Raw genomic sequence first — 72,089 nt, 5'->3', positions numbered from 1 at the left:
TAATAATTACATTTCCCTTAAATTGAATTCACCTTAAAAGGTACCTGGATTGCAAGCAGCTTGTCTTTTTTGCTCATGATCTTATCCTCAGTTCCTAGGGTATCTGGCACATATCAGATGTTGAATATATATTAGATGTATTGGTAAAAAAAAAAATGGTTCCAAAGTTTAGTGTGCACGGCCACTGCCACATCCATGACCATACTGAAATATATTCTTATGTCAATCTCCAGAGTTGGTTGGAATGTCCTCTAAGATATCTGCTTGATGCACTTAACAGTGATAGGAGACAAGTCTTTGACATGCATAAAGCTAATCAACAAGACCTTTGAGATTCTAATCTTTTCACCCTGTTTTCAAATATTTTATATTCTGCATTTTCATTGCTTTCATGCAAAGAACTCAGAATTCACCCTAATTCTCTGGTTTCCTTTTCTCTTTGTGGTTAAGCAGAAACAAATCAGAGAGATTTCATTTATTATTGTGATCATTTATTAAACATTTTAAACCAGTTAAGTTGCTTTTTCTTTTTCTTTTTTTAATCCTCACCCAAGAATATGTTTTTATTGATTTGAGAGAGAGAGAGAGAGAGAAACATCAATGTGAGAGAGAAACATCCGTTGGTTGCCTCCCATATAAGCCCTGATTGGGAATCGAACCCAAAATCTTTTAGCGTATGGGTCAATGCTGCAATCAATTGAGTCACCGGCAAGGGATAACTTGTTTTTTCCTATCCATTTCCTGAGTTTTACATCAATATCTGAGGAGAATATTAATTCATGTAACATGTTGTGAGTGAAATACAGCCACTGTTGTTCTTGATTGTGTTTTTCACATAGAAATAGGGCATAAAATGTATAAGTAAGCCAGAATTTTTGTTCTCACATTTTAAAAATTAGTAGACAAACAATGCAGATATTTTAATAATACAAAAAAATTCAAAATTCTCTTTTAGTAAAAATAAGCTTGTTATAAATTCCTCAGTTCTGCAAAGTCATTTCATATAAGTTTCATTCTGCCATTTTATTTTTTTAAAAATCTGTGTTTGTTTTGAGATAAGTTGATGTGAATCAATATTAAACCTCATAATTTTTAGAGCATTGATCAAAGATGCTGGTAAATATCATTTAGAAGTTGCAAGCATTATAAATTTTACAAGTAGCAGTTGATTAAATTTGCTTTAGAAGTATATCATATGTTTATTTTGAGAATCTTTCTCATTGATATTTAATTAGAAATATGTTGAATTAAGAACTTCTTCTGAAATAGTATGGTTTGCATGAGTGAGATTTTACTTGGCTATACTGGTCTGTATCATAGAGAATGTATTGTATAAATGGAATTTGAACATAATAGTACCTGAAATTACTGTTTATTGTTAGGATGATGTAAATGCGTTTTCATTTTCAAGCAGGTAATAATAGGAGTCCAACGTTTATGTAAATAAAGACCATCAGATGAAGTTCAAGATTGATTTATTTTCATTACTGGATGGAGGATTAAAGAAATTGACAAAGCATAGAACACTGTACCTTAAACAGATCAGTGGTTTATTTAATATTTTAACTCAAGTTAAATGGCCTAGACTTTGGGAACTGTACTGATAGTAGACTTTGACACATTTTCTTTTCAGGGTCAGAAGGCAGGAACCCATAATTTGAGGTGTAGCAAGACTTTCCCTGAATGGAATTGATATTTCCCACATCAATAATCCTTAGAAACATGTGAATGTTTGAGTCTTCATCTTGTCCATCCTAAAGACAAAATGAAGACTCAAATAGCATAACTTAGTTTTTTCAGAGGGAAATGCTCTGTCTAACATACCTGGGCAGGTGAATACAGGCTGGGATCTATACATGATGTAAATGTATAAATGATCTTCCAAACATGCTTGGATTTTAGCTTGTGAACAAAATTATAAATTATAGTATTTGGAAGTTAACCTTGACACAATGTTCAAATTTCCCATTTAGTTTCACCCTTTATGAGACAATATGGGAAGTACCTACACCCGTGTTTAAAGGGAAAAAGTATAGCTCAGATTGAAAGACAGACACATATCAAAAGTAAAGGGATGGAAAAGATATTTCATGAAGATGGAAACAAAGCAAACAAAGCTGTGGTAGCAATACTTATACCAGACAAAATAGACTTTAAAACAAGAGACAAAGAAGGACTCAGCCAGCAATTCCACTTCTAGGAATTCATCCAAAACACTAATTTGAAAAGACATATGCATCCACATGTTCACTGCAGCATTATTTACAACTAGAGGCCCATTGCACAAAGAGATTTGTGCAATAGGCCTTCCTTCCCCTGGCTGCCGACACCAGTTTTCCTCCTGCACCCGGGACCCCGGCCTTTGGTCTGGCCACAGCAAGACTTGGGTTCTCCACTGCAGCCCCAGCAAGGCTCTTCAGTCTTCAGTCTTCAGTCCGCCCAGAGCCTTCAGTCTTCTCTCTGCGCCTCCATATGCAAATTAACCACCATCTTTGTTGGGTTAATTTGCATACTCATCCAATTGGCTGGTGGGCATAGCAGAGTGACACCAATTTGCATGTTTCTCTTTTATTAGTGTAGATAGCTGAGATGTGGAAGCAACATTAGTGTTCATCAAGAGATGAATAGATAAAGAAGTGATGTATATATACAAGGAATATGACTCAGCCATAGAAAAGAATGAAATATTGCCATTGGCAGCAACATGAATAAACCTAGAGGGCATTATGCTATGTGAAATAATTCAGACATGGAAAGACAAATACCATATGATTTCACTTATATGTAGAATCTAAAAAACAAAAACAAAGTAAACATGCACTGGCCAGTGTTGCTCAGTTGATTGGAGCAATATCCCATTCACTGAAAGATTATAGTTTGATTTCTGGTCAGGGCACAAATGGGAGGCAACCAATAGATGTTTCTCTCTCACATTGACCTTTTTCCTCTCTCTTTCCTTATCCTTTCCTCTCTCTCTAAAATACATTTAAATATAAAAAAACAAAATAAACAAACAAAACAGAAACAAGCTCATAGATACAGAGAACATTTTGATGGTTGCCAGATGGGAGGCAGGTGGATTGAGGGATGAGTGAAAAAGGGGAAGGGATTCAGAAGTACAAATTGGTAATTACAAAATAGTGACAGGGATGTAAAGTATAATCAATCATATTATAATAATTATGTATGATGTCACATGGGTACTAGATTTATTGGTGTGATCATGTTGTAAGTTATATAAATGTCCAATCCCTATATTGTACACCTGAAACTAATATAATATTGTATGTGAACTATAACTAAAAAATAAAAATTATGTTTTAAAAAAAGGGAAGAAGTATGAAAAAAGAGAATCAGTGTGATGGTTGTCTTGAGACAGACAGGGTAATATAGACCTTAGAACTAGAAATATGTTTTAAAATAACTAGTTCACTGTCTTCATGTAACAGATGAGGACTCTGAAACTCAGTGAGGCTGCTGATTTGCTCCCTGTCATGCATCTTATTTGTGGCTGTGCAAGGCCTAGACTGCAGAACTTCTAACTCACCGACTCATGCCTTTTCTTTTTTTCAAGTCACTCCCTTTATACTTCTTTATACTTTCGTCTATGTAGAAGAAAACATTCCTTCAACATTCCTTCGTAGATTGCTTTATATGCTATCTAAACAGCATGTGAGTTCCTCAATGATTGAAATTTTTTCTGTGCATCTTCATACCCTGGTGCTCTAACAAAGTTCCTGTATTGGAGTAGTTTCTTGAAAGTCTTTCTTTAATTAATAACATGCCCTAGTATATTTCAGTGTCATTGCTGGAATATCTTCTGATACTGTGCCATATTAGTACACCAAGGCAGCGCTCTACATGCACATCACAAACTGAGTCATCATGAATCCTGAAGAGGAGATTTAAAACACAGATAATGGTATGAAGACATTGAGAAACAGACTTTATATGATAATTCCTTCTCCTGCACACAGTAAATCTCATTTCTCCACATGTGAGCAATTCTTTCAAGAGCTATACCCTTTTGAGAGTATAGACAAAGGCTTTGCTTGATTAAGAATAAGGAGAAAAAAGTTATTGGCCTTGTTGGAGATAAGTAAAAGAGTCCTATTTATGGACTTTTCATTATTTGGTACTGACATTTAAAATACTGTGGTCTTCTGCAGAGTATTATGCTGAGCAAAATAAGCCAGTCAGAGAAAGATAAGTATCACATGATCTAACTCATATGTGGAATTTAATGAACCAAATAAACTGATGATCAAAAATAGAAGCAAGAAGAGACTTAAACCTCAGAGGGAAGGCAGGGAAAGGTGGGTGGGAAGAAATCAGCCAATGAACTTGTATGCATATATGCATGGCCGATGGATAGAAACAATAGGGTGGTGAGGGTCTGGGGTGGGAGGAGGATGGAAGCGGGCTGGAAGAGGTTAATGGGGGGGGGGGGAGAACCTATGTAATATTTTCAACAATAAATATTTAAAAATAAAAATAAAATACTATGGTCTTTTCACAACAGTATTATGCAACTAGGTTAATAATAAGTTACAGGCATGAACATTTCCATCTATAGTTATTATTTAATTACATGTACAGAAATAGTAAATACAATATTAAGTGGGGTTTATTTCTGCACTATAGGATTCATCCTCCTGAGTTCTCACATTTTAGTCTAAACAGAATCACAAAGATTAGAAGAAATTTTAAGTTACAGAAATAACAGGGGGACGCATTGGAGTTTAAAGGGAAGGGAAAGAGTCAAGAAATTGTTTCAGAATTAAAACCACTTTTCTCCTTTTTTTAGAATCATATGTGAGTGTTGATTTCAATAATGCTGGCAGTATGAGAGAACAAAAGATCATCCACAAAAATCTGCTCTTTACTTTTCTCCTTGAACTTAGGTCTCTGAGCTATGAGTTTAAACCCAAGTTCCAATTACCTGATTTTTAAGTCATTCTGTTTTAAGAATTCAGAGATCCAGTTGTCCTTATTACCATCCTTTCTTCAGTAACCTCTGGATTCCTTGCTTGATCTCCTGGGTTCGCACTCCATAAACAATGGGGTTGAGGGCTGCAGGGATGACATGATGAAGGACATTGAGCAAGACTGGAACATCAGGGGAGACCTTCTTCTTAGCCACATGAGTGAGGACAAAGACAAGAAGGATGGTACTGAAGAAGAGGATAAGGATGAAGTGAGAACCACATGTGCTTAGGGCCTTGGTCACGGCACCCACTGCCTTGAGTCTCAGCACAGCTCGCAGTATGAAAGTGTAGGAGAGGAAGATGAGGATGAGGTCTGATCCTAGGAGAGTCCAGCCTCCAGCAAATTGGTAGAGACGATTGATGGTGATGTCATCACAGGAGAGCCTGGAGACTGACATATTGGCACAGATGCAGTTCTCGATGACAGTTCTCCCACAATAATGGAGTTGGAGGGAGAGAATGGGTATGGGCACTGTAAGAAGGACATTTCTGACCAAAATAAAAATGGCAGCCTTAGCTACAAATTGATCAGTGATGATGGATGGGTATCGTAGAGGGTGGCAGATGGCTACATAGCGGTCATAGGCCATGACCATGAATGTGCAGGACTCCATGGCAAGGAAGCAATTCATGATGAACATCTGGAGGAAGCAGGCAGAGAAGCTGATGGGCTTGAGGTCAAACCAGAAGATGGCCAGGACCTTGGGGATGACAGTGAGGCAGAGAACAATGTCCAGTAGTGAGAGCAGGCTGAGCAGGTAGTACATGGGTTCATGCAGAGATGTCTCCAGCCAGATGATGATTAGTAGAATACCATTGGCCCCCATGGCCAGGAGGAAGAGGAGGCTGAGGGGCAGGGATAGCCAGTGCTGCCAACTGGTTGACCTGACAAAACAATTCAGGAGGAAGTCTGAAACCTCAGTAGAGGTGGTTTCATTTTGGTGTGCTGTCATATTTTGTCATATATTTCTATAGCTTTATTTTAGTGATCTGTAAAATTAAGATATAATTAGCTTTTACTCAAAATATATGAAGACACACTTTTCTCTACCTAGATTAACTAGCGGATCCTCTCGGTTATCCAGAGGCAAGTGAATATTTCTGTTTGTGCCGTGCTATTGGGCTATTCCTACCACTTTAAACAATATAGAGAGTACTGAAGTAATATGATTTATATATATTTGTTTTGTTTAAGGTTTATTTTGAATAGATTATTATAATGTCTTCACAGTAAAGAATAGAAGAAAATTACTTAGAAAACTACTCTGTGACAGGTGAGTCTCTAAATTTGTATTTATAAGTTTGTTTCCTTTTATAATAACCAAAAAGACTAATATATATATATAATTCAACCATAATGATATAACCAAGTAAGCCTGGAAAAAAACTAGGGACTCAGATAAATTCCCCTAGACCTCCATGCCACCCCTATTCTGACCTTTCAGTAGTATTTATTTTGCTTTAACTAGAGATTTTTAAAATTATACACTGAAAATAAAGTTAATCTGCATTTTTTTTCTTAAGTCGTTTTAATTTGATAGGTATGGACGCTGCTCAAAAAAATTACTTTTATTCTATTTTTTATGTCTTCATATTTGTAGAATTCTTAACATCTGGAAGAAATGGCCTTAAAGGGAAAATTAGCAATGTCACAGGAGTGACACCTGTCGTTAAACAAGATGAAAAGTTGATTCTTCTGATTGGAATAGTGTGAGAGCGACGAAGTCCACTTTTAAAGCCCTTCCATCTCCTTTCTATTGCCCTTTGCATCTTCAATGTAATGATCCAGGTACACGCTCTCCCCTTCCAGGCACTAGTGCAATGTTGCCATTATCATTCAACCTTTCCCCTAGCATTCTTTCAGGTACTAGGGTTACGGCATTAAATAAGAAATTGTCCTTATTCTCTAAAATGAATGCAATCCTGGAGACATTGGATAATAATACCAAGTAATGTGGGCAATGCCAGGCTCTTTCACCAACTATTATGAGACTTGACTAACTCTGGCATATGAAATAAGCTGGAGAAAAAGAATTATAAAATAAAGCAATGTGGTACTCTCATTTACATTAAAGAAAAAGGATTCTACTAAGGTTCTTTCTCTGTCATTTTAGACAATATCGACTGCATCCAGCACCAGGTAATTTTGATATCCTGGGCATAACTTTCTGTTTATAGCAGCAGTAGCTTTTAGAAATTCTTTAGCTTCAGCTGAAATCTGAAGCACTAATTTCTAATCCCCACTTGCCACCAATTGTGTTTTTTGTTCTCAACCTCTGAAGTTATATAGATTAAATTTAATTCCTACCTTATGATTTAAGCATTTGTGGACAGATTTTTCTTCTTAAAGCCCCTAAATTTTTATATTCATTGTTAAAAACCCAATTTTCACTTCAATACACTTCCTAGCTCTTTCATGCCCATTAACCTCCTATGGACAAACCCCGGCCTCTCTGTATCTGTCACTACCAAACAAAAGAGCAAAGAAGGCAAAAGGAGGACAAAAGAGAAGTTTCCAGAGCACAGGGCCTCACATGTGCCCCCTGACCGGAGACAGGCCAGTCCCTGCTACCCCATCTTTGGACTACTTCAGCTGTACTGACTCAGGAATGAACAGAAGCACGGACCTGGGCTGAAGAGATGGGTCTCTCCTGTCTTGTGGATAATCTTGGTCTAGCTGCCTCTCAGACACCCTCTAACCAAAGGACATGAATTGTGGAGTCTGGTTCCACTGACATTTGTGCTCTGGTTAATTCCTCAAATATTAGGGGTAATTATAACTCTAGAGCCTAAGGGACTCTGCCCTCTGGGAACTTCTCCATACCTACTTCCTTGGGCCCAAAAGGCCATTTCAGAATAGATAGGCAGGCAGATGAGAAAATGATGTTATAGGTTTTTATTTTTTTCTTAAAGGAAAGGACCTTTGGTACTCCAGCCTTACACTGACAGTGTGTTCTGTAGGCAACAAATCAGTCTCCTGGGTATAGGGATCTACAAATATTCACACATGTTCATACTCATTTGCACCTGCACATTTGGCACCTTCCATGAATCCAAAGGCTCACCCAGAAGTCCTCCTGAGCTTCTGCACGTGTTTTTTAGATAGGGACATTCCAAACCATGATACTGAATGGATCATTGTTAACTTATTGTAACACTAGAAGCCCGATGCACAGATTCGTGCACTGGTGGGGTCCCTCAGCCTGACCTGCACCCTCTTGCAATCCGGGACCCCACCCTCAGGGGATGTCGGATAGCCGGTTTCTGCCCAATCCCTGCAGGGCCAATCCAGACAAAAGAGAGCCTGATCCTGTGCATTGAAAGTCTGTCCCCTGTTGGTCAGTGCACATCATAGCAACCAGTTGACAGGTTGTTCAGTCGTTCAGTGCTTAGGCTTTTATATAGATAGATAGATAGATTATAGTGATAAAAATGCAGGGAATTTTTAAATAAAATATTACTGAAGAAATGCAATGTGTTTTTCAGAGAGAGAATCCTGTAATAATTTTTGCCATAGTGAAAGATTTTTAAACAGGATAGAATATACAACTGGTTATTACAAAACATGATTTGTTCCTTATTTTTTTAAATTTTCTTTTTTGACCTTATGTGAATTATTCACATTCCTCATGTTATGGAAATAAGTGTCATCAGTTTCTAAAGCCCTTCTTTTGCTTTATTTTTCTTTCTTCTGCATATCTCGACCTGGCTCCTATTTCTTTTCCCTTTAGGAAAGTGAAAACTCTAGTGTACTTAAAATGTGTCTTTCTAATGAATCTCCAGTATGCTTATTTAGCTATATGTTCATTTATGGGAGAATTTTTATATAATTATACTACTTTTATTTATTATTTATTTATTTATGTAATTTATATAAATGTCATAGGCTTATAAATCTGATGTAATTCTTTATTTTCAATCAACTCTAATTTTTAAAAATCTATACATATTGCTATGTGTAAGTCAACTTCATTATTTTTTAACTGCTGTATAATTTTTATTATGTGCATTATTCTTTTTTATGTATGTAGCCAACACCTACAGTGACCTATAATTAATTGCTACCAAAAACAATGCTACTGTCAAAATCCTTGTACATTTTTCTTTATGGACCTATTTTAAAAATGTATGTGCAGAAATTTTTTCCAGTTATGGCATACAATCATACTTAATTTCACTAGAAATAACCAAATTTTTCTCCAAAATATTTACTAAATTGCACTAGAAATTCCTAAAGTTTCTTTATTTTTCACATTCTGTACACCATTTGATGCTTTTTTTTTTTTTTTTTTTTTTAGAAAACTCAATGGATGTAAAATAGTACCTCATGATTTTAATTTTATTTTCTTCTAATAACTGGGCATTCTTTATATGCAGTTTATCCACTTGTTTTCATACTGTGAATTACATATTCACATCTTTTGCCTTTTTCTATTAATTCTTTGTTTTTCTTGCATATTTACAAAATTTCCTTGCATGTTTTAAATATTAGAGCCCCTTGTTGGCTAGATACTGATAATATCTCTGCAAGTCTATGGTATATCTGTCCACTATTCCACGGAAATCTTCCAATTTGGTCAAGTCAAACTCTCTATTTTCCTTTTCTTTAAAAAATTTTTATTAAATGTATTGGGATAACATTGGTTAATAAAATTATATAGGTTTAAAGTATATAATTCTGTAATACATCATCTGTATATTGCATTGTGTGTTCACACCCAAAGTCAAATCTGTTTTCGTCACCATATATTTAACTCCATTTATCCTTTGCTACCTTCCTAGCCCCCCTTTCTCTCTGGTAGCCACCATACTGTTCCCTGTGTCTATAAGGTTTTGGGGGTTGTTTGTTTGTTTGTTTGTTAATCCTCACCCAAGGATATTTTTCCATTGATTTTTAGGGAGAGTGGAAGAGAGAGGGAAAGACAGAGAGAAACATCCATGTGAAATAAACACATTGATTAGTTGCTTCCTGCAGGAGCCCCAAGCAGGGACATGGTTGGGGAGGAACCTGCAACCAAGATACATGCCCTTGACCAGAATCAAACCCGAGACTCTTTGGTCTGCAGACTAATGTTCTATCCACGGAGCCAAAACAGCTAGGGCTATGAGTTTTTGTTTGTCTGTTTGTCTTGTTGGTTTATTTGTTGCTCTCGGTTTTATGTCTCACATATGACTTCTTGACTTTCTTCTAATTTTGCTTAGTATGATATTCTCCAGAACCATCCATTTTGTCACTAATGGCAGTATTTCATCTCTTCTTATGGCTGAGTAATATTCCATAGTATAAATGTGCCACATCTTCCTTACCCAATCCTTTTTCAAGAGATGCTTTGGCTATTCCCATCTCTTAGCCACTGTGAATAATGCTTCAATGAATACAGGGGTCTATATAGCTTTATGAACAAATATTTTCAAATTTTTTGAGTAAATACCCAGAAGAGAGTTTGCTGGTCATATGGTAACTCTGTTCCTAATTTTTTGAGTAACCTTCATACTGTTTTCCATAGTGGCTGTACCAGTTTACATTCCCACCAGCAGTGAATGAGGGTTCCTTTTACTCCACACCCTCTCCAATACTTATTATTTGCCATTCTAAAAGGTGTGAGGTGGTATCTAATTATAGTTTTGATTTTCTTCTCCCTACTAGCTAGTGAAGTTGAACATCTTTTGATATGTCTGTTGGTCATTTATATGTATATTTTTCTATTACTAGGTTTTCTTTGGGGAATTCATGTAAGGAACATTCCACAATATCACAGAAGTGCTTTTGTTTTGATTGTCTTAATTTTTTTAACTTAGTGTCTTATGTTTTATATTGCTGTATTTATATCTACTGTGGTTTAGATTGCCAAGAGTAAAGACTGATAGTAAGTTAGTATACACTACTGTAGTCACATCAGCCATGAAAGAACTAATAATACTGGATGCTATTTTTATAAATATCCTCTACTTTGGGCCTCCAAGTGCTATCAATTCTACCTTGGACACTGTCATGGTGTCTCCTACACCCCCTCCATGATCCATCAAGTAGTAGGGTAATGCCAGGAGAGCAGGGTGCATCCGTGCCCAGGTCTAGTGCATGGGCTAAATAGGCAACTGTTTTGTTGGTGAAAGTGTTGTACCAGTTATGAGGTATTTTTGAATATCACTCCTGTTTGTAGTGTTAAATATAGGTCTAACTTTATTTTTCTCCATATCTACCTATATAAAACCCTAATATGCAAATCGACAGAACAGCAGAACAACTGGCAGAATGACCAGTCTCTATGATGTGCACTGACCACCAGGGGGCAGACGCTCAACACAGGAGCTGCCCCCAGCCCGCAGGCCCCGACCGGCAGTGGTGGTGGGAGGCGAGACTGGTGAGCGGGCCATGCCAGGCCAGCTAAGGCAGGTGCGAGTGGGGGCTCCCTTATTGCCCCCCCTGCTCCCGGGTCGCCTGCAGAGGGAGGCAACTGCAGGCAGCAGTGGCAGGGGGCAGGGTCAGAGAACGGGCAGTGCCAAGAGAGCCAAGATGGGTGTGAGTGGGGGTTCCTGATAGCCCCACCGGTCACCCCACAGAGGAAGGTGACTAGCAGCAGCAGCGGGGTTGGGGCTGGCGAGTGGGCAACACCAGGCCAGCCAAGGAGGGTGTGAGCGGGGACCCCTGGTTGCCCCACCAGTCGCCCCACAGATTGGCCCTGATTGCCGGCAAGGCCTAGGTACCCTACCCGTGCCCAAATTTCATTCACCAGGCCTCTAGTAGAGATAATAATTGATCTTTTTCCCACTACTTTGAAATGTCAGCTTTATTATTTACCAAGTCCTTACATTTATATGGTTGTGTTTCTTTTCCATCATTGATGTTTTTTTACTTTTCTTACAGCAATGCCACAACATTTTTATTATTAATCTTTTTAACATATACTATTATATGATAGGGTAAGTTCCCATTGGAATTCTGTCAGGAATTTTTAGGGGGTTTTGTATATTTTATTTTCTACACATTTTATAATCAACACCACTTCTGTCACATTCTACTGGTTACAAGTGAGTCACTAAAGAGAAGGGAGACTGGACTTGACTTCATGGGACAAATGTCAAAGAATTAGTGGCTATCTTTAAAACTTCCATATGTAATGTTAATTTTTCTCCTTTGTGACTTTTTTGTTCATTACTAAAATTGTGACTATGATTTACTTTTGTTTTTCCATACTGTTTATATCTTGAGTGCCAAACCTGTAAGTCCAAGAGCTTACTATGTACTTCCACTTATATGTCTCATGGGTAATCAAACTCAAAGTGCCTAAAAATGTACTTCTGATCTTACCCCTGAGCCTCTACCTCTTCCTATAATGATGTTCCATATAGTTTCTCAGATCATAACCTCATGCAGGAATATGCTCTCTCCCACACTCTTGCCATCTAATGTAATAACCCAGAAGACAAGGACCATGTCTGAATTATAATCCTAGTTACTAGCATACATTCAATCATTTGTACAACATTTATTTAATCATTTATTTAACAAACATTTATGGGTCTCTACCATACACCGAGCACTGTTCTGGCACTGATGATACAGCAGTGAACATAACAGAACAAAATTCCTGCCCTTATGCTGTTTACATTTTAGTGAATGGAGACTGACTGAACAAATAAATGAGTAAAATGTTATGGTCATTGACAGTGATAAATCCTATGCAGACCAGTGAAACACAGAAGGCATTAAGAAAATATTTGTGTTTGGGGGAAATATTGTTGAATGTTATTTTAAATACTGTGGTCAAGAAGACCCATGGGCAGAGGAACAAACAGTAAAATTTCCCAAAGGCAGAAATATGGTTCAGGTTTTTTGCAAAATTGCTAGGAAGGCAGTTTACATGGTAAACTGAAGGAGGAAGTCAAATAGGTAAGTAAGTCCCACCTAGAGAAATAAATTCCTCTCCCTTCTGGGCTTCCAAACTGCCTTATTTATGTATTTTAATCTAACTCTTATTACATTGCAATATAATTGATTTTACATATGCTTGTCTTTTCCACCAGACTATGTGTTGTTTTTTATATAATGGGATCAAGATTATTTTTTGAGATTCCCATTTTCTAGCACTCTGCTGGACATAAAATAACTTTCAATAAATATTTTTAAATGCCCAAAGGAAAATGTTAAAGCATAATGGCTATTTTAAAAGTTGTTTTTTAATCTTATCTTTACTCTTCCAAAGCCTGTGTACTATCTTTAAGTACTGATACTTCCCACCAACTACACATCTTGAATTAGTAGAGAATTTCCATCTCCACTAGCTCTCCTGGAGATTTCATCAGGATCAGGCAATTAGTTTTGATGCTTGACTCATCAAAATTCATAGCCCCTGGTCTGAGTAGCATGGCGAGCAATTACACAACTATATCCTTAGTTTCTGCCAGGATACCATAAAATAATGAGAAATAAGATGTAATCCTGCATATGAGGGAAACGATACAGTTCGTATCATTAGGCATGTCCAGAGAGATTAGGATTTGCATTTCTTTCAATCCCTGCCTTCTGATTGTGATTGTGAGTATTCTTTATTGTGAAAAGCAAAACAAGAAGACAATTACTTTTTTCTGTCACCTACCTCTCCTTATTAATTTCCAAATCCCCTGCTTAATCTCCTGGGTGCGTACGCCATAGACAATGGGGTTGAGAGCTGCAGGAATTACATGGTGTAGGACATTAAGTAAGACAGGGATATCAGGGGAAACCTTTTTCTTGGCCATATGGGTAAAAACAAAAACCAGCAGGATGGTGCTGAAGAAGAGGATGAGAATAAAATGAGAGCCGCAAGTGCTCAGAGCTTTGCCAGCTGCCCCTTTTGCCTTGAGTCTAAGCACAGCTCGAAGGATGAATGTGTAGGAGAGAAAGATGAGGATGAGGTCAGAGCCCAGGAGAGTCCAGGCCACAATTAACTGGTAGATTTTATTAAGGGCAACTTTATCACAGGAGAGCTTGGACACAGAGAGGTTGGCACAGATACAGTTCTCAATGATATTTTTTCCACAATAATGGAGCCAGGCAGAGAGGATAGGGATTGGTGCAGTGAGAAATGTATTCCGGATCAAGATGAAGACAACAGCTTTTGCCACAAATTGGTCAGTGATGATGGATGGGTAGTGCAGAGGCTTACAGATGGCCACATAGCGGTCATAGGCCATGGCTAGGAATGTGCAGGATTCCATTGGCAGGAAGTTGTTCATGATGAACATCTGAAGGAAGCAGGCAGAGAAGCTGATGGACCTGAGGTCAAACCAAAAGATGGCCAGGACCTTGGGAATAACAGTAAGACAGAGCACCATGTCCAGCAGAGAGAGGAGGCTGAGCAGGTAGTACATGGGCTCATGCAGAGACTCCTCCAGCCAGATGGTGATCAGGAGGGTGGCGTTAGCCCCCATGGCCAAAAGGAAGAGGAGACTGAGAGGCAGGGACAACCAGAGTTGCCACTTGGGGGATCTGACAAAACAATTCAGGAGGAATTCAGAGACTTCAGCGGAGAGGGAGCTGTTGCTATCAGGCAGCATTGGCAGTGACTTTCATGAGGTAGATGTCTTTGAGTAGCTGAAGAAGAAAGGAGTTAATTCTATCATAGTCTCTGATGACTACATACTTAGCTTGCAAGATCCATAAGGATAAGGACACAGCCCACCTCATCTATCCCACAACCCTTATGCCTAGCACACTTTTTAACACATAAGATGTGGCTAAAAAATATTTGTTGAATGTGAAAAATAATGTTTCCCTGCTGTTCTTTCATCTGTGTTTCATTTTATATCTTCTCCTGTGTGAACTGGAGAAATCTTTTTAGTGTGTTTTCTTGGTTAATACTTAATGAGTAAAAAATCATTTGAGCATCAAATGTTATTTTAATGAAACGTATAAAATCAAAGAGAACATTTTAGCTTAAATTATTAAAATGTATTAGTATACATTTTGAAGGCTATAGTATCCACAATTAAGTTTTTAAGGAAGTAAAAGATGAAAGCACTTAGAGGCATGATGGTCTGGGTACATAGAGTAAATCTCCTGATGGAATTGAATAACAATCATATCTATGGTTAGTCTATGTCTCTATATATGCCAATAGCCTTTTCTATAGCTATACCTATATGTATATTTGAATACCTTGAATGTATCCACAGCAGGCAAAAAGAAAGAATTATCAGGCTACAGATTGAGTGACATCCAGACATGAAAATCAAACACTGATGTTGGCTTTCAACCGGAGGACATTTGTGGCATTATATGAACTAAAGCACCAGTTTTCATTACCTAATAGAGCTCAGGGACAGAGGTAAAATCCAGGCTGAAGCAGGTGACAAACCATTAGGTGATTTCCCACATGATAGGCCTTTACAGCACTATATCTTGAATAAAGGGGCTAGAAATAAACTCACTTTTTCATCCCCATCCCTCATCCCCACCTGAACTCAAAGAAAACTCACTTCCTCAAACTCATTGTACACTGGTAGAAGAAGTTTCCCTGTAAAACCTGAACTGCAGGCTGGTCCTCATGTGACTTTTCAGCCTGAGTTCACATCAACTGTTTGGCTCAAAGAGGAACTCAAAGTTATCCTAAATTGTAGCAGCCCCAGAAAATACAAGATGAAACACCGATGAGAGAAGTAAGCCCAAAGCCTTTTTGAGGAACCAGCTTTTATCTCAAGCCTCAGAGAACTTCAACACAGATTCTTCTGAAGACAGCATTGCTTGCAGTAAAAAAAATAAATAAAATTTTAAAATTAAGAAAAATATCATGAGTAAAAAGACCACAAAAACAATAGAGGATAGAATAACTTACATATGGTCAGAGTTCCAGATTGAGGGGGGAGAGAATGAGATAGAGACTTATGAATTTTTCATCAGAGATGAAATACATCAATAACTAAATTCAAGAATTCAAGGCGAATCTCAGTGAGATGAATAAAAATAATTTCACACCTAGATATATCTAAGTGTGTAAGCCTTGATTTCATCTTCTAACTTCAGATACCAAAGGCAAAGGAAAGATCTTAAAGATTAATGTGACTATAACAATCAGAAGAATCAGTGTGTGCCAGGGCACTGATACCAAAGTTGCACACTAGTCTTAGGATTCTTGACCTCTTTTTTGAAAGGTACTTTTACTCTCACAGTACCTCATGCTTCTCCTTCTAACCCCCTGTATTTATATCATTCTTCCCTCTTTTCCCCAATTGTTAGATTTCTTCGTGCAGCTTAAATGGTGTCGCTGTCCACTTCCTTGTCTCCGATAGCCTGCAGACAGTCTTCCTGGGGCAAAATTATTATCTCTAATGGGCTATTTCACAAACAAACCACAGTGATCCAACCTGTAAGATTGTTGCTTTTTGTGTCTACAGGGCCCACATCTGGGCAGAGACTTTTCTGTTACCTTTTTGGGCACTAAATTAAGAGTATAGAGAAGGTGGATCTGAATTTGTCTTAATCTTAAAAAAATTAGTATTTCTGATGTCAAACCTGTTCAATAGGACCTGGAGGCAAGAGAGGGGTAAGGAATGTAATAATGATGAAGGGAGCAGAGAAAGTTATTGAGTGGAACACAATAATCTAAGCTTGCTTCCCTGGGGTACCTCTGTTGGTGTGGAGGAAGCTGTTAACAGCGGAGTGAATCTAAGCCAATAGGTGGAGGATAGACTGAGAGAATGAGTGGAAAGAATGGGGAGAACAGAAGCATACATGCCCAGGAAATAGATGGCGGAGAGAAGATGGAAAAGAGAAAAATGAAATCAAAACAGATGAGATTGGATATAAATAGAAAGGACAAGGAAGTAAAGAAAAGAACAGAAAGGGACCAGAGTACTTTTAGGGAATGAGAAAGGCAGTAAAAGGCAGACTAGTCAAGATTTCTTAGTAATGATAATCAAGGGTGTGTGACTGGGAATCCTTTTTCCCTTTTAAATCTGCATTCTTCATTTTCCCATAAGAGTATGATGAAGGCTCTTCAAGACATCGCCCACATGATACTCTGCCACAGATCCTTGAGCCCCCATCTGGACCTAACCTCTCCCCAGAGCACACAGAAGTCTGGGCTCTGCTTTGGCACAGCCATCTGTATCTAGCCCTGTCAATTTTCTCCCCTACTTTCCCTTCAAGCTCCTATCCTCAACTTCAATCCTATAGCTTTTCCAGTTGAAAGCCCGGTTTTAGTCCCACCGCAGTCCCTGCTCTAGCCAGCTGTCCAATACCACGGTGGTGGCTTAGTGCCTTCCCATTCTGGTGGAGCCAGACTTACAGGATGGAGACAGTGAGCTCTGCCAGGAAGGGCTATTTCCAGCTCTATCTGTCTGAGTCTGTTACACTCTGGCTTTCAGGAGGTAGAATTATGCTTGAGCTTCCCCAGGGAAAGACTGCCTTGATGACCCTGAAGGGGCCAGAGACTCAAGAGCCCAGCATCTTCTTATTCCTGAGGTAGGAAGCTTTCCTCTCAGTTCTTCACATTCTGTGATCCCTAAGCAATTAATTTTGCCCATGAAGGCATAGGTAGAATCTCAGAGTCATCACCCTGTACCAGTTGAATGAGTAGAATGTTAATACTTAGGAAATACAAGTATTAATTGTTATTTATTTATTAATTATACAAAAGCAAAGCCTTAGGGCAAGGGGGTTTAGGCAAATGTCAGTGGGTACTAAGTTCTGATTTCTCAAAAATGTATTAATAAAAAAATACATAAATCCAATTATGTGCACTCCTATAGTTTATAGTAACTATAAAACAGATCACTCCCTAACTTTTTAATGTCTGACCAATAGTTCTACTTGAATGAAATGTTTTCAAGAAGCCCTATTCTTATGACATTTTTAGTATAAAAGTCCAAGATGTTTTTGGTTGTTTATGTCTAAATAATCTATAATAATAAAAGCATAATATGCAAATTGACTGAACGACTAAACAGCAGAACGACTGAACAGCAGAACAACCATCCGGACTGTTCTGGATGACCACGCTATGACACACACTGGTGCCAAGCCAGCCAAGGCAAGTGTGATGCAATTGGTCAGGGAGCCCCACCATCATCCCACGATCGCCTTGCAGAGGGATGCCAAGGCCAGCCAAGCAATCGCACCCCACACCTGTTGCCTGCAGAGGGGGGGTGACTGGTGGCAGGGGAGGGGGAGGTAGCACCACACAGATGGCAAGTAGTGGCAGCAGCAGGGGCAGGGCAAGCTGCCGGCAGCTGGGGGGGAAAGAAAGCCCTGATAGGCCCTGATCGCTGGCCAGGCCTAAGGACCCCCACCTGAGGGGTTCCAGATTGCTACCGGGTGCAGGCTGGGCTGAGGGACATCTCCCACCCCCACCCGCATCCCTACCCCATGCACAAATTTCATGCACCAGGCCTCTAGTTACTACATAATATATGCCTTTTGCTAGGTAGCAATCCTAAGAGTTTTCATGTCTATCCCAATTTTCAAACAATACACTGGGATCTGTTTTATTATGTTTGGTTATACATTCATTTACTTAATCAATACTATTGTAGCCCAACAACTGCTGTGCCAGATTAGGCATCTTTACTAAAACAGTCAAAGTGTCTAACATTTACTGTGTGAATATTATTCTCACTGATGTTCTCTTTTCAGTTAATCTCTATCAAGAAAACAGTTGTCAGCCAACTAGGGTAGGCAGCAGTGCGCATACAAGGACTTTATGTAGGTTACATTTACCTTTTTGCTCTGTCACAATACAGACTGAAACAACCTAGATCATTTAGATGCTTCCTATCACACTGATCCAGTACATCGATGTCATCATATGAATTAGAGTGCCTAAGCAGAAAATGTCAAAGACCCTGGATTCTCTGATAAGACACATGCACATGATAAGTAACACAGAGATTCAGGAGCTTGCCATATTAAGGGTGTTTTTACATTTCCAATGGTGGGGAGCATGCTCAGACATCACCCCCATGTTAAAGAACAAATTATCGTAACATGCATCTCCTATCACTAAGAAAGAAGCATCTCTGGATTTTGGAGACAGCATAAACAACCCTTGAAAATTCTGGCCTAACATATGATTTATCTGGTGACATCGAAGGCTGAGAGTTTTGATTGGGACCAAGAACAAGGAAGAACTCTATAGCAGGTTTAGACTGAGGTTCAAGCAGCCTGCTTCTCAGACTACAGGATATGGGAGATACCGGTGGTGCTCCTGGCATTAGTGGTAGATAAAGAAACAGAGGGGAGTCTCTGATAAGTCTTAATATGAGTCCCAGAATAAACCCATAGAGTCTGCAGCAAAGAATGCAACAGAGAATTAGCCACTATTTGAAACAGCTACAACTGTCTGAAACAAGAAGCAATTAAGTTATATAGGCATAGCGGCAACTCATTCTATCAAGAGAATAGTATTTAAGGGAGTTGTCCCAGACCTCATTTTGTCTACCTCATTTGCATGAATGCCTTTCCCTCTCCTCACACATGGTCTCAGGGAGACTCCCTATGATCAGATAAAAGGAGAGAAAAAAAGCTCGGTCCTGGTAATGAATGAATCATCTCACCATTGTGCAGGCCAAGCGCACTTTCCACATTATAGTCCTAATCATAGGAAAACCACAAAGATGGAGACAGGGTTCTGAACAGTGCATCTGGCCATTAACCAGATGAATTAGCAAGACTTGAACATCAGAGACAAAGAAGTCTGGGGAGAAAGCACATGAATTCCCCCCAATGCATTTGGCACATGCAGATCTTAATAGTTCACACTAATGCCCCCCTCAGAGCATGAGTCATGGAAGAAGAGGCAGCCAGAAGTAGCAGTGACTTCTAAAAGCTCTGATTGCCTGTGAGCAGAATCTAGAATGGGCGAGAAAGGAAAGAGGGAAAGGAAGTTATTATAGCCTCTAGATAAACTGCAGTGGCAGAAATGAATCTTTCTATCCTTAGAAATTGTGATAACCCACATCTTGAAGAACTAGTAACAGGACAGAACTAACAAACATAGAGAATAAGATCTTACCAGTGCAGGGTAGGCTGTAGCAGACATAGTCAGTGCCCTGTCCCTGTCCCTTCTGCACTTTGATTACACACCAAGATATTTCTCTTGCCAATACCTGGGAGTGTGTCTGGGAGCGTCCTCTGGCTGTGGAAGCATGCTAGACTTGTGGTTGGGTCAGGGCTGAAGTGTCAGGAGATGAAAGCCTTGAGCAACAGTTACCAAACAATGATGGACAGAAGTTATGGCAATATCTTTCCAATCATTTTTATCATCACTTGGATCTGTCTACTACCACAGTTCTCTCCTGATTTGATTCAGTGGCCATCGTTTTGTTTGTTTGTTTTTTAAATTCTTTATTGTTTAAAGTATTATATGAGTCTTCTTTTCCCCCCATTGACTTCTCCCCAGCTTCTCCAACCCCCCAGCATATACCCTCACCCCGCTACTGTGTCCATTGGTTATGCTCATATGCATGCATACAAGTCCTTTGGTTGATCTCTTACCTCCCCATCCCCCACTTTTCCTCATAAGCTGGGCAGTCTGCTCAATGCTTCTATGTCTCTGGTTCTATATTTGTTCATCAGTTTATGTTGTTCATTATATTCCATAAATGAGTGAGATCGTGTGATATTTATCTTTCTCTGACTGGCTTATTTCGCTTAGCATAATGCTCTCCAGTTCCATCCATGCTGTTGCAAATGGTAAGAATTCCTTCTTCTTTACAGCAGCATAGTATTCCATTTGTGTAGATGTACCAGTTTTTTAATCTACTAATCTGCTGATGGGTACTTGGGCTGTTTTTAAATCTTAGCTATTGTAAATTGTGCTTCTATGAACATATATCCTTTCTGATTGGTGCAGAGACCTTCGTTTTCATAATGGTGCCAAAAGCAGGTTACATTACATAAAATCCCTGCATATATGCTGGAGAGATATCTGAGATATTAGTGGAGTCTCTCTTGATTCAAAATTTACCTGAATGGTCATTGAGGTATGTGGATCCCTAAGGTGTATTCCAGGAACACTAGAGGCCAGACTTAAAAGAATAATATTAAGATAACACATACTTGCTAAGGGAATGAGGTTACCTTTGAAGTTGTTTTCTTTTAGAAAATTGCACAAAAGCCCATAAGTCTTCTCAATGAAAAATTTTTTGTACATAAATAACACATAATATAGCTCATACATGACAAATATTCTGGCACTAAAGCTTCTATTAAACGTTTTAGCTTCCTTGGTGAACTCATTATTTCTCTTAGATTTCAAATGGCCTTTTAGAAATGCAAAAATACAGCTAATTCTGCTAAATAAAGCCAACTTATGGCAAACTTTGGCAAGTTGAGTCAGTTGTGGAAAGTAAGGTTGAATCACACACACACAGCACAGCTGTATAATGGAACATGTAACAGACATGTGACGAGGGCAGGGAGATAATAATTAATGTCTCTAGTAAAGCTTTATCAAGTTGGTTCAGAAAGTCAGTAGGGTGAAACATGGGTATAATGCAATAGTGCTTGAGTGTTTAGAATACAAACATTGTACTCGGCCTTGGTTTCTCCTTCTAACTGAATCCAAACACAAATACATACATATATGATTCATATATATATATATATATATATATATATATATATATTAGAAGTCCGTTGCACAAAGATTCGCGCAATAAGCCTTCCTTCCCCTGGCTGCTGGCACTGGTTTTCCTCCGGCACCTGGGACCCAGGCCTTTGGTCCAGACGCAGCAAGGCTTGGCTTTTCCCCTCCTGCTGCAGCGAGGCTTCTTCACTCCAGCCAGAGCCTTCAGTCTTCGCTCCATGCCTGCGTATGCAAATTAATCGTCATCTTTGTTGGGTTAATTTGCATAGTCGCTCTGATTGGCTGGTGGGCGTAGCAGAGTGACACCAGTTTGCATGTTTCTCTTTTAATAGTGTAGATCTATCACAATATCATACATAACATCATGATTGGGGCAGCTGAGGAACAAACACTTTTAGGGTTAAGAATTCTTAGAACTTGCTCCCAGATCTGTTTTGTCCTGACCCCATAGATAACAGGGTTGAGTGCAGGTGGAACAACCATATATAAATTGGCCAGAAATATATGAACATAGCCAGGGATGCTATGACCAAAGCGGTGGGTCAGAAATGAGAAAAATGCTGGGATGTAGAAGATGAGCATGACACAGACATGGGAGCCACAGGTGCTGAGAGCCTTGAATCGGGCATTCCATGATGGTAAACGAAACACTGTGCAGAGTATCTTCACGTAGGAGAAACCAATTACTATAAGGTCAATGAATCCCACAGAAAAGGCAACCATCCCAAACAAATTGTTGGCCCTGATACTGGCACAGGCAAGACGGGCAATGCCCATGTGCTCACAGTAAGTGTGGGGAATGATCCTGGCACCACAGAAAGACAACAGTAAGATGAGAAACACAAAAGGGATAACAAAGATTAAAGATCTCACTACCATGGCTATACCTAGGATGGCCACTACCTTGTCTGTGAGTATCATGGTATATCTAAGAGGATTGCATATAGCAACATAGCGGTCTATGGCCATTACTGTCAGTACCCCAGACTCCAGACCAGTGCACAGATGAATCATAAACATCTGTGCAAGACAGGCACCAAAAAGAATCTCCCTTAAATTGAACCAGAAGATGCCCAGCATCTTGGGGATAGTGGCAGTGGACAGGCTTAGGTCAGTGCAGGCCAACATTGCCAAGAAATAAAACATGGGCTGATGGAGAGTAGGCTCAGCCTGAATTATGAACAGGATTGTAATGTTCCCCAGGAGGGCAATCAGATAGACAGCACAAAAGGGAAAACCAATCCAGATATGAAGATTTTCCAGGCCTGGAATCCCCAAAAGGACAAAGGAGAAAGGATGGAATTGGGTGGTGTTCTGATGGGCCATCTTTATGGCTGCTGGTCAGTTTTTTCACTCAACTCAAGACTCCAATCCCATTCATGTCATTTTTTCAGGTCACGGAAATACCTGGCATCAATTCTCTGACTTAATACAGCAGAAGACCCTGGAGTGAAAAATAATAAAAGGTTTAAAAAGCTCCCAATACAGAATTGACCAGATTCATGACATCTTGTTTTCCTGTCCAAAGTACATTCCAAATTTGATATTCTACTACAGTCCCAGCAATGATGTAATTTCAGTTACATTTTAGAGGGACTTCTGTAATGTTACAATGCAGAATGGATTGAAGGGGCAAGTAAGGTTTGTTGTAAACTGAGAGATATATTGCTTGCCTAATTTAAATAAATAGTAGTGGAGATGGCAAGGCAATGGTATATAAAATAAATTGGCAGGAAACACTTTCTGATATGATTTGGGGGATGGAAGAGGGTAATAAGTCATGTTTAATTTCCAGTATTCTGCCTTTGGTTATTAAGCGACTATTGGTGCTATTCACTGAGATATGAGAGAGTTTTATTTGTTTATCTTAATTTATGAGTGAAGTTGTTGACATTAATTCTGCAGTGAGTAGATATGAAACTTATATTGAATCAAGCACAAATTCTCAGCAGGCAGAATATGAGTTAAGCTGCCATTTTCACTGAAGTTCAGTTTTTGGACATCAGTGAGTTTATAAAACAGTAAAGTTCCATTCACGTGACTCTAAAAATAATAGGATCCCTACTGCGATTAAGATAATATCATATTTTTTCCATGTTAAAAATATTTACAATCTCTGCAGAACTATGCTACTTAGAAATTACAATCTTACTCACCTCACTCTATCATTCATTTCCAATTAAATTACTCAGGTGGTAGAAGTTGTTCATGGATGATACTAAAATTGAGCTTTCTGGAAATTCAATACATTTGCAAAAAAAAGAGTAAACATATATTGAAAAGTTGTTTCTTCCATAAGTCTTATTGTAGGCTTTATTTTTTATTTTTTTAATTTATTTTTTTATTTCTTAACGTATTACAAAGAGTATTACATATGTCTCCTTCCCCTCCCCCCCCCCCCCCCCCTTGAAGAATGGATTGAAGAAGCAAGGAAGAGTTTGCAGTAAACTGAGAGATATATTGCTTGCCTAATCTAAATAAATAGTACTGGAGATGGCAAGGCAATGGTATATAAAATAAATTGGCAGGAAACACTTTCTGATATGATTTGGGGGATGGAAGAGGGTAATAACTCATGTTTAATTTCCAGTATTCTGTCTTTGGTTATTAAGTGATTATTAGTGCTATTCACTGAGATATGAGAGAGCCTCCCCTACCCCCCAGTGTCTTGTGTCCATTGGTTATGCTTATATGCATATATGCATGCATACAAGTAGGCTTTAAATATGTAAATGCAAATATTCAGACTCTAAGAAATAAGATTTTGTAATTAAAATAGTAAATAATAAATTACCATTAAATATTAAAATAAGTTTGCAGCATATCCTTAAGTTATGATCACAAGAAATCCATTTAATTAAACAGCTAAAATTTAGTTCTTAGGGGAATACAATGTTATTCTATGGTAACGTTAGGGTGTCGTGGGTCCTCTAAGTCTTTCTGAGACATAAATGTTTCAAGTGTTTATTTAATATTTATTATTTACTTTATAGGTAGTGTTGAATGTGAAAATACCTAAGATACGTGGCCATGATAAAGAAACAGTCCTTTTTTCATAACTCTTACATTCTAAATTAGCAAGAAAGACAATAAGCTTGCAAAAATAATTACTCCAAATAATGTTTTATGAAAATAAAGTTGAATAGCTTTAAAAATCAGCACTAAGAATACAAAAGAATGAATTAAAAAGAAAAAAAAGATGAACAGACACTTTTATAGAAGATATACAAGTGGTTAATAACAAATAAAAAGATACTCAGCAACATTAGTCAGCAGGGAAATGAAAATTAGTATCACAAAATGATTTCATTTTATTCTCCTTGAACAGCTAAAGAAAAAAAATTAATGACATTATAATATATTAAAGAAGATGTGGAATAACTGAAACTCTCATACACTGATGTTTGGTACGTGAAATGTAAAACTACTTTGGAAAACTGTTGGGCATATTCCTTAAGAAGTGAAAAATACATCACTATTTTCAACAATGCCACGCCTAGATATTTATGAAAAAATATCCAGTGGACACATCAAATAGACAATTACATATATAATTGCAAAAATAATTACTCCAGATAATGTTTTATGAAAATGAAAAATATATATGCCTGACTCTGGAAAGGTCATGGCTGCTAATAAATATCTGGAAGTCATCAGTGTATGATGTCTTTGATACACATCATCTGCATTGTATATATGGATGGAAGATTGAAGAGGAAAAGCTCTAAAACAAAAAGTAGTGATGAATATTCTAATTTATTGTTCTAATCAATATTTTAGGATCCACTGCTAATAATAAAAAACATACAGAAATAAGTTTGATAATTCAACTCTATTTGAAGTGTATGTGAGAGAGAGAAAGAGATCACTGGTCATTGAATATGAGGTGTAACGGAATCATAGATGGTCTTCATAAAAATTAGGGATGCTCCATGCCACCTTTTCCCCTCTATTATCAAGATTAATTAAGAATTATTTTCTTTTTCCCAATCCTTTCTTTCCATGACTTTATAACAAATGGGTCTAAGTCATCTTACTCTTTTTATTATCTCTTCCTCTGCCCATATTTCTTTGCCTTTATTTCTACTAGGACTCCATTATTTAATAGGAAGCCAACTTACCAACTCTTTTAGCAGCTCATCCATATTCCAGAAGGGTCATCTGCTTGGATACTACAACCTCTGGGCTTGTGAAGTCATAACGTATAGTAGTAAGAATTTATAGTGATATTTCCCAGATGCATTTGCCCTTGGGGCTCCCAAGGGCCTGAAGGATGGGAAAAAAAAAAAGAATTCCTAGTTGCCAAACTAAAGCTGATTATTTCTCCAATGTTTGTTCAGGTAAGTAGCTCAATCATACTTTTGCATTGCCTGTGGGCTTTGTACTGGCCGAGATGGTGCTAGAAGAAGTCACTTTACGGAAGCAACAAACAATTAGAATGGAATGAGATAATTTTTCACTTTTTTAATCATTCCATAATTTTTACAAGTCCCTGTAAGGGACTCAGGGATACCAAGAGTAGAAACACCTACTGTTTTTATTTAATAGGAAATGAGACTCAGAAAGATGAGTGACATTATTAGGTCATAGCCGAGCAATGCCAGAGAAGAAACTGAAATCCAAGTCCATTGAATTCTTAAACCAGTATTATTTTCAATAAATGCTTCTGAGTATCCTTCTTTATTCATAGGATATTTATACAGATTTAACCTCAATATTTATGCTATAAACTATGATAATAATAATGAGGCAGAGATTGCTAGTTAGGCAGTTTCCTACAATGTCATGGCTTAAATGTCTTTGATAAGTCCTAGCTTAATGCTCGTATTAATGGTAGTCAGAAAGGCAATGCTGAGATTCCAGTTGAGTTCTGAAGGCTTGAGAACCAGAGCTCTGATGGTATAAGTCCTAGTGTTAGAGTAGGTGAATACTGAGTTTCAGATCATTAGGAGAGAGAGAGAGATCTAATGGCCAGGGGATGAGAAGCTGCTGGGGTAGCAGACCCTAATTATGAAGCACCACAAGTAATGGATTGTAACTGAGGGGAAGGCTGGACCTATGCCCTGGTCAGCCACTGGAGAAGAATGAGATCTTTGTCCTGTGCTTGAACAATGATTTCCCATTGACTGCAGATGAGGCAAGGTCTGCACAGAATGAGGTGTATGGGTTAAGACATGTCCTGTTGAGCCTGAATTTGAAGAATGAAAAGGTATGGATGATGGTAGTTGGCAGCCAAGATTTATTAAACTAGGAAGGGCTGCATTTTGCTGAAACAAAACTGGAACAAATTCTTGACTAGAGGTAGCATGAATAGAAAGTCAAGAAGGTTCATTGTACACAACATTAGTTTGCATAGGCTGATAGGAAAACCCCATAGAAGGTGTTAGTGTGAGTGGGAAAGGCTGGTGCATGACTGAAGAAAGTGTCATATGCTATTCTTTACCAGAATTCTCATCCCTACACTGCAACTGTGTCAGATGAAGTGAGTGTTTTTTCAGTTTTTTTAATTGGAAACCTAACTCTGTAGGTCAGAAGTCCAGGCATGGCTTAGTTTGGTTTTCTGCTTCAGGGTCTCCCAAGATTACAATCAATATTTTGGGAAAGATTAATTTCATCTGAGGCTCACTCTAGCTATTTATCTATCATCTATCTCAGATATATTCTATAGATAGAATGCATATAATTGAGAAAACTGGACAACAACATGCAAAAGAATTAAACTGGACCCCTGTCTTACACCACACACAAAAGTCAAAACAAAATGGATTAACATCTTGAACAAAAGAAAAGACCTGAAACCATAAACCTCCTGGAAGAAAACATAGGGATTAAGCTATTAATGATTGTGACAATATTTTCTTTTAATTTGACACCAAAAGCAGAGACAACAAAAACAATAATAAACAATTGGGAGTACATAAAACTAAAAAGCTTTTGCATGGCAAAGAAAACTATTAATAAAATGAAAAGGCAAATTATGGAATGTGAGAAAATATTTGTAAATCTTATATCTGATAAGAGATTAACATCCCAAATATATAAAGATATTCTACAATACAATAGCAAAAAAAATCCAATTTAAAAATGGTCAGAGAATTTGAATGTATATGTTTTCAAAGATTATGTACAAATGGCCAGCATATATATGTAAAGATGCACATCATTAATCATTTCGAGAAAAGAAAATCATAGTCAGTAATATTGTGATATGTTTACATGGTGACAGATGATTACCAGAATTGGTATGTGATCACAGTGCAAGGTATAAAAATGTTGAATTACTATATTGTCTACCTAAAACTAATATAATATTGTATACCAACTGTACTTAATTTTTTAAAATTTATTGTTGGAAGTATTACATATGTTCACTTTTTTTCCTCATTGACCCCCTTTATCTGGCCCAACCTTTGCCCCAGGCCTTCACCACATTATTATCTGTATCCATGGGTTATACATATATGAATAAAAGTTCTTTAGTTGATCTCTTCCCACCCACCCACCCCGCCTTCTCTCTGAGATTCCATAGTCTGTTCCATGTTTCTATGTCTCTGGATCTATTTTGTTCATCAGTTTATTTTGTTCATTAGATTCCACATATGAGATCATGTGATACTTGTTTTCTCTGGCTTATTTTGCTTAATATAATACTCTCCAGGTCCCTCCAAGCTGTCTCAAAGGGTAAGCGATTCATCTTTTTTACTGTTGCATAGTAGTCCATGGTGTTAATTTAAAAAAAAATAAACTATCACTTCATACCTTTTAAAATGATTATCATCAAGAAGACAAGAGAGACGCGTGGAAACATGGAACAGACTGAGGAATCTCAGAGGGAAGGGGAGAGGGGGCAGGAAGAGATTAACCAAACAATTAATATGGGTATATTCATTGTCCATGAACACAGACAATAGGGTGGTGAAGACCTGGGGTAGGGCAGGAGCTGGATAGTGGAGGGCAAGTGCAGGGAGGAGGTAAGGAGAGACATCTGTAATACTCTCAACAATAAAGATTTTTTTTAAAGAAGACAAGAGATAAGTGTTAGCAAAGATGTGGCGAAAAGGGAACCCTTTTATACTCTTGGAAGGAATGTATATTGTTTCAGCCACTATGGAAAACAATACAGATATCCCTTAAAAATTAAAAATTAAACTACAATATGACCCAGAAATTTTACTTCTGGAGATATATGTATATATATCCCCAAAGGAAATGAAATCAGGATATTGCTGAGATACTGTACTCCCATGCAGCATTATTCACAATAGCCAGGATATAGAACGACCTAATTTCCATCAACAGATAAATGGATAAAGATGATGTGGTATATATATGCAATAGGATATTATCCAGCCATGAGGGAAAAGGGCATCCTGCCATTTGCAAAGTATGAATGGACCTAAAGGGTATTATGCCAAGTAAACTAAGTTAGACAGAGAAAGACTCATACTGCGTAACCTCAAGATGGCCAGCAGGGGAGGGCAGTTGAGGACGATTGGGCCAGCAGGGGAGCAGTTAGGTGTCAATCAGGCTGGTAGGGGAGTGGTTAGGGGGTGATCAGGCTGGCAGGCAGAAGTGGTTAGGTGCAATCAGGCAGGCAGGCAGGTGAGTGGTTAGGAGCCAGCCATCCCATATTGTGAGAGGGAAGTCCAACCTGCGGGATCAGGCCTAAATCAGCAGCGGACATCCCTCAAGGGGTCCCAAATTGCAGAGGGTGCAGGCTGGGCTGAGGGACACCCCCCCCCCCCAGTACACAAATTTCGTGCACCAGGCCTCTAGTATTCAATAAAACTAGAAAAAAATAAATAAAGTGATACACAAAAGGAAAAATACTGTAGAAATACTACATTTTAATTAAAGTCATTTGGCAAACATAAGCTTCAGTACAAAAAAAGTAGGATCATCCAATTGGGAAAATTATTTAAATAATCTTTGGGAAAATGCAGAACTTGACACAATATCATCTTCAAAGGAGATAGGCTGCTCCTGAAAAATATTTCTTGGAAATATTGGACTAATGTGTGCCATCATGAAGAAGGGGATTTAAAAAAGGGCAAAACACACTTATGAAAATCAAACCTTAGAGCTTTCATGCCTCAAACACTGGACAGCAGCACCAGCCACAGCTTGGGATGGAGGCTGAAACAAACAGGACAACAGAGGGGATGAATAGGATAGTTTATATGTGTCTAGAAAGGACAGGTCATAGTGGGATTGGGATGTTACCTGAAATTTTATCAAAAGTTCTAAGGTCCTTATAGGCTGATGAGATGGAATAATGTAAAGATTTTAAAGTCATAAAGATGAAGATAATGAAAAAAAGAGCACATAACACTTTGAAGAATACAACCCCTTCACTGATCTCCTCCCCCAAAACTAAAAAGCTGTCTATCTCCTTTACAGACAAAAAAACAAACAAACAAACAAAAAACACTAAAGAAAGAACATCCTAGTAGAAAGAAAGAAAAATTAGGAAATGCTGTGCCCAGAGAGTTTTCACAGACAGAAAATCTAAGCAGGATCTGGGAGTCTCTGAGGAACTAGAAGATGGCATGCCTGCCATAGGTGCCAGAGAAAAGAGTCAAGAGATGCTCAGATTAAAACATTCAAACTCAAGAGCCTAAGTTTTGGGGTAAATGTCTACACTTCAGCCCAAGAAACAATTCACAACACAAAGGCCATGCTGAATCAAGAGATAGGAGAGGCATGTGTATCCCTTACAATTCAGAGAACATGCAGATCTTTTTAAAGTTATTGTATCAAGTTTGTTTCCTTAGCTACCAAACACTCCATTCCCACTCCATTTTGCTAAAGCTTGGCAAGGCCTTGGTTAAGAATTTGGTCTAGGATATTTCCCAAGTAACAAGAAAATCCAGGAAAAGAAGGTTTTCTTTGAAGCAACAGGAAACAATGAGTCACAGAGGAATGTTTCCATTGTTGTTTGAGGTAATAAGGAAAAGAAAAGTCAACATTCATTCCACTCATTATAAGTGAAATTTCCTTTCCAACATAAAAAGAATTCCTGGCTTTCATTAACAATTCCAAAGACAAACCTGATCCTTTTTGTGTCTTACAGCCTTCTCAGTAGCTTCAGGATTCCCTGCTTGATCTCCTTGGTTCTCACGCCATAAACAATGGGGTTCAGAGCTGGGGGGATCAGGTGGTGCAGGATGTTGAGCAGGATGGGGACATCTGGGGGGATTCTCTTCTTGGCCAGGTTAGTGATGACCAGAACCAGCAGGACTGTGCTGAAGAACAGGATGAGGATGAAGTGGGAACCACATGTGCTCAAAGCCTTGGCCGCAGCACCCTCAGCCTTGAGCCTTAGCACAGCTCTCAGGATGAAGGAGTAGGAGAGAACAATAAGGATGAGGTCAGAGCCCAGTAAGGTCCAGCCTGCCACAAACTGGTAGAGTCGATTGAAGGTGATGTCATCACAGGAGAGTTTTGACACAGACAGGTTAGTGCAGATGCAGTTCTTGATGATGTTTTCTGCACAATATCTGAGTCGGGAAGAAAGGATTGGAACAGGAAGAGAAAAGAGAGCATTCCGGGCCACAACAAATATGGCAGCCCTAGCCACAAATTGGTCAGTGATGATGGATGGGTACCGTAGTGGGTGGCAGATGGCCACATAGCGGTCATAGGCCATGACCATGAATGTGCAGGACTCCATGGTCAAGAAACTGTTCATGATGAACATCTGGAGGAAGCAGGCAGAGAAGCTGATGGACCTAAGGTCAAACCAGAAGATGGCCAGGACCTTGGGGATGACGGTGAGACAGAGCACAACATCCAGTAGTGAGAGCAGGCTGAGCAGGTAGTACATGGGCTCATGCAGAGAGGCCTCCAGTCGGATGGTGATCAAAAGAATACCATTGGCCCCCATGGCCAGGAGGAAGAGGAGGCTGAGGGGCAGGGACAGCCAGTGCTGCCAACTCTGGTAGTTAGGGAAGCAGATGAGGAAAAATTCAAAGACTGGAGCAGTGGAGTAATTGCTGGGTGATGCCATGTAAAGGATCCTGTACAAACTAGAAATTCAGAGTCCCTGAAAATGAGAACAGAACATATCACAGTTGAAAGTATATATTCTAGATTCAGTAGAACTCCGTGTCCATTAAGAACTCAGTTTCTTAGCCTGTCCCAATGGAGTTTTTATTTATTTATTTTTCTTTCTGACAAATGTACCAATATTTATTTAACCAATCCCCTTGCTATACATTTAGTTTGTTTCCAGATTATCCCTGCTCCTATAGAGTTTGAAATAATCACCAATCATCACTGACATTTAACTGAACACTTGTCATGTGCTAGGCATTATGCAGAATGTTTATAATCACAATCTTACTTTATACTTTTTAAAAACACTTAAGAATAATTAATACTGTTATACTAATTTCACAGAAAATGAAAGGGTATAGATAAAAGGGAAGAAAGTCATTTGAACAAAATCAGGAGAGCCAGTAAATTGTGAAGAACCAGCCACCACACAAGATTTACACTCAACCAGAATAATTCCTCCCTTCAGTGTAGAAGAGAATGCTATATGGGGAGCTCTGCTACCTGACTCCATACAATTGGACAGAACTCAACATCGGGATTCTGCATTTTCACTCATCAGAATATACTGGGTTAGAGGTACAGCAGCCCTTGATCCCACCCAAAGGCAGTGATTTCTCTTAGCCCCAAAGAGGGTTTTGGTTTAACGGCATAGAGTTTATCATTCTCTTACTGGATTACTTGCTGTTTTTTATCTTTTTTTGAAGGATCAAGAGTATCTTCTTTGGGTCCTTTAGTCAGTACTGAAAGATACAGGAGGAGGTTCATCAAAGGCAGAATGGAAGCTAGTTAGTAGTGAGTAAGTGTAGGCATATAAACCTACACAGGGATTCATCTGCTGTATATGGTAAGCAAAACTGTCTATGATTCCTTGGGTCCAGGATCCAATTTTCCTAGCCTGGCCTGTGGAATCTGTGTTCTATAAACTCATCAGCTTTGATTCCAGGTGTCTATTTAGTTGGGTATTGTCTTATTTTCCTTACTGCTAAACAGAGAGCAGGTGACCAAGGGTGACCAAGTGCTAGAAAGGGTAATAGTAATGGCTGTCACATCAAAGAATCAGGAAAAAGCCCAGGATTTATGGCAGGTGGAGAGGAAGCCCAGGAGGCATATAATCAGTATAGTTGGGATTACTGATCCTGCTCACCCATCTCATCTGATAGTCTTCTCCAGGACATCAAGTGTGTCTGAGAAAGTATCAGACTTCAGCTGCCAGAGAAGGTAAGACCCAAGGCCTTTCATTCTTTCGTTTTTAACATCCCATACCCCATACTCTCCAAAACAGTACACACACACACACACACACACACACACACACACACACCTTTCTACCCATTGTGGGGCTTTAAGAAACCAAGGATTCTAAGGTTAAAGCTGGGGTAAGGACAAGTATATATCAGTTCTGTCCTGTAGTTCCATGTGTGATTAGGAAAATGACCCTCATTGAGAATCAAAGAAATAAGAATAAAAAACATACCTGCTTTCCTGAAAACATACCTTCCTTTCTGATAATCTCAAGTTCAGGACCAAAGAGTGACTTGATCTATTTGAACAAGTGAGAAAATAGTCAGTGCCTTCCCTGTACCTGATCTTAATGTTAGGCATACTAATATGCATCATGAATTTAGCAAATATCTTCTGAGAACTTAATAGAGAAAATTTTTAAAAAGCATTTATAATGCAGTATAAATGTTGGTCTACTAAAGATGATCTTATAGTAGGAAAGGGACATACATACAGATAAATAAATCAATGTGCTGTAGTTAGAAAGTTGGCTTCAGCCCGGCCAGTGTGGCTCAGTGATTATCAACCTATGAACCAGGAGGTTGCAGTTCAATTCCCCATCAGGGCACATGCTCAGGTTGTGGGCTCAGGGTTGTGGGCTCGATCCCCAGTGGGGGACGTGAAGGAGGCAGCCAACCAATGATTCTCTCTCATCATTGATGTTTCTATCTTTCTCCCCCTCTCCCTTTTTCTCTGAAATCAATAAAAATATTTTTAAGTTGGCCTCAGATAAATTCAAATCTTGCTCTTAAACTTATTCTATGACCCTGATATCTATTTAAACTCCATGGTACCTAGTTTTCTCATTTATGAAACAAAGAAATAATATTTAAGTTTAAGGTGTTGTATGGAGGGAAAGGGGCTATCAGTTCCTGAGGTCCTCTTTGGCCCAGAGACATAGCAAGCTGGGAGTATGAGTGAAGAAAAGAAAAAAAGAGACAACATTTACCTGAGGGAAAGAACTATCCTTATAGGCAACGGTAAGAGAAGAAAGCCCTGCCTGGGCAGATATTCAGTAATGATTAGTTATGAGGTGTAGGTGCTGGTAGATCCTAGTTCTTTGAGGAAAGGAGGTAGGAGAGCAGAGTGTCCGGAGACAATGATCAAAGGTATGCAGTAGTACATTCAGCCATGCGAGGTCTGTAGCAGTAGATATCTTGTACACTGCAAGGAAGCACAGAATATTTGAAACAGAGAGTGATGTGCTATAGATGGGACAAAGGGGAATCACACAGAAGGTAGGGACTCTCTTTTTGGTGAGTTCTGAACAGTTCAAAAGAGAAGTGATTACAATCTGAACAAAGCCGATGCAAGTGAAGAAGAAAGATTGTATTTGAGGGTGGGAGGACTACAGAATTTAGTGTAAATAACCATTAAGGGGTCAGATAGAGACTGAAGTCAAAAATGCCACTGAGGATCTCTAAAACATATTTAAAGGATCTTTAAAAGAGGATCTTTTAACTGATACAGGGAAGAAATGTCATTTTCAGACCTATAGCACAGACATATTCTCTCAGGCAGTTATATACTTTCAGCTCTGTTTTGTAGTTCCTTTTAAATTCCTTAAGAGGCGAACCATTTTTCCCCTCTGACTGTATACTCCTCAGTAAAACTGAGCCTCCTAATCTGAGAAATGAGGAATTGTTGACTTTCTGGGCATTGTTTTGATCTCCAATATTCAATGCTATTAGTTTGCATTCACGGGCTGATATTCACAAGGAAGTTGTTGTAATGGTTCCTTGTTCTAAGCACTCATGAGCAAAACATAGTCTCTCACTGTAAAATATGGACAGTCTGGGAAGGTCAGACAAGTACTGAGGTAGCTAAAATTACAGCAGAAGATTCAAGCCCAGCTATGATTGCCCAGAAAAGGAGTGATCACCTTGGCTGATCACCTTGGGTCAGAAAGAAGATGATGGCCCAATCAGACACAGAGGCTTGACCTCCCAGCCATGATGTGCGTGGCAGTCTTCGATCTACAGAAGTTTTGGACACACAACTCTTTATTATCACAGAATGACTCAGCCTCAGCTCTAAATGAAATAACAGCTTTAGGTCACCCTTGCACCAAGATCTACTAGTAAGTATCTTGGCAGTTTTGGCATCTGCACCCTATTAAAAGAGTTCTACCTTCTATATATACCAGGCTCCCAAATTCCCCTTCTTTCTCACAGTTTTCCTGGACTTAACTTAAGACTCACCATCTTCAGAAGCTTGTACAATTGCTATTTCTGTCTGTTAGTAAAAGCACCGAAACCAGCTCCTCCGTGGACTCTAGAAGCTGTTTTTATGGGCCCTGGCTCCACTATGCCTCTTCCCTCTCCATTACACCCAGGACATGTGCTCTTGTTAGGAACCTGTACCCTAATCTCTGGTCTATTTCTCAAGAGAGTATACTACAAAAAGCTTAATTCAGCATTGTGAATTGAGGGAGGGAGGGGAGATCAAAAGCTCTTGGGGAGTCTAAATAAAGAAAAAGAAACTCTGGGTGACGAAGGGGGGAAATTGAGTGATGAGGTTCCTCGGGAAAAAATTCTATGTGGGTAAGAACTGGAATAACCTATCCTCAGCCCTGTAACTCTGTAGAGGGAGGTGATAGAGGAACATCCCCAGCAATCAGAGGAGCATACTTCTCAAAGGACAACGAGGTGGGCAGGGAGCACTTTCCCTCTGAGCCCTCTCCTGCAATGGGAGCACTAGTCTGGGCCCACGCAAATCTGTGGGAATGACCTCGTTTATCATATGGTCTTATGTCTAAATTCTCCCTTTTTGTCTAAAGTCTGTTTCTTAAGTATAGTTGTAGAAAGTGCAGCTGTTAACCATACCCCCCTTCCACAGAGAATCACTTAGCATTGATTCCTTGGGAAAACAGTGGGATTGTCACCAGCACAGCCACCACTCTGAACTGGTGCACAATAGGACCTGGAAAATAGCCTCTCCAGTGGAGGTCTCCAGATGCGTCTTAGAACAGGGATACTCAGTCTAAATGTAGGCTCTTTGGGGCTTTGAGCACAGGAATCCTGGATAGAGGAGAGTAAGTGGACTCAGGTTCTAGGTCTTACACTTTCCTACCTACACTTTCTCCCATTCCCTCCATGCATTAACTCCTCTCTGCTCTACCTCTACCTTGGGACCTGGAGGTTCTGAGTGCAACAGCAAGGACCTTGGCAGCATCAAATAAAGCTGATCAATGAAGAAAATGATTACATGACTCAATCATCATCCAATGAAAGTATGTTGCCAGCGCGTGCAGTTTATACTGGGCAAAATATCCTGATCCTCAAGGTTACTTATAAATAAACAATCCCTCTCCACTCTCAAATCACAGGGATTGGCAAAGAGACAACTGGAGGCTTAAGTGAAATGACATATAATAAAACTAATTTTGCCATAGGCCAATTGATATAAACAAAGAGATAAGTTTCTACGGCATATTTCTGGTCACAAAAATATCACCAAACTTCTAAATAAAGACCCCAAACACTTATTATATTGAACATTGAAATAAATGTGAGCTATGCATATATTTTTTAAAAAATTAATAGAAATAAGTAAAATCATTCTTTTCCAACCCACTATTTCAGTTCATGGTGGGGAGTGGCTGGAACCTATCCCAGCAGCTCAGATTACAGGGGGGAAGCCACCCTTGGCAGGACACCCTTCCATCAAGGGCACACTCACCCATACGCACACTCACTCAGATGGCACAGTTTATCCACATCAACTCGTCTAGCATGCACAACCGTGAGGATGGGGGAGGAAGCTGGAGTACCTGGAGAAAACCCATGCAGACGTGGGGAGAGCACGCAAACTCCACGCTCACAGTGGTCCAGGCCACAGTAAAATTTTTTCCTCATCAACATTATAATGAAACAATGTTGAATAAAATAATATTATTTAAGGACCTCTGTATATGTCATATATAACATATAAGTAATATGTACTAGTAAATGTATACATATACATGTATTATGTATGTGTATATATATCTCCACAGCTTTCTTGCATCTATTGTTACTGTTGAGAATATGCTGTCAGTAAAATTGCTGTTCCTTTGTAAATTATGTATCACCTCTTTGAGTCTTTTTAGAACATTTTGTCTTTGGGGTTTTAGAATGTTAGCAAATGTGCATAGATTTTTCAACATTATTCTGTTTATGATCAATTAAGCTTCTTGAGTCTGAATATAATTTAGCCATTGTTTGAATAGTCCTCTTCCCCTATTTTCTATATTCCAATTAAGAGTATATTGGGCCTTTTTAGTCAATTATCTTTTCACTTCTGTTTCACATTCCATTCTCTTTCAAATTGCACTGCTTTTAGATTAAGCTCTTCAACTTTTGCTCCATTTGACCTATTCTCAACTTAGCTGTGTCAATCTTTTGTAATATGTTATTCTTTTATTTATGTCAGTTTCTTGTAACTTAGAAACCATTGCCTAATCCAAAGTCATGAAGATTTACTCCCATGTTTTCTTCTAAGAGTTTTATAGTTTTAACTCTTACATTTAGGTTTACATAGATCTTAAATTAATTTTTGTATATAGTGTGATTTCATTTATTTCTTATAGTAACATTTTATAGACTTAAACTGATTTTTTTCTATTTTTTCTAATTTTGCTGATAGAGTTCCTAGTTCAAGAGCACCCTTTCCTGTCATCATGAAGATCAGTTTATTTGAAGAATAATAACATTGCTGGGAGAGCAGGGAGAGGTTGCCCTGTCTGTGATCTTCTTTTATTTCTTTAGGATCTTGAGCATCCCCACTTTGTTCCTCTTTTCTTTTTATTACCACATCTCTAAAGAGGCACCTTTTGCCTTCAGTTATCTTCTATTTCCCCAGAAGCAATGCCTTTCTGAGGCTGTGCTGTCACCTCTGGGCCTACTCATTTTGAATCCACTTTCTTGTAGCCAGTGTTGTTTCAATGACATCCTTGACCTTTGTTTGACATTTTAGAATTTCATGTAGATTTTTTATTTGTGGAGAGATTATTTGTGCTATGTATATTTCTTCCACACCCTCTCCTCTCTTCCACTTAACGTTGTAAACTGCCCTTTACCTACACTCTGAGCCTACAGTTAGTGACAGCTGTAATTCTTTTTCTCTTCTTAAAACAATTCGAAATTGTGCCAGTCTGTTTTCTATTAATGTTAAAAAGGTGGACCAATGTGGTTTTATTTACACTCCTTTTGATGTTATGGCTTCTTGGGGAGAATGTATGGTGAGACTCAGAATCAGGCAGCCATCATTTTCCCAGGGTCAGTGAGAATATATGCACAGACACATTTACATATGTATGTGTATGTATATGTATATGTATATGTATATGTATATGTATATGTATATGTATGCATTAGTTTGCAACCTCGGGACATCTCCGGGTGAAATCTGAAACTGGTCCCATATATGGAGGGCAAGAAGAGAATCAAGAAAGAGACAGATCACTGCAGATTTTAGGTGGCAGTTTTAATGAGCAAGGGAATTTACATGCAGGCTTGTCTTGGGTGGCCGCTATGTAAGTAGATCTCCTGCTAGAATCTTAAAATGTTCATATAGCCCTAGCTGGTTTGGCTCAGTGGATACATATTATTTTTTAAAATATATTTTAAGAAAGCAGATACTATTTTTTAAAATATATTTTTATTATTTTCAGAGAGGAATGAAGAAGGAGAGAGATAGAAACATCAATGATGAGACACAGTCATTGATCTGCTGCCTCCTGCATGCCCCACACTGGGGACTGAGCCCACAACGCAGACAGGTGCCCTGACCAGGAATCAAACCTTGACCTCCTGATTTATAGGTCAATGCTCAACCACTGAGTCATGCCATCCGGGCAACAGATACTATTTTTTTTAAGTGCTTATATAGAGTCCCTCAACAACATTTTACTCTCTTAAGAATGTATCCTTGAAACAGCCGTTAGTGTGTGAATGGTAGGTGGAAGTACATTTCACCTCCCAAGAACAGGGGAGTGGATGAGAAGTCTCTGATTACCCAGGTCAAGCTTGTTGGTCAACCTGTGATCACGTTCTGTCGATGATCCGCAACAGTGCATATATGTGCACTTGCAGTTGTTACTGTGGTTTTGCACTTTGGCTATTATGTTCTTAACTGGTTTTATTGTCATAAGATATATCTGGGTTTTTAGTTGACAACACTGAAGATCTTGTTAATAGCAATTTTTTCAGACTATTCTGTCAATATTTCAGGAAGAATATTGTATTACTTACAAATAGTGATTAATTTTAATTTTTTATATATGTTTCCTTCATTTACTAGTTGAATTTTATTATATCAAGTTGATATTATAATACTTTAGTAAATAATTTCAAGAAGCTTATTAGAATAAAACAACTTATTTCTGATTTTAATAGCAATTATATACTTAAAAAGGAAGAATTATTCTTCCATGTTAATAAACTGGCTTTTAATTTTTGTTCTGTATATTTTTTGAATAATTCATTTTTTTAACTTTTTCACTATAGCCTCAAAATTTATGGAGTTTGTTATGCAATATTTATACATTAATTTATTGCATAACCTATTATTGATCTAATCGATTTAATTTCCATATTTTCTTATATTAAAACATTATTTTTCTCTGTAATTATTCAATATAGGTTTAGAACTTGGAATGTAAAACTAGAGAGAGATTAAATTGCTACATGATATTAATGAAAAAAATTATCATGTTGAAGTCACAATTTTCTCATCTTAAGTATGGAGATATTAAATCTTCTGATAGAGGGTTGTTGAAAGGATAAACTCACTTTTACTTTTTCATTGAACAAACATTTGACCTTTTTGTACAAAACACTATACTAAATGTTAGAAATAATGTACATCAAAGAATGGTTTCTCCTGCCTTAGAGAAGAAAACCAAAACTGAGCATAAAGTTAGCCAAGGATTACACTAGCAAGAGTAATAATGTCATTGTTGAATCCTTAATATGTCATATTATTCCAGTTATTACCTAATACTTTATTTTATTTTCATAACTATAGGCCTGGTGCATGAAATTTGTGCACAGGGCAGGGGTCCCCTCAGCCCAGGGGATGTCCTACTGCTGGTTTAGGCCCGATCCAGGAGATCAGGCCTAAACCGGCAGTCGGACATTCCTCTCACAATCCTGGACTGCTGGCTCCTAATCGCTCACCTACCTGCCTGCCTGATCACCCTTAACTGCCCCCCCTGACAGCCTGATTGCCCCCAACTGCCCCCCTCTGCTGGCCTAGTCACCCCCAACTGCCCCCCACACTGGCCTAGTCACCCTCACTGCCTCCCAAGCCAGCCTAATCGCCCCCAACTACCCCCCCTGGTGGCCTGGTTGCCCCCAACTGCACCCCCCTCTAGTTGCCCCTAACTGCCCCCCTTGCTGGCCTGGTTGCCCCCAACTGTTCCCCCTGCTGGCCTTGTTGCCCCTCATGGCTCCCCCACCAGCCTGGTCACCACACACAGCCTGCTGTCCAGTCGTTTGGTCATCCCTCACTAACACCCCCTGCCGGCCTGGTTGTAGGCAGCCATCTTGTGAGGGTGTGAGGGTTAATTTGCATATTACCTCTATTATATAGGATGAACTAAGAGAATACATATTATAGTCAACAATATGCAATTTGTAATAAGGAATAAAAAAAATGTTATAGCTGGAAATGTGCCCCAAAAAAGATATGTTAAAGTCCTAATCCCAGATAACTATGAATGCAACCTTATTTAGAAGTATGGGTCTTATAGATGTAATCAAGTTAAGAGCTACCAGTTAACAAAAAGATTAATGAGCTTCATTTCAACCACACCTGTTTGTATATCCCAAGTTTAAAATGTGTGTTTTGGAAGATGATTATCAGACCCTATTTTTGGCAAGTCCTGGCCTTTGTTTTTTATCTCCTCATGCCTGGAAGTTGCCAAATTTTTGCTCCATTTCATACTGATTTCTTCATGATAGGCAAAGTCCTCAGAGCAGAAGTAGCTTTAAATCCTGAGTTTATCTGTCCGGATAACCTTCTCTAGTTTTGACTTTCATTCTTAACTCTTCTGTGCTTTTAAAAGTATGTTTCTATTTTATAAGTTCAAGCAAATTTTTAGTGACAATTTAGCTGGGTAAATGTTTGAATATTGACAAGTATTTTATGCATATATAAATAGAGTAATACATATATGTGTTTTACATATAATTTTGTGCCATATATATGTACTTCTACAGTTTTTTGACATATATTGTTGCTGTTGAGAATATACTGTCAGTTAAATTGTCTCCTGGAGTTCCTAACTGGTGACCTTTAAATGTGTACCTGAATTCATCGGTTTTCTTCTCATAAACACAGATGTGTTTTTCTCACCAGTCTATTACTTATCCTTTGTATTCTCATCCTGAACAAAACAGCCCAATGAACAGAAGTTTTTGATTTTTCCTTTGATTATAAAATAATACATAGACATGCTAGCATTCAAATTATATGATATTATCATTTGAAGTCCAGCAAAATGTCACCCATCAGAAATAACTGGTATAAACAATCTGTTATGTATTTTTCATCTGTTTTTCTACATGTATATCAAGATTGGGATTGTGTAATTGTAGCAGTCTATTGCCTTGATGGAGCTATGTATATAAGTAAATTATATGATCCCATATCATTTAACTTCTATGCATTTGTCTGTTATAAACTCTTTATAATGTCCCTGCCCTTTATGCTAAGTACTTCCATTTTATTTTTTAATCTTTGTTATTAAAAGTATTACATATGCTTCCTTTCTCCCCCACCCAAATAACCCCTTTCTAGCCCACCTCCATCCCCCACCCAAGGCTTTCACCACCCTATTGTCTGTATCCATGGCTTATGAATATATACATACAAGTTCTTTTTTAAAATATATTTGTATTGATTTCAGAGAGGAAGGGAGAGGGAGAGATAGAAACATCAATGATGAAAGAGAATCATTGATCAGCTGTCTCCTGCACACCCCCTACTGAGGATCAAGCCTGAACCAGGAACAGAACTATGACCTCCTGGTTTGTAAGTCAACACTCAACCACTGAGCCACGCCGCCGGGGGAACAGAAACAATGATTGATCCTAATAGTTTACAACCAGAAGTAGGCTCCAAATGTACCGTCTGCAAATGAAGTCGTGTGCTCCAATGCCTGCTTCACTTGATGTCAATTGAGGACACTGAAGAAGGTACAATCCCCCAAAGTCAGAACAAGAGAACAGAGAAGACAATGGCCAGGAGAGTTCCTCCAGAGAACATAACCAGTGTCTAATCAGAGAACTTACCTGACTACCATGAGGTAAAACTGTTGTGATGCCTGCCCCCAAAGTATTCCAGCATTACCATTGGCAAAATTATTCCTAAATGAATTCCAAGCTTCACTTCCAACTGGGAATCTTTATGGCTGGTCCCCAGTGTCTGCTCCACCTTAAATATGTAGTGGGAGGGAGAAGATGACTTGTCTAATAGGGATCACATCCGGAACCCATGGAGAAGACCGCACCCCCGGAGGTCTTGGGCTTTGTGCTACACACGGGGACTAGATGAGAATTTGTATAGTCTGATTTGGGATGCAGTAACATATATTTTACATGCAAGAGTCTCTCAGATTATGTTTCCTAAGAAATTAATATTCAGTGACCTAGTGTCTCCTTTGGGCGGTTGGATCTATGTGAGGGGTCTGGCAAATGGAATGGTAGAGAGAATGATGTAAATATCTGTAGATTGAGTCCTTAAAACCTTCTACACATTCCCTCCCTTTGCTTGTATGACATCCAGGTTCAGAAGCACCATTAGACATGGAGGTCCACGTATGGAAGAAGCACAAGTCCCTAAATATTGACATGAAGCAAAGCCCCCATGCATTGGAATGGGGTATGGATGAGAAGTAAACTTTTACGGTGTTAACTTACTGTGATATCTTTGTTGTAGCAACTAACTTTATTTGCAGTGTCTAATTCAATATATGGAGGGCTTTTGTGTGCAATGCCTTTGCTACTATAATCTGTAATAGGTAAAACTTCAGAAAACTACAAAGCTATCCTGTTGAAGTCTAAAAATGTAGCTCACTCCCTAAACAATGTAATTAGGAAAATGGATTTAGGTAGCAAACATGCCTAATTTCTCATACTAGCTTCTAGTCCCTATTATTTTGAATGACCATTAGTAATTTATCTTTTTTGCTGAGTTGCCTAATCTGCATAATTGAGAATAACGATCCTTCATGGGCTATTTTGTCCATAATCTCCCTGCAAGTAATTTACCTCTTGGTAATTATCTATGCTAATCATTACTATGTTCATATATAAAATACTCAATAACTTATTTTTTGGTTGAGCGGGTTTTTAAAAAGTTATTACTATATATATTCTGTAGCCAAGTACAGCTAATACAACATCTTATTAAATACCAATATACATTCTACCTTTTTGAATACTTGACTCATATCATTGATGATATTGACTCTTAAATGTCACTGGAGAAAAGAAAACCAGAGTATGAATTGTTATGTCTTTTATTTTTGAAATTCATCATTCAAATATCCCTGTGCCTTAGGCTCAGAGAGTACACTATGTTCTTCTTGAAGCTACCCGCTACCTTCCCCCTAAGTGTTGGAGATCTCAGGAGTTTTCTCAGCCCAGAATTGTCAGTCCCTTTCAAACACCAAGCGGAGGTTGAGAAGGGAATTCACTCCAGTGTTGCTATTTCCATTGATGGACACAAGGGGGCACTGTTGATTTTCCCCACAATGAAGCTTTTATTTCTGGCAGTAAAGCCAGTATGTTTAGGCTCCATGGCCGCACAGATTTGCTGTCCCACATTGAGCATCTAATACTATGTGCTTAGAATATATCCCAAAGCTCAATAGAGCTTCAGGATCACTATGTACTAAGAGGCTCCCCTGGTTTTATTTCATAATACAGAGAAAACATAGTTTTGTTTGCTCAACAATATTTAGGTCTTTGTTTTGAGCAATGGTCGCCAACACAGACTCTTTTTCCTCCAGATATTTAATTCCAGGGGACTTGTTGCTCTCTTTTGTCAGTAGGTCTTGATTTAAATCTGCTCTTTTCCTGAATAGCAGCATACAGTGGTTTCAAATATTCTTTCTCAAAAGCCTCTGTGTTCGTTGCAAATTTCCCATGCAAATGTACTGGCCTGCAAACCAGCCAGTGAGGTGAGTGGTTATTGGTAAGCCACTCCCCTCCCCTTCCTCATGTTCTTAATACACCCCCTTCCAGTACAATTGGACCATAGTCAGCTTATATTAGCAAAGTGACTCTTCACAGATTTTCTCAGTTAAGCTGACAAAACAACTGTACCTCCTCAATTTATTTTTTTTCTTTCAATTTTATTGAGATGTAACTGATATATAGCCCCTTATAAGTTTAAAGTGTACAGCATAATGATTTTAAAGCATTTTTCCCCTTGTAATAAGAACTTTTAGGATTTACTCAGCTTTCCAATATACCATACACAGTGTTAACTATAGTTATCATGTTATAAATTACATCCCAAATACTTACAACTGGACATTTATTCCTTTTATACCCCACCAATTTAAAGTGCCTGAAGTTTATGTTAGTTCATTGTATCCACTCAGGACAGTGTTCAAAGATTTCTACGGAGTTCATTTTTAATGCGATGGAAACTTTAAGCAGAGTTCTGTTTGCCCTTCCATATCTGGTTTCTTGAGTAATCCTGTTTCCCCATCACCTTTACCTGGTATGGATTCACCCCAAAACCTGCCTTAGGACCATTGTGACCACTTTCTTGACCATTCTGTGAGAAACAATGGTCTTAACTTCTCTCCCACAGTACCAGAGCAGAGAGCCAACCGTAAGGATTCGGCTTGTCCATTTCTTTTATTTAGGGCTCTACTACTATGAAACTAGAGACCCATTGAAAACACTATTTGTCAAGCCTTCACTTAGCCACTTCAATATGGTAAGTAAGAGAGTGTTTACTGAGCCCCTCAATGGGCACAATTGTGCTAATTACTATGATGAATGATAACTGGTGTGCTAGTCTCTGTATATTTTACAAATCCCTACAAGTTGGTAGTTTCTATTCCTGTGTATACCAGTTTGAGTAAACTTCTCATAATTATGTTGGCTATTTGAATTAATGTAGAGAAGCCAGATTCAGGAATTGGGATCAGAAATTAGAATCTATATTTTGATCAACTAACAAATTGCTCTTTGAGTCCTTTCTGGGTTTGCACCAGGGTGAAAACATAGCAGAGTTAGAGGAAGCACTCCTAGGAAGACCAACAGAGGGGACCAAATGTGTGAAAATATTACCTGACCACATGTATCATATTTCTATGAATTCTATCCTCTCTGCTGGATTTTAAAAACAAAACTCATAATCATCCACAAAAGGCTCTTTTGAAAATTAAAGATTATCATGCACAAACACTGATAGTTTACTAGTGCTCAAACACTTGAGCTTTTATTTTATTATTACTGTCCTTATTATCAATATATAAGGATACTGAGATTATTAGTATCATTTTGAGCAATCGGTGTTAAAATTGGCTATTCTGTCCTGGGAGGGACAATAGGAAGATGGTGGTGGATAAAACTCTTCTAGCAGCCAGGAAATGTAGAGAAGCCCTAGTAGAGAATTCTCTTCTTTATAACAATGACAAGTATCAAGTCACACTTGTTGCTCTGGCTTGAGAAAATAAGAGCCAAGTCTGAGAACATAGGAGTATTAAAAGCCCCTTCTTGTAGGCAAATGGGTGTCGTTTTCTTTCCTGCTGTTATTGGGTGTGCCTTTGGAGAACCTGGAGCCCCCACAAGCAGTGAGTTGCAGTTACTCTATCTAATTGCTAGTGTGGGGCAGTCAATCTCTATTCCTGCCGCCAACTTCATGCAAAATTTTTTCATAGTTATGAAAGTTGCCCCTGTGACTTTATGTCGTGTCTCTTTGCCTACCTGCAACAGAGTACTTGATTCTGTCTCCAGTTCCCTGGGATGCATTGTGCACTGCAGGGCGCTGTTACAGATGTCACTCATCTTTCAAAGCTTTCAGACTCAACCATGAGGAGCCATACAGTCATTAACTCCCATCTCTCAGCCTTAAAGCCTCCCATTCACAGTCTGCTTTGTGATGCCCAGGCTGGTCTTAGCCCCAGCTCTAACGGTACCTCCTCAGAGTTCCTGTGACATCAGTACCAGTGGACCCAGAGCCCATCCTCAGAGTGATGAGACCTATCCGTTCAGTGGGTTCTATGTTTTAATGAGCCAGCCTCTTCCTAAGTGTAAGGTTCTTCCTGCAGGTACTATCTCCATGTTACTCTATCCTCTTTTTTTCTGTTTCTATTCTCCAATAGACATTTAACCAATTGCTTACATTAAATTTTCTAAAAACAATGGGTGTGATATCTTCTTTCCTGACTTGCCCACTGTTATCCAGAAACCTGATAGTATGCCATGCCTTCCCACCTTTAGCTAGAGTGCTTGGGCAGAGTCAAGAGGTCAAATGAGACTAGATTTTCAGTTCACTCCAGGGGTAACTCAAGCACATAGGGAAAGTGGCCAACTCACTGTTCTGGTCCGTTTCTCCATTTTCCATCCTCTCTCTCCACCTGTATCCTCAAGGTAATAAGGTTGTGGAGGATAAAATAGAAAGCCGGTATTGTGTTATACCATTGTGAACACTCTTCTCCTATGGTCCTGCAGATGGTTTGTTGGGCAGAACTCTGTCTTCTCTAAGAACACCCTGGCTCTCAAGGAAGTAGGTATAGGCAGGAAATACATATGCACAGCCAGAAGGACAATCACAGGCCAAAGGAGAGTAGGGTGGAAGACTGGTCTCCAGCTTCAATTGCACTTGAAGAAGCATTTCTGTAGAAAGAGCTTAGACTCTATAGCCTGGATTTTGATATCTACTCTATACCTCTCCAGATATGTGATCTTTGCCAGTTACCTCTCTTAAAAGCATTTTTTACTTTGTTAAATGTAAGTAATGATGCATTCAGGGATGTTGTGAAGATGAAATTACTGAAATATGATTGCCTAGGCTCAAAGCAGTTACTCAAGAAATATATGTTTCTCCCTCTTGCCTAACTTCACCTGAACCAGGCAAAGAGAATAAAGAAAGGTGTCTGGATAGATTATGAAGTAAGCCTCCATGTGCATAATAAATTCTCACTCACAGGAATTTCTAGGCATTGCTACCTAGGAAAATCACTAAGCAAATAGGGGAGAAGGATTTAGACACCTTTTCTACATATTCACATTTCTCTGTGCAGCAATTTCTGAATTCCTTGTTTTATCTCTTTGGTCCGAACCCCATATACAATGGGGTTCAAGGCAGGAGGTATGAGGTGATGAAGGACATTGAGCAGGATCAGGATGTCCATAGGGACCCTCTTTCTGGCCACATTTGTCAGCACCACAACCAGCAGGATGGTGCTAAAGAAGAGGATGAGGATGAAGTGGGAGCTGCACGTGCTCAGGGCTTTGACTGCAGCCCCCTCGGCCTTGAATCTAAGCACAGCTCTTAGGATGAAGGTGTAGGAGAGGAAGATAAGGATGAAATCTGAGCCCAGTAGGGTCCAGCCAGCCACAAATTGGTAGAGTCTGTTCAGGGTGAAATTGTCGCAGGAGAGCCTGGACACAGACAGGTTGGCACAGATGCAGTTCTCAATGACATTTTTTCCACAATAATGGAGCTGGGCAGAGAGAATAGGAATGGGTGCAGAGAGAAGGGCATTTCGTGCGACAATAAAGACACTAGCCTTGGCCACAAACTGATCAGTGATGATGGATGGGTATCGTAGAGGATGGCAGATGGCTACATAGCGGTCATAGGCCATGACCATGAAGGTGCAGGACTCCATGGGGAGGAAACTGTTCATGATGAACATCTGGAAGAAGCAGGCAGAGAAGCTGATGGACCTGAGGTCAAACCAGAAGATGGCTAGGACCTTGGGGATGACGGTGAGGCAGAGCACCATGTCCAGTAGTGAGAGCAGGCTGAGCAAGTAGTACATGGGCTCATGCAGAGAGGCCTCCAGTCGGATGGTGATCAAAAGAATACCATTGGCCCCCATGGCCAGGAGGAAAAGGAGGCTGAGGGGCAGGGACAGCCAGTGCTGCCAACTCTGGTAGTTAGGGAAGCAGATGAGGAGGAATTCGGAGACTGGAGCAGTGGAGTAGTTGCTGGGTGAAGCCATTGAATTAATCTCGAGCTGAGAAGGCTTCTCTTAACTCTTTGTACAGTCAGATGTAAGACATAATTTTTTAAATTGACTTCAAAAGTATTCCTCTCACTTACTCTTTAGGAAGCTAATCATATATAGGAGACTTCCCAAATAAGGAAAATTCCAGTCAATGTTTTATTTTGTTTTTAGTGCAATAATCAGGAATGGTTAATATTCAAAATGTTATCTGAACATCCATATACATATCATGTTGGTAATATGCCATTTAAATTAGACAGAGAGTGAGTAGTTTAAAAGGAAGGTGAAGACCTTTTGAGAGATCTAAGTATAGATAAAAAGGCATGTCACTTCCTTCCAAAAGAATTTTTTCTTTTTCTTTTTCTTTTCCCTTTTGGTAGAGTGGTGAGACTTAAATAATGCTACAGTCTATGAAGGAAAAAATGGATACATGAAATAATTAAATTTTTTAAAAAGGATAAGGAGTAATCTCACAGCATTAAGAGTGTTCAACAAGTTAGGTCAGCATGGTACCAGTTTAAGAAAAGAACAATGTTAGTAGTATAAAGGAGAGAGGCTAAAAGCATTCCTACTTTGTATAGTAATCTCATATATGATGAAGGAGGCAACTAACCTATGGTGAATACGATGTTTTTTTAATGGGTGTTATTTAAAATTTTTAAATAAGTGTTTTGAGATAATTGTTGACATTTCAAGGGGGGAAAGCATCTATTTAGGTCCTCACCATCTACCATACACCAATATAAGTTAAGATGGATAATATTGTTGTATCCCCTCCCCAAACTTATGATAATCTAGATGAGAAGAGAATATAAATTTGCTTAAATTCAACCTTTGCTAAAATCCCAATACTATTGGAATATAACCATTTCTTTTCCCAGAACTCTTAGAATAAACCAACAGGAAAGGCTGATTGCACTATAAATTTATAGTTACCAACTTCAAATGGGCCCACAATATTTCCTGTCCATCCTACAAAGCTTTCCTAATCAACTCTTCCCTCTTGCCAAGGTCCTTTTCAACCTTTATTCTTTTCAATCCTTGAACTCTTCTCTTAGAAGGTGACATCAATTACTACCTCACAGAGAAAAGGGAATGTGCCCAGTGAGATTTTCTTCAACTTCCTAAGAGAAAAGTTACAATTTTACTTTCACAGTCTCCCATCCTTTCATTGCTTACTCACGTTAAATAGAATCTGTCCGTCCTCAAAATGTCAAACCTTCCATCTCTACGTTGACTCCTAGCCCTCCTAGCCTGTATTTATACAATCAATTGTGCATTCTAGTTCCCAATTTTGATTCATAGTTGTTTCTTTACTGAATCTGCCTTGTCTTTCAAACATTATCAGTATCTTTCATCTTTAAATATAAAAAAATTGGAAAGCCTCCTTTTTGCTTTTCAGCTATTTCTTTCTTTCCTTTCCTTCACATCCAAACTTCTCACGGCACTGTTATACTTACCACCTCCATTTCCTCACTGCATATCCATTCCATAACTCACTTCAATGTGGCTTCTTTTCCATTAATTTCCACAAAACTGCTCTCAAAAAAATTACTTGTAGATTGCTGAATCTTGCTAAAACAATTGACCAACTCCTCTTCCTTGAAACATTCTCTTTGACTTAGTTTGCATCCTGGTTTATCTCAGACCTCCTGGTCTCCTTCTCATTTTTTCTGACTTGTCTTACATCCACTACCTTGGCATCAGTTTCAAGATTCAATCCTGAGTTCTCTTTGATTTCCTTTTCTCATCTGTGCTAGTCTGTTTTCCTCTTTCTTCCACTTATTTTCTCTGCTCTGTATCCTCAGATAATTATCACCATCTCTATGTTGATTATTACTGAGTTATATACCTCAAACCTAGAATTCATTAAAAGCCTACATGACATATTAACTTGGGTCTCTCAAAGATATCCAAAACTCATCAAGTCCAAAATCAACTCAAAATTTTTCTTCCAAACTTGGTCTTTTTCTAGCATCTCCTATCTCAGTGAATGGCATATAGATCTGGACTCCTCCACAAGCTAAAGACTAGACATTTGAACATATTCTTCACCTATATCATCCATTACAAACCTACCATCAAGACCTGGCAAATTTCCCTTTTAATTAGCTCTTTAGTCTTCTCTACTAGTATCTCCACTGTCACCACCCAAGACTAAAGTACCATTGTCTCTTAAATGAAATTACCTCCTAATGCATTCTAGGTTTCATTATAAAACTATTCCCTATATTGAAATTAGAGAAATATTTTAATACAGAAATCTGAATTTTCCACTCATCTGCTTAAAATATGTTATTGGTTTTTTATTGTTGATAGAATAAAACAGAAGCTTTAATTTGAGCAATATTAGATCACCAGAGGCCTGGTGCATGAATTCATGCATGAGTAGGATCCCTAGGCCTGGCTGGCAATCCGGTCCCTAGGCCTGGCCAGCAATCAGGGGTGATTGGGGCTGTCTCACCCAATCCTGATCAGGGCTGGGCCGATCAGGACCAGGCCAATCAGGGCCTGCTGGCTGGGGGGTAGGACCGAAGGAAGAGACTGTGAGAGGTTGGCCAGCCGGCCCCAATCAGGGCAGATCAGGGCTGGCTGGCCAGGGGGAGGGACCATGGGAGGTTGGCTGTGGGAGCGCACTGACCACCAGGGGCAGCTCCTGCATTGAGTGTCTGCCCCTTGGTGGGCAGTGTGCGTCATAGCAACTGGTTGACTGGTTGACTGGTCGTTCTGGTCATTCTGGTCATTTGGTCATAACGGTCACTTAGGTTTTTATATATATAGATAAGTTCATGAGAAAAGAAACCATGTCCATTGGGTGGGGTTTTTTTCATCACTATAGGTACAGTGAATAAGTAGATTCCTTCATAGGTGCTCCTGGTTCAATGAATAAATTACTTAGTAAGTAAGTAAATGAGTGAATAAATACAAGGTGATATATCCTTTAACTCCTTACTCATTTTCAAATCTCATCTGATACCCCTCTATCTCTTGCCTCCTGAACTCCAGCCACACTGTTCTTTCAACTCTTCAAATACAACTTGCATTTCTGATCCCATTTCTCCCAAAGACTGTGCATCCTATGCTTCTACACATGCACCCACATACTTTCTACACATCCTTTCCATCTCAGTTCAAATATTCTCTTCTCTGGGAGATTTTTTCTAACCCTCTCCAGACAACATCAAAATCTCCTATTTTATGTTTCTACTAGAGGCCCGGTGCACAAATTCGTGCACAGTGGAGTCCCTAGGCCTAGCGGGTGATCAGGGCCAATCAGGGCCATCTCGCCCAGTCCTGATTGGGGCTGCACCAATTGGGACCGGGGCAGTCAGGGTCTGCCAACCTGGGAGAGGAATGGGGGGAGGGAATGCGGGAGGTTGGCTGTAGGTGCGCACTGACCACCAGAGGGCAGGTCCTGCATTGAGCATCTGCCCCTGGTGGTCAGTGTGCGTCAAAGGGACTGGTTACTCTGGTCGTTCGGTCGTAACAGTCACTTAGGCTTTTTTATATATAGATAGAATTTTGCTTTACCCTCACAATTTATAGTTATACATGTGTGTGATAATTTGGTTAAATACATTTCCCCCCAAGTCCAATTAGACATTTCATGCCATGAAAGTAGGGGCCATTGGCACATTGTTTGGCATTAAGTGGTGCCCAAAAATATTTGTAGGATGAATTCATTGCTAGTCCTATGAGCAGAGTGATAAAGTGATACAAAATAAAATATCCTAAATCAGCCTGAGGGGGAAAAAAAGGAAAGCCTTTCTAAAGTTGCTAGCACCTTAGTTGAGTTTTGATGGATGTGGAAGACATAACTGTAGGTTGAATATTTCAGGTAGTATATGAAATGGATTGTGTAAAGGCATGGCAATTAATTGGAGAAAAACTTTGGAGGGAAATTCTATGTAATATTTAATCTGGCTGGAGCCAAGAAGATGGGTAGTTGAAACAAAGAGCAGAAAATGGAGTTTTATAAAAAGAGAGAAAGTCAGATCATGAAGGACCTTTGCTATGCTAAAGATTTTAGAATTAATTTTATAGATAAAGAGAAGACAAAAATATTTCTACTAGAGAGAGATATGACTAGATAGGGGCTATGGGAATATGATTCTGGATGCAATGTTATGGATGGATTTGGTTAAAAAGAGAGCAGAAGCAGAAAGAAAGGATGATACAATAGTCCAGATGGGAAATAGTAAGCATCTGAACAAAGACTGAAGCACTGAGAATGGAAAGAAGGGTCATATTTCAATGGTTAGGTAGACAGAGAATTCAGTGACACATCAGTTATGAAAGAGACAGTAGGTGAGAAGCCCAGAGTGATGCCCTGTTTTCCTACTTGAATAAGTAAATAAAACCACTAAGATGAAACAGGCAAATAGCATGTCTAATGCTCATGAGTTTACGTCAAAGCTGAGTTGTTTACAATCTCCACATAGAGATTTATCTTGGGCTGTCGGAAATGAAGAATTTGAACAAATTAGTAGGATCCTGGTTTAAGGTAAAAATTGAAAGAGCATCAGTACATAGCTGATGGAGTCAGAAAATCATAAGGCTGAGATTGAAACCCTGGAAAACAGCAACCTTAAAAAAATTTCAAAAAAGAGAAACAGAGAGACATAAACAGAGAGTCTGGAAAAGCATGAAGAAAATTAGAAGAATATGGTAACCTAGAAACATTGAGGGGAAAATTACTAGGAGTGAATGACCAACTTTTCAGTTAAACAGAAGCTCAGGATAACATGAGAATAAGAATAGCTAATACATTTTTTTTATCCTCACCCCAAGGATATTTTTAATTGATAATTTTTAGAGAGAGAGGAAGAGGAAGAGAGAGAGATATATTTCAGTGTAAGAGAGAAACATTGATTGGTTGCCTCCCATATGCTCCCCAACCCAGGATCAAACCCACAACCTAGGTATGTGCCCTGACCAGAAATAGAACCACCAACCTTTCAGTGTACAAGACAATGCTCCAACCAATTGAGCCACCCATTCAGGGCTGGAAAGCTATTAATTTTTATTAAAAGGTTGTCATTAGTAACCTGGACTTCATTAGACTGGTGACAATAGAAACCAGAATGAAGGCAGTTGGAAGTGTAAATAGGGAGGATTGACTATGTAGCTAAAGAGCCTCATCTCAAGCTTGTAAGTAAAGTAAAAAGCAAGACAAAAAAGAAATATACTGCTCATGCTTATTTGTTTAAGGAAAGTATAACATGCAGAAGGAAAGTAAGATATTGGAGTAGTTAGTCCGTCAAGTAAGCAACTTCTATTATTGCTATAATTTTCTTTGAAACCCTTAACACATAGCTTTTGTTCCTCGCCCTATATCCCTATATGTAAGGACAACTAAAGTGCACTTTTCCATTTATACACCCTAATATTATCTAATATCTCATAGATTCTTAATAAAAGTCCATTGAAAAATATTTTGAATTACTGTGACTTAGTGTTTTATCTTGCTGGGAAATTTCAAGAAGAGAATGTAAGAGGAGAGAATTAATCAGTTTCAGTGTGCTGAAGAGGACACTGAGGCAGGGAAAAGAAGTTCTACTCAATACTACGAATTATTGTTTCTGTGGGCTTGTGTGGTGGGCTGCAAGGGTCAGGGAATGGCACAAAATGCATGTTGGAACTTGGGGGCTTACCCATGCTGCTGCATGCAGGTGATCCTCAAGAGCCTGTCCTTGTTGATGGTAAAAACCTGGGATAGGGCTCTAACATAAGTCTTTTGCCCTTGCCCTAATACAAACACAAAACAACTCTATTGTCCCTAATTATTTCGGTAAGAATTTTCTCAAATTTCTTTCAGTCCAAATCATTATCAACTTCTCCATACAAAATCTCCTTTCCTCGCATCCTCCTTGACCCATAGCCTCCCATATCCCATTTCCTCATCCCTACTGAATGCCTTTCTTAGCACTTGGTCCTTTTCTTGCGTTGTTTCACATAATCTTCATACCTCTTATGCTCCTTCTCAAAGGCCACTTGCTAATCAATTCTCCTGTGTACCTGCTTCCAGTCATCATATGTTGGCCATTTACTTGTGGAAAGGTCAAACCCTATTGCCTGAAACTCATTAGCCCAGGACATTTGCCTTCAGCCAGCCAGCATTATCACTTTAGCTCCAAGTCTATTAAAGTCCATTTCTTTACCATTTAACGTTGGAGAAGAGAAGGAAGGAAGGCAGGCATGAGAAAATCTGAAATAGGAGAGAAGGAAAGGGGAACATATTCCTAGATGTTCTGACAGGTGGAAGTGCATCCATGAACATTGACTGATAATGTGGTACATAGAGTAAAAGTTAACGCAGGGACTCTAAAACTGGATTGACAAATTTAGCTGATATATTCATTGTCCAGAATATACCAGCCATTCTCTTAAGTGTACTCTATGCATTAATTTATTTAATAGAAGCACAGTGCCAAGAGCAAAGTAGTTGAGAATCTTTCTCAACTCTGTTCTGGTTAGTTTGCCTGGAGTATTCTATCCAATTCAGGACACTATGTATTAAGAAATTCCTTGTCAAACTGAGATATAATCGTGTTACAGGGTGATACAAAGCATGGTTTCCTTTTGGAGAGGTATTGTTACAAATTATAGATGTGTGGCCTGCCAAAAGACAAAGAACATTATGGTGATAATTTTAAAATATATGAATAGGTAACTTGGAAAAAAGAGCGAAAGAAGAGAGAGGGATGGGAGAGAGAGACAGAGGGGGAGAGAGAGAGGGAGAGAGAGAGAGAGAGAGAGAGAGAGAGAGAGAGAGAGAGAGAGAGAGAGAATATCACAGAAAAACTGAGTTTGGTCAAATATGAATAAGAGCTTTCTATCCATCTAAAGAAAAATTTCTCTCTCCAGTTTAAGCTGCTGTACTGGGACAGAGTTGAGTGGAAGCTTCGTCATCAATATTTTCTTCTGAATTCAGGTTCAGGTGTCCAGTGATATACTAAATGCATCATCTTATACACTTTATCAATTATAGAATGCATAGACCTCCATTCTTTACTGGTCAGAAAAGATGAAGCCCAATTATCTCCTTGCACTAAGTCTCCTAACCAAGCAAGGAATGCAGAGGGAAAAAGAGAAAGTAGAGGGCATCTTACAGGATATTTGGATGCTAATACATCTAGAATCACCATACCTCTCCTTCAACCTCCGCATTGCCTTTTCTCCCTGTTTACTGGAGCTTGCCTATTAGAAAAGGACCCCTGCCTGCCTTGTCACTCTTCCTATGTAGATCCAATACAGCCTGTAATACTCTCCCTTGACCTTGGAACTTACAGAAGATGTAAAAGGATGAGTCCATGATGATGTATCAGCTGCAGTGGTAACCATACTGCGACTTGGATAAATAAATCTTGAGAGGTTTATGAGATCCTTATTCCTCTTCGGCCCCCACCTTCTTAGACCCAGGTGGGAAAAGGTGGCTTAGGAAACAGAGACTTGGGTGATGAGTTGCTGAGTCCTTTGGGAACTCTGACTTATGGTGCTCCTGCATGGAAGGAGTTGCAATATAAAGGATGGAGTGGTTTGAAACTAAAATAAGAACTTGCCTAGAATCCAGAAGTCAGGGATCTGGTGCATAAGCCTGAAACACAAACATGAATGAAAATGTAGGAAAAGAGACTAAAAATCAAGATCCTTTATTACAATAATAACTCCAATGTTTTGAGTGCTTTCTGAATGACCAAAGCTATTCGTGTCCTTTATGTGTATTTTTTTCACTGACTCATCCCCCTTAGACATGAATGAGCAACTCTTCAGAATAGAAACTGTTATCCCCAATACATTCAACAATAAAGATTTTTTAAATAAATAAATAAAAATAAAATACAAAAAAATAATAAATAATAAAAAAGAAACTATTATCCCCACTGTGTAGGGGACAGACAGAGAGATGATAGCCAAAGTCACACAGTTACCCACTTTGGTCACCACTTGTCTGATTCCAAAATCTGTGTTTTATTGACTCTTCTCTACAGTCTCCACTAGACTGAGGAATGTGACTGTAGGTATTGCTATCCGAAAGAAAATCCTAGCAAGTCGAGTTCAGCAAACAGCTAACATTTTTTTAACCAATAAATACATTTATCTCCTAAAGAATGCAAAGAGAGTTCAATATAATTTAACACATCAAGGTTGTACATAAGACCATGGAAATGAAATCATTCCAATCACAAGCATATTAGAATCTTACTCTGGCATTTGCTATTTGTGTGCCCCACCCATTAAACAAATGCTTACTAACTACTTACTGCTGTGTATACTGGTGAATGAGGCAAACGTGGTCCTCACCCTTATAAGAGCTCATTCTAAGTATGTGGTTGTCAAAAGAAAATAGGCATCTCTAAATGTACTTATTAGGATAATTTCAAAGATATATTGATTAACAAACTAACAAGAGGCAGCCCTCGCCGGTTTGGCTCACTGGATAGAGCGTCGGCCTGGGGACTGAAGAGTCCCGGGTTCGATTCTGGTCAAGGTCATGTACCTTGGTTGCAGGCACATCCCCAGTAGGGGGTGTGCAGGAGGCAGCTGATCAATGCTTCTCTCTCATCGATGTTTCTAACTCTCTATCCCTCTCTGTAAAAAATCAATAAAATAAATTTTTTAAAAAAAACAAGAGGCAAAACAGTACATAGAATGTTACACAAAATAATTTTGTAATACTATATAACAAATACATATAAATTAATATATCTTTATCATATACTAGAGGCCCAGTGCATGAAATTCGTGCACAGGTAGAGTCCCTAGGCTTGGCGGGTGATCAGGGATGATCAGGGCCTTCCTTCCCCCAGTAACTGGCTGCCAGCTGGGGCCTTCCTTCATTCTGCACTGCCCCTGGTGGTCAGCACATGTCATAGCAAGCAGTCAAACTCCTGAGGGGACAATTTGCATATTAGCCTTTTATTATATAGGATATTTCATATATAATCAAGTTATCTCTGGAAGGATACACAAGAAACCTACAAGAGTAAGACAATTGTGTGCATGGCAGACAGGAATAAAACAGTATGTTAAAGATTGCTAGTTGTTTACCCAATACCCCCCATTCTTCCTTATCAACAAAAACCATGGTTTTACTTGGTTACCCACATATACTGCCAAATACAGATTCCAAATGTTAGTAGATGTCACCCGGTGGGGTTTCCAAGAAGACCCTTTAGTGTGGACTAACTCAGTTGAGAAATGAAAGCCATTTGCCTTCATTCTTTCCTCATGGAACAGGCACAAGATTGATGCCTGAATTTCTAACAACCGCCTTAAACATTCAGCAACTCTGAGAACAAAAGTCAGATTCTTAGCAAAATAAAGCAAAATGCGAGACATTGGTGAAGCTCCGGAAGCCCTGAATATTCACCTCTGAAACTCTTCTACATGGAAGGAAAAAAATGTTTGCTTAAGCCATCATTATTTGGATATTCTATTATATGCAATCAAAAGTAATACTAACTGAATCATGTGCATATATTATCTAATTTTACATAATTTTAAATCTTATTCTTTAAACATAGACATAAAATTATAGAACAAATATATGCAGCTTTAATAATCATACATAAGAAAATGTATAGAATCCTGTCATGTGCCATCATAGAACATTACCACTTTAGATAAGGTAGATCAAAGGCTTTAATGAAGAAAGATATGGATTGAAGGGAAAACAAGAGTAGAAACAGAGAAGCCAGCAGAAGACTATTACATGATCCAGGCAAGAGAGGGTGGTGGCCTGAACCAGACTGGTGGTGGAGGAAATAAATTGGAATGAACATATTTTGGAAGAATTATCAAGTAGATATACTGATAAATTAGAAATTAGGTATTCAATGTAGAAATCAAATATGATTCTTAGGATTCTGTCTTAGAGAATTTGATGAATATGAGCCTATTTACTAGAATGGCATCAGACAGCAAGATTTCTGGGTATTGTTGCGTTTACATGTGATAATAAATTTAATGTAAAATCAATAAATTTATGTAGGGGAATTTTTCTAGCAACTTTCAATCTTTCACAGAGGAAACAGGCTTTTATATTTGAATAGAGTTTGGGGGTTTTTCCAGCAACTACAATGGAGGGAGAGAACAAAGAAGGTTAGATTGTTTTCAAGGAAATAATTAAACAACACATTATAGCATCTAAGCTAGACAAGGAATAAAGCCAGGACAAGAGAAATGAATAGGTATAGAGTGGATTCTATCAATGGCTTTATAGTCTTGCTGTCCAACAACTGTGATTGTACTGAGGATAGTTGAAAATGTGAGTCAGAAATTAGTATGTTTCAAATCTAACTTTTGCAAGTAGATCAACCACAGAAATTAGATAAGTCAAAAAATGGGAGTTTCAACAAGGCAAGTTAAATTTTGAGAACAGGCTGAACTAATTATTCCACCAATTTCAGTTTTCCCAGCAATGGGACTTCCATTGCATGCAAATGACATTCTAATGAAAAATAAATGCATATAAATGAATTAATAATTATAGGAGGAGATACATATACTATAATTACTTATATCTGAAAGGACTCAGGCAAAAAAAATATGTTTAACAGAGGAATAATTTGATGTATGAATTTTTTTGTTAGGTAATAATCTGTTTAATTTTTTTGTCTCATTTGATCCACCTGCAGATGTCACTGCCTAAGCTACCTTACATTGGAAAATGGGCAGAAACATTCCCCTGGTGCCCTTTTATAAATGTGTTTGGGATTGATGTCATTGTAGCAGTCTGCTGCCTCGCTGGAGCTTCCTGTCCTTTTATATTGCACAGTGAGGGGGTTAGGCCCATCCGTAACAGATACAACGAAAAGAACAAAGAGATAACAACTCAGTGAACAAGCTGGAGAGGAGCCTTTCTCCTGGGAACTTGTAACACAGCTCCATTCACTTGTGCTAGGAGTCGTGCACTTGGAAAGCAATAGGGCTGTGAAGATAGCCCCGAAACAGACTGATGGCCAAAACTGAAATTTCAAAAGGGTTGCTACAATCAAGCCAATAATGAGTGAAAGGACTGCTTTGTAGTTCCTACGCCTTCCATTCTTATTTTTGTTTCTCCTGGAGTTCCTAACTAGTGACCTTTAAATGTGTACCTGAATTCATCAGTTTTCTTCTCATAAACACAGATGTGTTTTTCTCACCATTCTAATACTTATGCTTTGTATTCTCATCCTGAACAGAAGTTTTTAATTTTTCCTTTGATTATAAAATAATACATTGACATGCTAGCATTCAATTATATGATATTATCATTTGAAGTCCAGCAAAATGTCACCCATCAGAAATAACTGGTATAAACAATCTGTTATGTATTTTTCATCTATGTTTTTCTACATACGATTGGGATTGCGTAATTGTAGCAGTCTGTTGCCTCGATGGAGCTATGTATATAAGTAAATTATACAATCCCATATCATTTAACTTCTCCCAGGCCTTTATGCTAAGCACCCCCATTTTATTTTTTTAATCTTTATTGTTAAAAGTATTACATATGCCTCCTTCCCCCCCGCATTGACCCCCTTCTAGCCCACCTTCATCCCCCGCCCCAGGCCTTCAACACCCTATTGTCTGTATCCATGGCTTATGCATATATGCATACAAGCTCTTTTTTAAAATATATATATTTTTTATTTTAGAGAGGAAGGGAGAGGGAGAAAGATAGAAACATCAATGATGATAGAGAATCATTGATCAGCTACCTCCTGTCCCCCCACCCCCTACCCCTCACCCTGGGGATTGAGCCCACAACCCAGGCATGTGTCCTGACTGGGAGTCAAACTGTGACCTCCTGGTTCATAGGTCAATGCACAACCACTGAGCTGTGCCAGTCAGGCTGCGTACAAGTACTTTAGTTGATCTCTTCCCACCCATCCACCCACCTCCACCTTCCCTCTGAGATTTCACAGTCTGTTCCATGTTTCTGTGTCTCTGGATCTATTTTGTTCATCAGTTTATTTTGTTTATTAGATTCCACATATGAGTGAGATCATGTGATACTTGTCTTTCTCTGACTGGCTTATTTCACTTAGCATAATACTCTCCAGGTCCCCCCATGCTGTATCAAAGGGTAAGAGATCCTTCTTTTTTACTACTGCATAGTATTCCATGATATAAATGGACCACAGCTTTTTTCTCTGCTCATCTACTGATGGACACTTGGGCTGTTTCCAGATCTTGGCTATTATAAATTGCACTGCTATGAATATAGGGGTGCATATATTCTTTCTGATTGGTGTTTCAAATTTCTTAGGATATATTCCTAGAAGTGGAAGCACTGGGTCAAATGGCAGTTCCATATTTAATTTGGGGGGGAAATTCCATACTGTTTTATATAATGGCTGCACCAGTCTGCATTCCCTCCAGCAGTGAACTAGTGTTCCCTTTTCTCCACATCCTTGCCAGCACTTGTCTTTTGTTGATTTGTTGATGATAGCTGCTCTGACAGGTGTGAGGTGATACCTCATTGTCACTTTAATTTGCATCTCTCTGATGACCATTTTTTCATATGTCTCTTGGCCATCTGTATGTCCACTTTGGAGAAGTGTCTATTTAGGTCTTTTGTCATTTTTTAATTGGATTTTTGTCTTTCTTTTGTTAAGTTGTATGAGTTCCTAATATCTTTTGGATATTAACCCTTTATCAGATGTTTCACTGGTAAATATGTTCTCCCATGCAGTGGGCTTTCTTGTTTTGTTGAAGGTTTCTTTTGTTGTGCAAAAGCTTTTTGTTTTGATGTAGTCCCATTTGTTTATTTTCTCCTTAGTTCTCTTTGCCCTAGGAGACGTATCTGCAAACATATTGCTATGAGAGATATCTGAGTTTTGCTGCCTATGGTTTCTTCTAAGATTTTTATGGTTTCACGACTTAACCATAAATCGTGAAAGCACCTCCATTTTATATACTATGAGTTTATATTATGTCTTATTATCTGGTATGGTGTGACTCTAATCTTTTTAAAAACTCTCCTCCATTCAGTGAAATTTTCACCTTCCATATACATTTTAGAATAACTATAACAAACGTGCCCGAAGGTCTTGCTGAAAAGTTTCTTGAAAATGCATTGAATTTATCAATTAATTTAGGGAGAACTGACATCTTTGAAATGTTCACTTGTCTTTTTCATGTACAGGGTTTATCTCTGCATTTAAGCAGATCTTCACTTAAATATTTTAAGCATAATTTTAAAGTAGTATCCTTAAACATCTGTGTGTTTATTGTGATGCCAATTTCTACATATTAAGAAGTTTCTTCGTGCTGTGAATGGCATATTAATTGCTAACATTTTTAGATGATTTTTGCTGGTATAAAGAAAACTATTGCTTTTTAAAGTTCATCTTATACCTGATTATCTTACTGAACATATAACTAATTTTTAAAATCTGTTTATTTTGTATGATCATATCATATAAAAACAATAATAGTTTAACCATTTTTATTCTGATCCCTAAAACTCTCCTTTCTTTTATAAATTGGTCAGGAATTTCTATTTTACTTTGATAACGGTATTCAACTGCATTCCTCTTGGTGCATTGCTCTGCAAAAGGGAGCTGCTCAGCCCTAACCGGTTTGGCTCAGTGGATAGAGCGTTGGCCTGCGGACTGAAGGTCCCAGGTTCGATTCCGGTCAAGGGCATGTACCTTGGTTGCGGGCACATCTCCAGTAGGAGGTGTGCAGGAGACAGCTGATCGATATTTCTCTCTCATCGATGTTTCTAATTCTCTATCCCTCTCCCTTCCTCTCTGTAAAAAATCAATAAAATACTTTTTTTTTTAAAGGGAGCTGCCTCCTCCAAAGTTGTTTCTTTCCTGAGGCAAACGCTATCCAAAGACTAGCTCATAAGACAGAAAAGAGGCCTGGCCCAAATGCTTCAAATTAGGCAACTCTGAAAAGGGCCATCCCAGAGCTCCTTGTGTGATTACGTGATTTATTGTTTTTATTTTTGTTTCCTCAAATATTTGTGGATAATTTTGCACATGCATGCACCGGTCCATACTATGCTGAATACCAAAGGAAGCCCCTCTGAAGATCTTTGGAATTATCTCTTTATGCGGTTCTCTCTTCTTCAATAAAAGGAAACATGCCTCTGGGGGAATCTGAGGTCAGAGTGACTTGGGGACTCCAAAGTATATCTAAGGAATTTGAAGAAAATAAACTTTAGGATGGAGGAAGGGCAGTGGTGTACAGAAATGGAAAATCAAGTGGGATGTGACTACTTCAGGATATTTAAGATGAAGATGGTACTTAGGTTTATTTTTAAGTGAAGAGTCTATCAAAATTTTCTTCCTTGAGTGTGGAGATATTAGGATGTATATTTAGAATGAAAATGAGTGTCTCAGGGAAGAACATGTTACTATGGGGTTTTTTACAGGGTTAAGCAAGGATAGTTGCATGACCAGGCCTCTAGGTTAATTATATTTAGTTCTGGGAACCAATCTCTATCTTCACCCATAAGAAGAAAACCTATGTCAAAACTTCTTGAGTTGTCAAAGACTTGATGACAAACAAACCCACAGAGTGTCAGCATGAAAATATAGTCATCGTTCTCTCCCTCTCCCACATTCAAATGAAAATCAAGTTCTCATTCTTCAAAGAAATTCCTTGAAAATACTTTCTACTCACTTTTTGTGCCCTTTGCAATTGAAGGAATTAAGCAGCTTCCCAGACTTCCACCTTTCCCTAACTTCTTGTTACACTTTAACACCATATAATATATAACTTTTTATCCAGTAATTACCATTTACAGTCAAGAGACACTTCAAAAACCAAAGAAGATCATTGCTCTTACATTCCAAATGCCTTTAATAATTGTGGAATCTACTCACCAAAACCAATGTTTAAGGACCTCTTAACAGAGTGGTCCTTGCTTTCACCCTACAGAATTTTGCAAATAAAAATTATGTCTAACCTTTGGGTTTGATTATTGGATGAGCCTGAGCCCTAAATGTCCTACTACCTGTGAACAAAAAACAAGAGACTATATAATAAGCCTGACAAGCTCAACAGGCTACATGGCAGGCCTGACAAGCGCAGTGACCAAAAGTAACCACACAGGATGGTCTGATCATAAATTCCTAACTGGGCAAGTCATGGCAAGTAATCATATCCCAGGCCCATAGCTTCCTTATCAGAGGTCAATCTTTACCTTAAGCCAACCCTGTCCATTGTTCTTATGCATCTAGGATAACATGCCCTTGAAATGTCAGTGTTACCTTTTCCAAACCCTGGTAGGCATAACCGCTTGGCAGGGTACCCAGTGGAACACTATGGCCCTTATTTGTCAAAGAAGCTTGAACAGTCATGATCAGGAAAAGGTGATAATCTCTCTGAATTCTGTGCCTCTGCTTAGTTCTTCCTGACTCTGATGAGGGTCTACAGAGAAGAAGCCTATGGGATAGCAACAGGTTCACAAAAACTATAGTCATGGCCTGAAGAGCAGAGCTAGAGCTTCAACTGTGCCTGAGGAAGAAGTACTGTGTCATGGAACATGTTATTGTTAAAAGATCCAGGGGACACTCCACACTTAGAATCAATCAATAGAAAAGATAATAGAAATGAAGAGCAATCCATTAGCAAATCGAGAAGGTAATTGCTCTTGTATTGCCAGAGAAGCTGGGTCAGTTTTATACTCAGCAACAAGGAAATCAGCTCTCTATATAAAATGAAGGAGATGCTTCTGTATCTCCACACCCTGTCATTGCAGTGAGACCAAATAGAGAGAATTAGAGTCAATTCCAAGATAAGGCTGGTTCTCCAGGCTAGAACTAGAGAAAAAACATGGAATGCCAGCTCCACAGATCCACAAAGCATACTGTAGCATCTCTGGTTCTAAGCATAAAATCTTTTTTTAGCAAAAGAGAGAGAACACAGATCACCTTTTCATTTTCCTCTTGACAGCCTGCAGGGAATTCTACCTGTCAGCAAATCCCTGCACAATGACCTACAGATTTCTGCAATCTTGGCACAGAAGCAAAGCCTCTGAAGAAACTCACCCTAAGTACCCACACTAATTAATTCTCATATATGAACAAATAGATAAGAGTCAGAATCTATAGATATTTGAAGAAAATAGAATGAAAAAGACACACACACACACACACACACACACACACACACACTAAACAAGTAGAAAGGCTAATCCATTAGAGAGAAGAGTGCATGGAGAAAAAAGGGACATTTATAAAATATGTAATAATTTTTTTAAATGGCCTCTTTAATGGAAATTTGAGGTGGTAGAATCATAAAGAAATCTCAGCCAGCAGTAAAAACAAGAAAAGGATAATCCAAAGAGCCAATGCTAACATTTAGCTGAATAACTATACAGTTTAGGTATTTAAATGTTTAATTTTTTAATGTTTTTATAATATTAATAAATGTTTAGTATGGATGACCAAGGAAAACAGAAAAATAAACACAAATATAATGAAATAGGTGTACAGCAGACACAGAAAATAAAACAATAAAAAATGATGCAAACAATCTTCTGATAATAAATTTGAATGAGAGTAAAATAAAAAGATTTTTAGATAAAAACTACAAACCTTTTCAAAAGGAAATTTTAAAAAACATACATCCGGTAGAATACATATCCCATGTGGAAGATCTGAGATGATAAACATATACTTACTAGGCTATAAGGTTACTCAGCTGCAACAAAGATTCCCCAAAATACAGGGATGGGCAAAGATAGGTTTACAGTTGTATGGACAAAGACATGCAGATTATGATTATAATAATAATACAAGAATAAACTCTGTTTTGCATACTCACAACTGTAAGCCTACTTTTGCCAACCCCTATATGGTGTCTTAAACCAGGTACAAGTTTACTTATGTCTCAGGTGTAAGTTAGGGTTGGTGGCCATACAGTCTCAGGAGCACAGGTTCTTCTGAAGTGTCGTCCTGCATCTTCAGCTCATAATTCCATCTCATGATCGAAGGAAACTGCTTTAGACTCCACCATACTATCCCTGTCCCAAGCTTCAACCAGTGGTTTAGGTGGGAAGAGAAAACAAACTGCTTCCTTTTATAACCTAGCAAAACCAAGTACCTCTAGACTAAAGGAAGTTGCTTTCCAATGTGTGTGATACACCATAGCCTGGGCTTCCCCAGGACAACTTACCAGAGTTTAAGTCCTAGACCTAGAACCAAGGTGATGACAATGTGTAATTCCTCCTACAATAAGAACAACTCACACCATTCCTTTCTATTTCATCCATGTGTGCCAACCAAATTAAAGACTTAATTCTCAGTCTCTGTAACAGACAACTCTTTATTGGGAATAAAATTTACAAAGAAAGGAGAAATTGAAAACACTAACCATCCACTGCACCCCTTCTACCACTATTGAATCCCAAAATAGCATCCTACCTGAAGGTAGCAGTGACTTGACCAGGACTGAACAAATAAAAATGCGTTTTTGCCCATCCAGTTTTGCTCAGTGGATAGAGCATTGGCCTGTGGACCAAAGGGTCCTGAGTTTGATTCTGGTGAAGGGCACATACCTCGGTTACAGGCTCATCCCAGACCCAGGCCCTAGTCAAGGCATGTGCAGGAGACAACCAATCGATGTGTTTCTCTCACATTGATATTTCTCTCTGTCTTTCCCTCTCTCTTCCACTCTCTCTAAAAATAAATGGAAAAATATCCTCGGGTGAGGATTTTTTTAAAAAGTGTTCTTTTTAAGTCACACAAGAGTTAAGCCAAATCTTAGGACAATAACCAACAAACAGGAGGCAATACACCAATTGTGACAATCCTCTTGTAGGTTTTTAACCAGTTCCTGTAAGCAGAAATGAGAGGCCTAATTGACCTCACTCCATATCCACATTTCAGAAAGAAAAATTCATTATTCAGATGGCATAACTATTTCCATATCTATATATATAAAACCCTAATATGCAAATAGACCAAACAGCAGAACAATAGAACAACTGGTCGCTATGATGTGTGCTGACCACCAGAGGGCGCGCACGGAACATGGCGGGCATCTGCAGCAGCCAGCAGAGCACAGAACATGGCCAGCATCAGTGGTGGCAGGATAGTGGAGCAGGTGAGCAGGGTTACCAGACCAACGTGGGGCACTGGTCACTGTCATTGAGGCAAGCCTCGGGTGGTTGAAAATTCTTTGCTCTCGCATGCCATGGTCCCACCTGGCACTCATACCTGCTGGTGCCAGTTCCGCTCACACCCACTGCCGGCGCCAGAGCCACTGCTCACACCCACTGCTGGTACCCAGCACCAGCCCCAATCACTCGGCACTGTCAGCAGGTGTGAGTGGCGGCTGCCGGCCCCAGTTGCCCCTCGGAGCTTCTTCATCTCCCCCTGCTCCTGTGGAGTGATCGGGGCACCCCACTGCTCACACCATTGACTGTGCCGGCCCTGCTCATACCCGCTGCTGGAGCCAGCCCCAATAGCACAACACCGTCAGCGGGTGCGAGTGGGGCTAGCTCTGTCAGCATTTGGGAGCGGCAGTGGCAGAAGCAGGACTGCCAGCAGAGAGGGGACCAGGGGCCATGGGGGCGGGGGGCAGCAGGGGCACTGAGGATGGGTCAAGACCCGCCCCTGTGCCCACAGCAGCCTCACAGCCCACAGTTCCTTTTAAGGTGCATGAATTCATGCACTGGCCCCTAGTTTATTAATAAGGCTATGTTTACCAACACCAGACTCTAGCACATTTTATAGTTATTAGATAACCACTCTCTATGTAATGTAATGGTTACTTTTGCTTTGTTAAATTAACACTTATAAAACACACATATACTCAATACATGGTCTTATTCTCTCTTTATTCTAAGTAAATATATAAATAAATTAAAATACAATGAATTTTAAACACAGGCTTATTTTACTTTTTTAACTAGGGATTATAACATTTTATGCTTAGAACTGATTACAGTACCTTTCTCACACACTGTGGACATCTCAAATGCTTTGAGAGGGCCCTTACCACACAGAAGTCCAGTGACCTAGAGCTCGCAGCAATTTTAGGATTTGAGGACACTCTAAAACTAAAACCACACATTCTGCATTCTGTGTGATGTTGCACAGTCAGAAAAACATCATATCCAGAGTCAATTTATCCTGTCTACCAGTTTCTCCATCACAAGGAGTAGGGCAATGCTGGGATCAGGAGGAAAAATGAATGCAGGAAATATTCACAAATCCAGCTATCCAGGTACATCTCAATCCCCTGTGGAACCAAGTGCTCATGACTACTTTGCCATGAGACTAATAGGACTAGATGGACTTCTAACTGTGGAATGGCTTCCACCAATACATCCATGGGCAGTGTCTTTGGCAGGAGCCTCTGAAAAAAATAAATGTATTAATATCTACTCTTTTATGTAGAATACCCTGAGTACTCTCTGGCGGATCTGTGCAGTCTTCACCCCATAGACAAATGGATTGAGTGCAGGGGGCACAAGGAGGTAGAGTGTGGCCAGAAGAACATGAACATGATGGGGCACATGGTGGCCAAAACGGTGAGTGAGGAAAGAAAACATTCCAGGGACATAGAAGGCCAGGATGACACAAATATGAGACCCACATGTACTAAAGGCCTTTAATCGGGCCTCGACCCCTGGTAACTTTACCACTGCCTGGAGGATGAGGGCATAGGAAATACCAATGGCCAGGACATCTAGTCCAACCACAAGCAGTGCCACTGCCAAGCCATAGGCTCGATTCACTGTGGTTTCTGAGCAAGCAAGTTTTACCACAGCCATGTGTTCACAATACGCATGGCCTATGACAGTGGCCCGGCAGAAGGTAAGTCTCCCCAAAAGGATAGGAAAGGGGAGGAGGAGGGCTAATCCCCGCAGCAGCACTGCCATTCCAATGCGCCCTATGACCCCTGGATGCAAGATGGTGGAGTGGTGCAGAGGATGACATATGGCTACATAGCGATCGAGAGCCATGGCCACAAGTACACCTGATTCCATAGAAGAGAACGCATGAATGAAGAACATCTGTATCAGGCAAAGAGTATACCCAATCTCATGGGCATCGACCAGGAACACTGCAAGCATTTTGGGTGCAGTGGAGGAGGCCAGGACCAGGTCAATGCCAGATAACATAGCCAGAAAGATGTACATAGGCTGGTGCAAGCATGGGTCAGTCCAGATGGTGAAGAGGATGGTGACATTGCCCGCGAGAGCAAAGAGGTAAAGGGCACACAGTGGCAATGCTATCCAGTGCTGGCTTTCCTCTAAACCTGGGATGCCAATTAGGAAAAAAGAAGGATGGAGAAGACTCCAGCTGGAATTACTAAGTGTCGTCATGAATGGTGCAGAAAGGGGAGAGAGAAAAGAAACCAAAATCATGATTTCTCCATTGCTGGTGGGTTATCACATTGTCCAGACCTGGCTGCCATCTTCATGAGAAGAAGAAAGAGGCTTAAACTGCAACACAAGGGAATAAAGGGAATAAAGATACAAGGAAGAACATTTCCTTTTCTTGAAATAACTTTTTTAGAGATGAGACATCCTCATATCTGAATTAGTATAGGTCTCATTTCATTTACAGACAAGTAAACATATGCTGATTTTAGAGACATGTTTAAAGTCTGCCATTCAATTACTCGTAATTTGGAACTGTCTACTCAAAGGATTTTCTGTATTAACTCTTGGCGTTACTGAACATTATAAATCAATCTGCTATTCTTCAAATGTTTCCCTCAGTTCATTGCATAGCACTCTACAATTGTTTCTTCTGTATCCCCAGTCTCAGCACCTTCTCCATCTACCTATCCATTATGTGTTGTTCATTCCAGGGTTCCATCTTCCCCTCTCTTCCAGATTCTGTACATTATGTCTGGTTGAGTTCATCCTTTTAAGTGGTTTCAACTATTTAAATACTTTATTTTCTTTCATGTCTTTGTATCTAACCCAAATAGCTTTTTGAAACACAAATCCATTTTTTCATGTGCTTTCTAAACAGCTAACCACACACTCAATATATTCCAGACCAAATCTGCTCTACCTCCCTTTTGTCCATCTTTTTGTGAATTAGATCACCATCTACCTATCCAACCTAATGTAGAAAAGTGAAACTATCCTTACTCATTTATACCTCTCATCCCTTTCATCTAGTCACCAGTTCCTATTGAATTTATTTTTAAACCTCTTATATCTACTCCTTTTTCTTAACCCCCAATGTCACTGCCAAGTTCACACTCCCAACTCCTCTTACCTGAATCATCTCCTTAAATCTCCCTGCCTTTGCTATTATACCCTTCCCAACCACTCTCCACCCTGAAGTCAGAGGGTTTTTCCTGAAATGCAGATGTCATCATGTCACATCTGAAGTTAAAATTCTTTAGTGAGTTTAATCCATGAAAAAATACACATTTAAGACTGGCATACAAGATCTTCAAGAGTTATCTTATATAAAGTCTCTTATGTCAATAAAGCTATTGTTATTAACATTAATAATAAAAGATCATTGACTTTGATCACTGGCCTCTTTCCTTTTCTCTTTGTCTTCATGTTTCAAACTTCTCTGTTTCAAACTTTTGCTCTGTCAGTCTTGTCATGGTGTGATGCTAATTCAGTGTTTTTTACACCCCTATATTAACAAAGAGTACTAATTAAATAGGTGCTATGATTAACTTTCTCGATGTGAGTCACCTCCTGGGCATTGAAACAAAAAACTTGAAACTGGATATATTTGTTTGTGTGTGTTTGTCTTAAAAGCTGTTCACAGTCTGCAATAATTATATTTGTTACCTGAGGGGTGGAGTGTGTGTGTGTGTATATATATATATATATGTGTGTGTGTGTGTGTGTGTGTGTGTGTGTGTGTGTTTATAAAAAGAGTCAGAAATGACTCAGTTCTGGTGAATTATGCATGAATATACCACTTCAATTGTCTTTTTTTAATAAATCAATAATGACTACAATATTGCCACCAAACCTATGAACATACACCTAAAAAGTCTGAAATCCCTGGTAGGCATATATCTTCCAGCCTTTGTTTTCCTTCCAGATTCAAAACCACTATTAGCTTCAAGTAACAGTGACATAGCTTTATTGAGATCTCACCCCCACCCCAGGAGAATCTCATAATCTTATAAAAAGTCACATTTCAAGTGCTTAACATTTTACACAGTGAGAAAGTTAATTCTATTAATCAATCCCTTCTACTACAAGTTTCAAGCCACTTCTCATTTTCCAGCTGAGAAGTCAGAGAACAGCTGAGCATCTGTGGAAGGCCACTCATCTCTTCGAGAGAGGACCTGTCAACAGAGCCATGAAGAATGAAGCCAGGCTGCAGTGGGCAGATAGAGCAGCAGAGAGCCTGTGCTGCGTGTTCTGTGAGTCTAGAGGGAAAGCCTAAAGCTGCTTAATAAGCACTAACTGCTAAAGTAAACAAGAGATCCCTCTGTTATTCTTAGAAGAAACCAGAAGGGACTTTATTCCCATGAACATAAAAGTGAAGATATATTTAGCTCTCTGACCAGAAGGCAACGTACAATTAGCAAAGAACTGATGCTGTGCCTTCCTACTTATTCATGTCAATTCAGTTCAAGTGAGCTGTCATCTATAAAGCTGTCCCCCAATTCTGTCATGCAGTATCAAAACTCTTAGCCAGCCTGTCATTGCACTGATTACCTTGCGCTGAAAACCTGTCCATCCTTGAATAGCTGGGACTGTGCCTAGCTTATGACAGCGGTCACAAGGCAAGTTCCAGAAGTGCTGGAATCTAATTGGTATCAGTAGTGTTTGCTGAATAAATTAATAACTGTATGATTACATTTTTAAATAAATAGGTGAGTATATAAAACAACCAGGTATCGAGGGAACTTGACAAAACACATTGAACTTACAGGATGGGAAGGATGTAGCAGACAGGGGGGTGTCCCAGAGGAATGGACTAATTCCTCAACTCTTCTCAGCTGAAGTGAAATTCTGGGTGCTTTATGGAAAAGGAACCCTATCAAATCTCTCTGCCATAAAGACAATCACCGAATCCTGGGTGTGTCAGAAATTAAGGTCTCCTGCCCTAACCAGTTTGGCTCAGTGGATAGAGCGTCAGCCTGCAGACTGAAGGGTCCCAGGTTCGATTCCGGTCAAGAGCATGTACCTTGGTTGTGGGCACATCCCCAGTAGGAGGTGTGCAGGAGGCAGCTGATCGATGTTTCTCTCTCATCAATGTTTCCAACTCTCTATCCTTCTCCCTTCCTCTCTGTAAAAAATCAATAAAAAATATTTTTTAAAAAAAGAAATTGCAGTCTCCTGTGGTCACCACTGATCACTTCTGTCACTGCAGGCAAGGAGGCTCCTCTATGGGCTATTACCTGTCCCTGTCTCCTTAATCTCCTTCTTAACAGTGTCATGGACTTGATCTCAGTGGTAACAGGGAGATGCAGGAACACACACGTTATCTTACAGTGATATGTGATCTGAAGGGCAGAAGCTAAGGGGAATGGACCATAGGGAGTTTGTTTTGAGGAGTCAGACCTGAGGAGAGCAGCTACTCTGAGACAAGACGGCATACATTTAAGACTACTTGCCGAAACCGGTTTGGCTCAGCGGATAGAGCATCAGCCTGCGGACTGAAGGGTCCCGGGTTCGATTCCGGTCAAGGGCATGTATCTGGGTTGCGGGCACATCCCCAGTGGGAGATGTGCAGGAGGTAGCTGGTCGCTGTTTCTCTCTCATCGATGTTTCTAACTCTCTACCTCTCTCCCTTCCTCTCTGTAAAGAATCAATAAAATATTTAAAAAAAAAAAAAAAGACTACTAAGAGGTGTCAGATCATAGGTATTGGAAGACTTGGAGCCATAATAGTCAACCAAGAAATAACTCCTATCACAAGGGCTATAAGATAAGCAGAAGAAGGGAGCCATCAACAGTCTTCCCTAAAACCATAAGCCCAAAATCTGACTTCATTTTCCCACCTGAAATCTCATAATGAACTTTTAGCTGGTTCTGTCATCTTCACTCTGCAAGGCACGTTTATTCTCGATACTTCCCCAAGGCAGGGCTGGTGACTGTGAACAAAGC

General features: G+C 39.1%; 6 protein-coding genes across 6 annotated transcripts; all 6 read right to left on the bottom strand.

The window, feature by feature from the left end:
* Positions 1 to 4,993: 4,993 nt before the first annotated feature.
* LOC139018081 (olfactory receptor 56A3) lies at positions 4,994 to 5,941 on the bottom strand. Its single transcript, XM_070426722.1, has one exon. It carries the CDS (start codon positions 5,939 to 5,941, stop codon positions 4,994 to 4,996), a length of 948 nt encoding a protein of 315 aa, XP_070282823.1.
* A 7,636-nt stretch (positions 5,942 to 13,577) lies between these two features.
* LOC139018080 (olfactory receptor 56A3-like) lies at positions 13,578 to 14,525 on the bottom strand. Its single transcript, XM_070426721.1, has one exon. The coding sequence runs from the start codon at positions 14,523 to 14,525 to the stop codon at positions 13,578 to 13,580; it is 948 nt and encodes a 315-aa protein (XP_070282822.1).
* Positions 14,526 to 21,895: 7,370 nt separating this feature from the next.
* On the bottom strand, positions 21,896 to 22,879 carry LOC139018390 (olfactory receptor 52E5-like). Its single transcript, XM_070427004.1, has one exon. The coding sequence runs from the start codon at positions 22,877 to 22,879 to the stop codon at positions 21,896 to 21,898; it is 984 nt and encodes a 327-aa protein (XP_070283105.1).
* A 7,741-nt stretch (positions 22,880 to 30,620) lies between these two features.
* Positions 30,621 to 31,562, bottom strand: LOC139018079 (olfactory receptor 56A4). The gene has a single exon (XM_070426720.1). It carries the CDS (start codon positions 31,560 to 31,562, stop codon positions 30,621 to 30,623), a length of 942 nt encoding a protein of 313 aa, XP_070282821.1.
* A 15,567-nt stretch (positions 31,563 to 47,129) lies between these two features.
* On the bottom strand, positions 47,130 to 48,074 carry LOC139018078 (olfactory receptor 56A1). Its single transcript, XM_070426719.1, has one exon. It carries the CDS (start codon positions 48,072 to 48,074, stop codon positions 47,130 to 47,132), a length of 945 nt encoding a protein of 314 aa, XP_070282820.1.
* A 19,342-nt stretch (positions 48,075 to 67,416) lies between these two features.
* On the bottom strand, positions 67,417 to 68,406 carry LOC139018077 (olfactory receptor 52L1-like). The gene has a single exon (XM_070426718.1). It carries the CDS (start codon positions 68,404 to 68,406, stop codon positions 67,417 to 67,419), a length of 990 nt encoding a protein of 329 aa, XP_070282819.1.
* Between the last annotated feature and the right edge of the window lie 3,683 nt (positions 68,407 to 72,089).

This window comes from Myotis yumanensis, unplaced genomic scaffold (assembly GCF_028538775.1).
Source record: "Myotis yumanensis isolate MYYU_CA2020_CCGP unplaced genomic scaffold, mMyoYum1.0.hap1 SCAF_10, whole genome shotgun sequence".
NCBI lineage: Eukaryota > Metazoa > Chordata > Mammalia > Chiroptera > Vespertilionidae > Myotis > Myotis yumanensis.
Note: the sequence above shows the minus strand (reverse complement) of the source record. Positions and strands in the feature narration are given on the sequence as shown.

Coding starts and splice junctions, on each gene's coding strand:
- LOC139018081 (XM_070426722.1), bottom strand. CDS start 5,941: ATGACAGCACACCAAAATGAAACCACCTCTACTGAGGTTTCAGACTTC.
- LOC139018080 (XM_070426721.1), bottom strand. CDS start 14,525: ATGCTGCCTGATAGCAACAGCTCCCTCTCCGCTGAAGTCTCTGAATTC.
- LOC139018390 (XM_070427004.1), bottom strand. CDS start 22,879: ATGGCCCATCAGAACACCACCCAATTCCATCCTTTCTCCTTTGTCCTT.
- LOC139018079 (XM_070426720.1), bottom strand. CDS start 31,562: ATGGCATCACCCAGCAATTACTCCACTGCTCCAGTCTTTGAATTTTTC.
- LOC139018078 (XM_070426719.1), bottom strand. CDS start 48,074: ATGGCTTCACCCAGCAACTACTCCACTGCTCCAGTCTCCGAATTCCTC.
- LOC139018077 (XM_070426718.1), bottom strand. CDS start 68,406: ATGATTTTGGTTTCTTTTCTCTCTCCCCTTTCTGCACCATTCATGACG.